The 72,089-nt window shown below is 43.7% G+C and overlaps 1 protein-coding gene across 1 annotated transcript; it reads right to left on the bottom strand.

Moving 5' to 3' along the window:
- Nucleotides 1-28,193: 28,193 nt before the first annotated feature.
- LOC123398204 (protein SAR DEFICIENT 1-like) lies at nt 28,194-34,481 on the bottom strand. The gene is made up of 12 exons (XM_045092701.1): nt 33,867-34,481; nt 33,698-33,746; nt 33,520-33,569; nt 31,137-31,251; nt 30,924-30,973; nt 29,994-30,493; nt 29,729-29,892; nt 29,418-29,624; nt 29,183-29,336; nt 28,972-29,079; nt 28,771-28,863; nt 28,194-28,691 (listed from the first exon to the last, which is right to left on the bottom strand). Exons 1-12 carry the CDS (start codon nt 34,049-34,051, stop codon nt 28,456-28,458), a joined length of 1,911 nt encoding a protein of 636 aa, XP_044948636.1. The 5' UTR covers nt 34,052-34,481; the 3' UTR covers nt 28,194-28,455.
- Nucleotides 34,482-72,089: the final 37,608 nt, after the last annotated feature.

Genomic DNA, 72,089 nt, shown 5'->3' on the forward strand with positions numbered 1-72,089 from the left:
GTGGGGCCCTCGGAGCTCCGCCGCCTCCAACTCCGCCTCTATTTAGTCCATTTCGTCCGAAAAAAATCAAGTAGAAGGAGTTCATTGCATTTTACGATACGGAGGCGCCACCACCACCTGTTCTTCCTTTGGAGGGCAGATCTGGAGTCCGTTCTGGGCTCCGGAGAGGGGAGATCGTCGCCATCGTCATCACCAACCTTCCTTCATCACCAATTCCATGATGCTCTTCACTGTTCGTGAGTAATCTCATCGTAGGCTTGCTAGACGGTGATGGGTTGGATGAGATCTATCATGTAATCGAGTTAGTTTTGATGGGGATTGATCCCTAGTATCCACTATGTTCTGAGATTGATGTTGCTACTACTTTGCCATGCTTAATGCTTGTCACTTGGGCCCGAGTGCCATGATTTCAGATCTGAACCTATTATGTTCTCATCAATATATGTGTGTTCTTGATCCTATCTTGCAAGTTGTAGTCACCTACTATGTGTTATGACCTGGCAACCCCAGAGTGACAATAGTCGGAACCACTCCCGGAGATGACCATAGTATGAGGAGTTCATGTATTCACTAAGTTTTAATGCTTTGTTCCGGTTCTCTATTAAAAGGAGAACCTTAAAATCCAGTACTTTCCATTAGGACCCCGCTGCCACAGGAGGGATGGACAATAGATGTCATGCAAGTTCTTTTCCCTAAGCACGTATGACTATATACGGAATACATGCCTACATTACATTGACGAACTGGAGCTAGTTACATATCTCCCCATGTTATAACTGTTGCATGATGAATGTCTCATCCGCCATAATTATCCATCACCGATCCAATGCCTACGAGTTTTTCCTACTGGTCCTTGCTACGTTACTTTGCCGCTACTGTTGTCACTGCTGCTACTGTTACTCTGTCGCTACTGCTGTCACTGCTGCTACTATTACCGTTGCTACTGCTGCTATCACACTACTTTGCTACTGATATTTTGCTGCAGATACTAAGTCTTTCAGCTGTGGTTGAATTGACAACTCAACTGCTAATACTCGAGAATATTCTTTGGCTTCCCCTTTTGTCGAATCAACAAATTTGGGTTGAATACTCTACCCTCGAAAACTGTTGTGATCCCCTATACTTGTGGGTTATCAGGGCCCGAGTGCCATGATTTCAGATCTGAATACCTTATGTTTTCATGAATATATTTGTGTTCTAGATCCTATCCATGAGTAGTATGCACCCATTATATTCCGGAACCGGCGATCCCAATGGTGACAGCTTGGGACACCAAAGGGGATAGACTATAGTTTGAGGATTCCATGTATCCATTGATTGTTAATGCTTTGTTCCGGTGCTCTTTGACAGGAGCACCTTAATCTCCATAAGTTCCTTTTGTCCCCGTTGATAGCGGGACGGTAGGACAAAAGATGTTGTGCAAGTTCTTATTGCAAGCACGCACGACTACCTCGGGATACATGCCTAATGTTTGATATATGCCTAGATGATCATTACTTTTGTATGTGCCTTGCCCCAAGTTAAATACATGATATCTCTCATCCATGACCGACCATCCATCTCCTTAGCCTAAAGTGTTTTAATCCTGCTAGTCACAAGTTACTTTACTTTCGTCGTTTTACTTTTGTTGCTTTGCCACTATTATTTCCGTTGCCACCATCACTTTCATATCACTGTTGCTACTAATATTTTGTTGCCAAGCAAGTATCTTTCAGGTGCGGTTGAATTGACAACTCACTGTTAAAGCTTATAAATATTCTTTGGCTCCCCTTGTGTCAAATCAATAAATTGGGTTTACTTACCCGCGAAGACTGTTGTGATCGCCTACACTTGTCGGTTATCAGCGGGCAAGGCGTCGAGCTCGTCGGCGGGCGTGTCCTCCTCGGCGTAGTCGGCCGCCTCCAAGTAGAAAAGGCACGGGCAGATGTGGCCCTGATACATCTCAAACGTATCTATAATTTTTGACGTTTTCACGCTGTTATCTTGCCTTATTTGTATGTTTTATGTACCTTTTTATATCTTTTTGGGACTAACTTATTAATTCAGTGCCAAGTGCCAGTTCTTGTTTTTTCCGTGTTTTTGACTCTTTTCATATCTGATTTTGGAATGGAGTCCAAACGGAAGAAAAACCCCCGAAATGATTTTTTCCCGAACGGAAGAAGTCCAGGGGGCTTTTGGGCCAAGCCACGTGGGCTCCAGGGAGCTCACAAGCCCCCACTCCGCCACCAGGGGGAAGGCGGCGGTGGGCAGGCTTATGGCCTCCCTGGCCGCCCCTGACCTAGATCTTTGGCCTATAAATTCCCAAATATTCCGCAAAAAATCAGGGAAGCCTCGAAAATACTTTTCCGCCGCCGCAAGCTTCCGTTTCCGCGATATCTCATCTGGAGACCCTTCCCGGCGCCCTGTCAGAGGGGACTTTGGAGTTGGAGGGCTTCTTCATCATCATCATCGCCCCTCCAATGACTCGTGAGTAGTTCATTTCAGACCTACGGGTCCGTAGTTAGTAGCTAGATGGCTTCTTCTCTCTCTTGGATCTTCAATACAAAGTTCTCCATGATCTTCATGGATATCTATTCGATGTAATCTTCTTTGGCGGTGTGTTTGTCGAGATCCGATGAATTGTGGACTTGTGATCAGATTATCTATGATATATATTTGAGTCTTTGCTGATTTCTTATATGCATGATTTGATATCCTTGTAAGTCTCTCCGAGTCTTGGGTTTTGTTTGGCCAACTAGATCTATGATTCTTGCAATGGGAGAAGTGCTTGGTTTTGGGTTCTACCATGTGGTGACCTTTTCCCAGTGACAGTAGGGGCAGCAAGGCACACATCAAGCAGTTGCCATCAAGGGTAAAAAGATGGGGGTTTTATCATTGGTTTGAGATTATCCCTCTATATCATGTCATCTTTCTTAAGGCGTTACTCCGTTCTTATGGACTTAATACACTAGATGCATGCTGGATAGCGGTCGACGTGTGGAGTAATAGTAGTAGACGCAGAAAGTATCGGTCTACTTGTTTCGAACGTGATGCCTATAGAAATAATCATTGCATAGATATCGTCACGACTCTGCACAGTTCTATCAATTGCTCGACAGTAATTTGTTCACCCACCACCTACTTGCTTTCATGAGAGAAGCCACTAGTAAACACTACGGCCCTTGGGTCTATTCACATCCATCGTTTACAACTCCGCTTTTACTTTGCTTTGTTACTTTGTTGCTTTCAGTTCTCACTTGGCAAACAATCTATAAGGGATTGACAACGCCTTCATAGCGTTGGGTGCAAGTTTTTGTGTTTGTGCAGGATCTTGAGATACTCCACCGGATTGATACCTTGGTTCTCAAACAGAGGGAAATACTTACCTCCAGTGTGCTACATCATCCTCTCCGCTTCGAGGGAACACCAACGCAGAAGGATTCTGATGCCGTCAACATGCCCATTTCTGGCGCCATCGGAAGGTCTTTTGTGCAGTAGCATAACGGACATCAGAAGCATTTCTTGGCGCCGTTGCCGGGGAGGAGAAATCAAGATATATCCAAGTAGGTCTCACAAACTCTTCTCTTGCATTTACTTTTGTTGCCAGTTGCCTCTCGTTTTCCTCTCCCCCACTTCACATTTGCCGTTTTCATTCGCCTTTCTCCTTCGCCGTTTTCTCTTGCCCTTGTCGTTTTCCTTTGCCGGTTTCTTGCTTGCTTGTGTGCTTGTTTGTTTGTTGAAGACATCATGTCTGAAAACACCAAACTTTGCGACTTCTATAGCACTAATAATAATGATTTTATTAGTACTCCGATTGCACCCTCCACTAGTGCGGAATCGTATGAAATCAACGCAGCTTTGCTGAATCTTGTTATGAAAGAGCAATTCTCTGGCCTTCCTAGTGAAGATGTCGCATCCCATCTCAATACCTTCACTGAGCTTTGCGATATGCAAAATAAAAGAGATGTGGATAATGACGTGATTAAGTTGAAACTTTTTCCTTTCTCGTTGCGAGATCGCGCAAAAACTTGGTTTTCTTCTTTGCCTAAAAATAGTATCGATTCTTGGGATAGGTGCAAAGATGCTTACATATCCAAGTATTTTCTGCCGGCTAAGATCATCTCCTTACGTAACGATATCATGAATGTCAAGCAACTTGATCATGAACACGTTGCACAATCTTTGGAGAGGATGAAGCTTATGATTAGAAATTGTCCTGCTCATGGCTTGAGTTTGTGGATGATTATACAAATCTTTTACGCTGGCTTGAATTTCGCTTCTCGCAATATCTTGGACTCCGCCTCAGATGGAACATTCATGGAAATCACGTTAGGAGACGCTACAAAACTCCTAGACAATATCATGACCAACTACTCTAAGTGGCACACTGAAAGGTCGCCTGCTAGCAAAAAGGTGCATGCTATAGAAGAGATTAACTCGCTTAGTGCTAAGATGGACGAGTTGATGAATTTGGTTGCTAGTAGAAACGCTACCGTAGATCCTAATGACATGCCACTATCTTCTTTGATTGAGAATAGCAACGCTAGTTTGGACGTGAATTTTGTTGGTAGGAACAATTTTGGCAACAACAATGCTTTTAGAGGAAACTATGTTCCTAGGCCTTTTCCTAGTAACTCCTCTAACAATTATGGCAATTCCTACGGCAACACTTATGGAAATCACAACAAATTACCCTGTGATCTAGAGAGTAATATCAAAGAGTTCATCAACTCTCAAAAGATTTTGAATGCGTCCATAGAGGAAAAACTACTCAAAATAGATGATTTGGCTAAGAGCGTTGATAGGATGTTTTGTGATATTGATGCTTTGAAAGTTAGATGCGCTCGTCCCAAGATCAACTTGGATGAAACTTTGAAAGCTATGCGTATCTCCATGAATGAGAGCAAAGAAAGAACCGCCCAAATTCGCGCTACACATGAATGGTTTAAAAGGGTGCGTTCTAGTGATGCAAATCACGAAGATCTTAAAGTGCTTGGTGTGTCTCCTCTTGAATCTTTGTTTTCGCGTGTCAAACCTACTTATGGAGGGGCTGGATATGAATCCATTTTGGTTGAAAAACACCCCGATGATTCGGAGTTCACCTATCTTGATGATAAAGGTGTGAAGAGTGGACTAGAAGAAGTCAAACTTTTGGGTAGTAATGAAACTCCCACTTTGGATTTCAAGGAATTCAATTATGATAATTGCTCCTTGTTTGAATGCATTTCTTTGATGCAATCCATTGCAAACTCTCCACATGCTTATAGCCAAAGCAAAGTCTTTACCGCGCATATCGTAGATGCTATGATGAAATCTCTTGAAGAGAAGCTCGAACTAGAAGTCTCTATACCTAGAAAACTTCATGATGAGTGGGAACCTACTATCAAAATCAAGATCAAAAACTATGAGTGCAATGCTTTGTGTGATTTGGGTGCTAGTGTTTCCGCGATTCCAAAGTCTTTATGTGATATTCTTGGTTTTCATGAGATTGAAGAGTGTTCTCTTAATTTGCATCTTGCGGATTCTACTTTCAAAAAGCCCATGGGGAGGATCGATGATGTTCTTATTGTTGCAAATAAGAACTATGTACCCGTGGATTTCATTGTACTTGACATAGATTGCAATCCTTCATGTCCCATTATTCTTGGTAGACCTTTCCTAAGGACTATTGGTGCTCTCATCGATATGAAGGAAGGGAATATTAGATTTCAATTTCCTCTAAAGAAGGGCATGGAGCACTTTCCTAGAAAGAAAATAAGATTGCCTTATGAATCTATGATGAGTGCTACCTATGGTTTGAGTACCAAAGATGACTATACGTGATTCCATCACTTTCGCCTAGCTAAGGGCGTTAAACAAAAGCGCTTGTTGGGAGGCAACCCAACGAATCTATCTTTTTTATTTTTGTTTTGTGTTTTCCACACTTTCATAATTCTGTTATGATTGTGTTTTTTGTGTTTCTTCTTGCGTTTGCGCCAAGCAAAACCGTTATGATTAGTCTTGAGGATGATCGTTTGGTCATGCTGGAAAAGACAGAAACTTTCTGCTCACGAAAAGAATTTTCATTTTTTTCTGTAAGAGCTTTTGAGTTGATTCTATTTATGCTGATTGCTACGCAAATTCTTCAAACTGTCGTAGTTGTTCAGAATTTTTTCAGTACCATAGGTATACGAACATACAGATTGCTACAGACTGGTCTGCTTTTACCAGATTCTGTTTTTGTTGTGTTGGTTGCTTATTTTGATGAAACTATGGATAGTATCGGGGGGTATTAGCCATGAAATATTGAAATTACAGTAACACAACATCAACACAAGTAGAATTTAAGTTTGCTACAGTACCTAAGGAAGTGGTGGTTTGCTTTCTTGTACTAATGTTATCACGAGTTTCTGTTTAAGTTTTGTGTTGTGAAGTTTTCAAGTTTTGGGTGAAGTTCTTATGGACAAAGAGATAAATAGTGGCAAGAACTCAAGCTTGGGGATGCCCAAGGCACCCCAAGAGATTCAAGGATGCCGTAAAAGCCTAAGCTTGGGGATGCCCCGGGAAGGCATCCCCTCTCTCGTCTTCAATCCATCGGTAACGTTACTTGGGGCTATATTTTTATTCACCGCATGTTATGTGTTTTTGCTTGGAGCGTCTTGTATCGTAGGAGTCTTTTATTTTTGTTGTGTCCCAATCATCCTTTCTGCACACCTAGAGAGAGAGACATGCACACACCATGATTTTGTCGAGCTTCACTTATATCTTTTGGTAGACAATTCAGCTCACATGTGCTTCACTTATATCTTTTGAGCTAGATACTTTTTCTCTATGTGCTTCACTTATATCTTTTAGAGCGCAGCGGTGCGTGGCTTGGTAGTTGATCTATGCTTTGAAAGTAGTCTCAAAAGGGGTAGTTATCCAAAGGGATACGAAAACTTCCACCTTCATGTGCATTGAATAGTTAGAGAAGTTTGATTCATCTCAATTAGTTTTGAGTTGTGGTAATATTGAAGTCATGCTAGTAAGGTGTTGTGGATCTAGAAATACTTGTGTTGAAGTTAGTAATTCATGTAGCATGCACGTATGGTGAACCGCTATGTGATGAAATCTGAGCATGATTAGTATATTGATTGTCATCCTTTGCGTGGCGGTCGGGATCGCGCGATGGTTTATACCTACCAACCCTTCCCCTAGGAGTATGCGTTGAATGCTTTGTTTCGATTACTAATAAAACTTTTGCAACAAGTATATGAGTTCTTCATGACTAATGTTTAGTCCATGGTTTAGATGCACTTTCACCTTTCACCATCACTATCTTCTTAGTGTCGTGCAACTTTCGCCGGTGCACAAAACCCACCATTAGCCTCCCTCAAAACAGCCACCATACCTACCTACTATGGCTTTTTCAAAGTCATTCCGAGATATATTGCCATACAACTACCACCATGACATGTTCCACCATGTCTACTTTGCCTTTGCACGATCGTAAGATAGCTAGCATGATGTTTCCATTGATGTCTATGCCATGCTAGATCATTGCCACGGTACACTACCGAAGGCATTCCATATAGAGTCATAGTTGCTCTAAGTTTTGAGTTGAAAGTGTGATGATCATCATTATTGGAGCATTGTCCCATGTGAGGAAATAAAAGAGGCCAAAGAAGCCCATAAAAAAAGAGGCCAAAGAGCCCACCAAAATAAAATAAAATAAAATTCGAGAAAAAGAGAGAAGGGACAATGCTACCACTTTTTTCCACACTTGTGCATATTAAGCACCATGATCTTCATGATTGAGAGTCTCTCGTTTTGTCACCACCATATAGCTAGTGGGAAATTTTCATTATATAACTTTTCTTGTATATTCTAATGATAGGCTTCCTCAAAATTTCCTTAGGTCTTCGTGAGCAAGCAAGTTGGATGCACACCCACTAGTTTTATTTAAGAGCTTTCACATACTTGTAGCTCTAGTGCATCATTTGTATGGCAATCCCTACTCATTCACATTGATATCTATTGATGAGCATCTCCACAGCTCATTGATATGCCTAGTTAATGTGACTATCTTCTCCTTTTTGTCTTGCAACCTCCACCACATTCCATACCATCTATAGTGCTATAACCATGGCTCACGCTCATGTATTGCGCGAGAGTTGAAAATGTTTGAGAAAGTAAAGGTGTGAAACAATTACTTGGCCAATACCGGGGTTGTGCATGATTTAAATTCGTTGTGCAATGATGATAGAGCATAGCCAGACTATATGCTTTTGTAGGGATAACTTTCTTTTGGCCTTGTTATTTTAAAAGTTCATGATTACTTTGCTAGTTTGCTTGAATTATTATTGTTTCCACGTCAATAGCAAACTATTGTTTTGAATCTAATGGATCTGAACATTCACGTCACATAAGAGGAATTACAAAGGACACCTATGCTAGGTAGCATGAAAGCATCAAAAATTCATTCTTATCACTTCCCTACTCGAGGACGAGCAGGAGTTAAGCTTGGGGATGATTGATACGTCTCAAACGTATCTATAATTTTTTATGTTTTCACGCTGTTATCTTGCCTTCTTTGTATGTTTTATGTACCTTTTTATATCTTTTTGGGACTAACTTATTAATTCAGTGCCAAGTGCCACTTCCTGTTTTTCCGTGTTTTTGACTCTTTTCAGATCTGATTTTGGAACGGAGTCCAAACGGAAGAAAAACCCCGAAATGATTTTTTTTTCGAACGGAAGAAGTCCAGGGGGCTTTTGGGCCAAGCCAGGTGGGGTCCTGGGAGCCCACAAGCCCCCACTCCGCCACCAGGGGGAGGCGGTGGTGGGCAGGCTTGTGGCCTCCCTGGCCGCCCCCTGACCTAGATCATTGGCCTATAAATTCCCAAATATTCCACAAAAAATCAGGGGAGCCTCGAAAATACTTTTCCGCCGCCGCAAGCTTCCGTTTCCGCGAGATCTCATCTGGAGACCCTTCCCGGCGCCCTGCCGGAGGGGACTTTGGAGTTGGAGGGCTTCTTCATCATCATCATCGCCCCTCCAATGACTCGTGAGTAGTTCACTTCAGACCTATGGGTCCATAGTTAGTACCTAGATGGCTTATTCTCTCTCTTGGATCTTCAATACAAAGATCTCCATGATCTTCATGGAGATCTATCCGATGTAATCTTCTTTGGTGGTGTGTTTGTCGAGATCCGATGAATTGTGGACTTGTGATCGGATTATCTATGATATATATTTGAGTCTTTGCTGATTTCTTATATGCATGATTTGATATCCTTGTAAGTCTCTCCGAGTCTTGGGTTTTGTTTGGCCAACTAGATCTATGATTCTTGCAATGGGAGAAGTGCTTGGTTTTGGGTTCTGCCATGTGGTGACCTTTTCCCAGTGACAGTAGGGGCAGCAAGGCACACATCAAGCAGTTGCCATCAAGGGTAAAAAGATGGGGTTTTTACCATTGGTTTGAGATTATCCCTCTACATCATGTCATCTTGCTTAAGGCGTTACTCTGTTCTTATGGACTTAATACACTAGATGCATGCTGGATAGCGGTCGACGTGTGGAGTAATAGTAGTAGACGCAGAAAGTCGGCCCCCGGGTCTATTCACATACATCGTTTACAACTCCGCTTTTACTTTGCTTTGTTACTTTGTTGCTTTTAGTTCTCACTTGGCAAACAATCTATAAGGGATTGACAACCCCTTCATAGCGTTGGGTGTAAGTTTTTGTGTTTGTGCAGGATCTTGAGATACTCCTCCGCCGGATTGATACCTTGGTTCTCAAACTGAGGGAAATACTTACCTCCGATGTGCTACATCATCCTATACGCTTCGAGGGAACACCAACGCAGAAGGATTCATGGTGCCATCAACGTGCCCATTTCTGGCGCCACCGGAAGGTCTTTTGTGCAGTAGCATAATGGACATCAGGCCCAGCACGTAGGGCTCGTCGCAGTTAAAGCACAACCCCTGGCGATGACGCTCGAGCTGCTCGGCCGGGGAGAGCCAGCGAAAGGGTCGCGTCGAGGCCGACGTGCTAGTCGTAGGAGGGACCGGGGGCGGACGGCCCGGCACAGCCATAGCCTGGGGAACCCTGGTCGGCTGTCGGCCACTCCGAGCTGGCACCGCCTGCTGCAAGGCCTGCGCGTGATGCTCGAAGGCGCGGGCGTAGTACATGGCCGTCTGGAGGTCCTGCCCCCCCCCGAAGCTCCACGTCCATGCAGATGTGATCCGCAGACCACCGACGAAGAGCTCGGCCGGCTGCTGAGCCATCACGTCGGGCGTGTGGCACGCCAGGGCCTGGAACCGGTCGGCGAAGTCCTGTACCGTGGAGGTGAATGGCAGTCGGCCGAGCTCCGCCAGCCGGCTCCCTTGTATCGAAGGTCCGGAGCGGAGGAGGCAGAGCTCGCAGAAGCGTTCCCATGAGGGCATGTCGCCCTCGTCCTGCTCGAGGGCGTAATACCACGTATGTGCGGCGCCTCAGAGGTGATATGAGGTGGGCCAAGTGCGGTCCGACGTGAACGTGCGTTGCCCCTGGAAGAACTGCTCACACTGATTAAGCCAGTTGAGGGGGTCCTCTGTACCATCATAGGTGGCGAAGTCAATCTTGGCGAAGCACGGCGGTGTCTGAGTAGGACCGCCGTGTCCGTACGGCTCGACGGTGCGGGGCAAGGGTGACGGCGCCGGGTCGGTGGCAACCGGGGGTCCCCCGTGGAAAGGCGGCCCGTCACGGCTGGCGTAGGGGGCCGTGGAGCTTGAGGCCCTCCCGTACTGCACAACGGCCGCCGGCTGCTCCGACACCATCGTGTAGACCGGCGGCGGAACTGACCCGGCCAACCGGGCCGGAAGTGGGGACGGTGAGGACGGGAACCAGACCTGCTGGATCGGGACGCCTCTTGGTGTTGTGGAAGGCGACACGGAGCTGAACTGCAACGGCCACGATAGCTGCAGCGGCTGCTGGAAGTGGGCGGCCGACGCCGCAAGCGTCTGGGTTGGCCAGGGCGACCACGACAAAGTGGTGGCGGGTTGGAGCGGCAGTTGAAGTGGCCCGGCGATCGCGGGGCCGGCGGTGGTGGCGGTTGCCATGGGAGCAGCTACAGCCCGGTGGCGGGGGCCGGCAGTGCCGCCGGTTGCAGACCGTAGGGACCGGCTAGATACTGGCGGATCTCCTGGACCGTGGTGGCGAGGTCGCGCAGGGCCCCCGTGACCTCCTCCAGGGTGTAGGCGACCGGGGCTAGGGCGGCAGTGGTAGCCGGTGCGGTGGTGGCGGTCGCCAGACCCAACGACGCGGTGGAGAGGGCAGGCAGTGGGGCGGTGGTGACGAGCGGGAAGGTGGTGGTGGGCGGGATGGTAGTGGCGGGCGACGAGGACGACATGATCGGCCTGGAGTCTCTAGATACCAAATTGGTAGGAACGGCTAGGGTTCTACCAGGTTTAGTGCAGAGGTTGTAGGGGATGAAGCGGGGTTGGCGAGGGCTGGAGCGCGGCTGCCAGCGGCGGGGCGTCGTTGCACGCGAGAGGGAGGCGGCGACGGTAGAAGGCGGCGGCGCAGCTAGGATTCCGGCTCCTGTGGAAGCCGGGCAATAGAGTTATGACTATATTGCTCAATTCCAAAAGAGTTATTTACATCGGTTTATATAATCTCACGGCTCACTAGGATAACTCCGAAACTAAGACAACGAGGATAACTTAACTTGAAAACTAAGATAGCTAAGATAACTTGGGCTAAGTCCATAACTAATCCTGCCCAATGGGCCTCCTCCTTTGGTACGTAGTACTGGTCATAACACATGCCCATGCAGTCGTTAACGTAGAAATTTTTCGACATATATACGGTCGATTAGCATATAATATAGAATCACACCACAAAAAGCCCATCAAATTACCGAATTGTAAATAAAAATTAAACACACTATGTCATCTGCCCCGCATACACATCAAACGGAATATTTCATTAATTTCAAAATATAAGGAGTATTAGTTTTTGGAAAAGTCAAATTCTTCAACTTTGACCAAGTTGAGACAAAAATATTGGCATCCACAATATTATATAAAAAAATTGAAAATTCATTTAACGGTGAATCTAATCACAACAATTTGACATTATGGATTTTGATATATTTATCTATAAATTTAATTAAATTTGAAAGATTTGATATTTAAAAAAAATACCCTCTGTAAATAAATATAAGAGCATTTAGATCATTATTTTAGTGATCTAAACATGCTTATATTTCTTTACGGGGAAGTAATACACATTGTATTTAAAAAAAAGATTACTTTTTTTAATCTAACGACGCAGCTAAGCATGCCCATTCCTTCTACTCCCTTCGTTCCTAAATATAAGTCTTTTAAGCGATTTCACTAAGGGACTACATACGGAGCAAAATGAGTGAATCTACACTCTAAAGTATGTCTATATACATCCGTATGTAGTCCTCTAGCGGAATCTCTAAAAAGACTTATATTATGGAACGGAGGGAGTAGTTTTTATGAATGTACACTTGCAAAAGTCTAAAATAGTGAGAGCATCTATATAAAGTCAAGATTTAAATCCAGGTCGATGGGTGTGTCATCGGGAAAAATCTAACGAACTACGCTATGTTTAGTTGGCAACGTCAAGATAAAATATAGTATAACCCACGTTTTTTGTGAAGTCAAATCCTTTTTAAGTTCGCCAAATTTGTAACAAATGGCTTTGTAAATTTTAGTAGACTTGGGTAGTTTTTGAAATCTCGATCCATTACAAAAGTAAAACTTTAGTTGAGTTAAAAGTATTTGCATACATTTTCTGTTAAGCCGAAATTGAACTTTTCTGAACTTAATGAAGACCTAACTAAATCTCAGCCGATTTAGACATAAACAAATCCTTATATTAATAAATCGACATGTATAATGTGATCCATTTTTTACATTGTGTAGAGAGATGATAGGATGCAACACACATGTATTCACGGGCATCCAGTGCCAATATATAAGATGTACAAAAGGTCATCATGTTGAGGACTAAGCCGAGATTAACGTACATATGTATACACGACTACATAGACTAGGGACCCAACACATTGTTCTTTGTAAGGCTGATCATAGTGAGAGTATCATATAGTAGCATCATATGATATTATTGTATGATACTATCTTTATAATGCATAGTATCATAACCTAGTATCATAGATGATCTTATTTATTAACATGCATGACACATAGTAGCATATCATTTAACATGTTACGGTTTCTACCTATGTTACTCTAACCTCCTTTTTTTTAAATGTCTGTCACATCAGCATGTTTGCTAGTTAGAAGTACATGATACTACTTCCTCCATCACAGTTTATAAGGCATGCACGTGTACCTAGGTCGTCAATTTGACTTATATAAAATATATTATTTAACATAAAAAAATTATATCATTAAAGATGGAACATCTAAAGTTTTTAATGATATATTTTTTGTAATATATGTTTTTCATTAAGTTGGTCAAATTAACGTCCTAGATACACGTGTCGGACTTATAAACTGAAACGGAGGGAATACCTAAGTTACTTTCACTATGACCAGCCTAATGTTCTTTTTCCCTTTCGATTAGCAAACTGAGAGGAGAAGAGCGCGTTCAAATTTCCACACCGAAAGGGCGCTGTTTTCGTGGAAGATCACATGAGCTTAACACAAACTACAGTACAAAAGTGTCACCGTTGTATTTGTCTCCTGGACATGGCATGGTTAGTCATTCTGCATTTTTCTGCCGCCTCCATCGCACCACTCGAGTGCAAGGCAGGACGACTGCCTGGGAAAGAACAAACCGCGTGGTTTCCTGACAACTGTCTGAGGGCTTGCCTTCCAATCAGCTGAGAAGGTCCGTTTAGTTTAGTTGATTGATGCACAGTAGCGACGGCTTGTACAGTCGAGGCCACGTGGCACATGACGCGTCTCGTCCGTTCCTATGCACGCCAAGCTGCCTCCTATAGTAGGAGGTGATGAAACGCATTGACAAAATTCTACGCGGCTCTCCCCGGAGATGAAGGTCATCCGACTGCAAAAGTAGGCCCGTGGAAGCTTAATAAAGAATGCTGATTGGGGCAAACGAGGAGATACTTTATGCTTAAATCTTAGAGTATTAAGGACCATGTAATGTTTGATGCATAAGATTGACAATTAAGGAGATTATTTTCTTAGAAAAGAAGGTTAAACCCACGGCCTCTGCATCAATCGACGCATGCAGCCATCTTTATTAATTATTTCACAGAGGTCTGACAAAAACATACATCAATCTATTCGAAGTCATCACTCACATCTATAAAGTCGATAATATGGAGTGCTCTCACTCCCCTATATCTAAAATCGGTGTCATCGTCAATCCACCCACATAACGCATCGGGACAAACAGCCGGTGCAGCACACCTAAAACGCACCGTTTTAGAAGCCGTCGTCATCATCGGTCCACTGACCCATCTTCAGGAGAGAGATCCGCATCATGCTTGCCAGTCCGAACATTCGTCGACGCCACCACGACGCCCAACGACGCTACCGCCATGCGGTCATCCGTTCAAACGCGAAGATTCTGAAATAACTGTCGTGCGTAGCACCCGCCAATCAGGCATCACTCAACATAGCACGTGTCGGACATGCTTGACTTGACAACTCCACCAAAACGCTATGCAAGACGAAACCGCTCCACCTTCTGCCTCTGTCATCCAGCGCTGCTCCACAAACGATGCTTCCAAGAGAGAAACAGCACCGCGGTGCCGCCATCGTTCGATCTGGAAGACTAGATCCTACGTTTTCCCCCGAAGCAGTGCCCACCACCACAAACTGTCAAGGACCCATATAGTGCCCACCACCACTCAACCCTCAAGGCGACGCCTTTAGGAAGGTCAGGACGTCACCGCTGCCCACCGGAGTTAGGGTTTTCACCCGCGAGGCACGGAGGTGGGAAGTGGAGGAGTAGGCGTAGACCGACGTATCCAAGAAGAACAGTGGCGCCCTTGAGTGTTGTCATCGGCGGGGCCAGCCGGGGCCAACCAAGGGGTTTCCCCCAATCTGGATCTTCCTCCACCAGCTTCATCCGCGACCACACCGGCACCGCTAGGACCCCGCGTGTAGGATCGAAAGTATGTCTAGAGGGGGGGTGGGGTGATTAGACTACTTGACAAGATAATTTTTTTGCCTTTCCCCAATTTTACTTGAGAGGCAGCTACGACAATTATAACAGGTCAAGTACACCCTACACATGCAGTTCTAATAGTATTGCAGCGGAAAGTAAACATGCAAGTGTAAAATAGAGGAGTAAGGTAGGGAGATTAAACGAATGAGGTTGACACGACGATTTTTGGCATGATTCCGATAGGTGGCGCTATCGTACGTCCATATTAGTGGAGACTTCAACCCACGAAGGGTAAAGGCTGCGGGAGTCCACGGAGGGCTCCACCCACGGAGGGTGCACAAAGAAGCGGCCTTGTTTATCCCACCATGGCTTCCGTCCACGGAGGACTAGTCTTACTCACGGTAGATCTTCACAAAGTAGGCGATCTCATTGCCCTTACAAACATCTTGGTTCAACTCCACAACACGAAGTAGGAGGCTCCCAAGCGACACCTAACCAATCTAGGAGGCACCACCCTCCAAAAGGTAATGGATGTGCTAGATCAATGAACTCCTTGCTCTTGTGCTTCTAAAGATAGTCTCCTCAACACAAATCTCTCCCTCATAGAATATGCATGGGTAGGAGAGGTTGATTTGGTGGAAAGCGGTTTGGGGAGGCTAGAGATCAAGATTCAAATGATTGGATTGGAATATCTTGGTCTCAACACATGAGTAGGTGGTTCTCTTTCAGAAAATGGATCTGGAAATGAAGTGTGTGTTCCGACTGCTTCTCCCACGAATGAGAGGTGGGTGAAGGGGTATATATAGGTAGCAGCCAAAATCCAACCGTTACACACAAAAGAGTAAACTTGGTGACACCGAAGTGGACAACTCGGTGGTACCGATTAGCACAAAGGTGTGAACTTTTGAATCTCGGTGAGACCGATATATAGAACTCGATGGCAACGAAAAGGTGACTAATGGTCACATGGCCAAACTCGGTGGCACCGATACTCAAACTCGGAAATTCTGATTTTGTGTATCTTGGTAACAGAAAGTTGGTCACACTAAACTCGGTAGCACAGATGCAGTTTCGATTGCACTGATTTGGTGGGAATGGCTAGGGTTCTGTCTTAGGTTTAAACTCGGTGGGTACGATGTGGCAATGTTGGTGACACCGAATTTGTGAATGTGGAACTTGACAGAGTGGATATGTGGGGAAAATGACTGAGTGTTTTGGTGGCTAACTTTGAGCATTTGAGCAATCAGTTTATTTTACTACCTCATCCCCTTTTAATAGTATTGAATTTCCTATGGACTGAAAAGTGATTTCTCACAAATATAAAATGAAGAGTCTTCTAGCTGGAAGCTTGAGCCAATATTATTTCTTTCTTGCATCGAGTGGCATCTCCACATAAACCTTAAGCCATAACATCTTTTGAACTTTTGTGAAATATACTTGGAAAACACATTAGTCCAATGATGCATATGTTGTGATCAATTATCAATACCACCCTAGGGAGCAATTGTGCTTTTAATCTCTCCCTTTTTGGTAATTGATGACAACATATAGATCAAAGCTTCGACAAAAGATATAATCAATGATTAGCATCGGCGCTTTGAGAAGTATGTGAAAAGCAAGAGCTCCCCCTAAATTTGTGCATTATTTAAAATTTTCATTTGAATGCAAATGCACAATCGATTAGGATCATGGGTTACTCTTCCATCTCACATACATCTTGGTGGTGCGTAAAAAGAATAACAATGCACATGACACCAGCAATAAGCGAGTGATCATCACAAGGATAGCTAAAAGGTAATATAGTAGCATCACATAGGATAAAGCGTATGATCACACACATATAGGATAAAGTCATCCAACAAACAAAGTTTTTAAAACCAAATGAGAGCAAATAAAGTCAAAAGCTCTCTCTCTCTCACGAAGTCTATGATCGATACATTTCTCCCCCTTTGGCAACAAGTTACCAAAAAGTTCAAAAGTATAGAACTACTCGTCTCTCTGGGCAGCTGATGATGGAGTCGAGAAAACAGCGTCGGTGAAGGCTTCTGCTGATATCCTTGGAGCTGGAGGAGTTGATACTGAAGGAGCTTGAGCTGGAGCTGGTTTTGAAGGTGCTGAAGATGTCTCTCTTGTCTCCGGAGCAGGAACAACAGCTGACCGGGGCCTGGTGCTGTACTGTGTAGTAGTGGGAGGAGGGGACTCATCCTCGTCATCATCATCTTCATCTTCCTCTTCATCCTCTGAGTGTGGAATCTCCACAGAGTCAACTTCATGTTGAAGCTGTCAGACGATGGTGGTCAACTCAGTTACCTTCATATCAATGTTGTGGAATTTAGTCTCCACAACTCCCTCAAGGCTCGTCTGATTTTGCATGATCTCCTGGATGTTCTTCTCCATGCCTTGGACAGTGCTCATTAGAAATGCCATTTGCTCAACTTGAGTTCTGAGCTGTGGAACTAGATGTGGCATGTTTCTAGCAGCTTCAGCCTCTGCTGCCTCTACCGCCGTTCTTGCTGCAGCTGAGTTGGGATCATTAACATCCATCACAACCTCATTATCTTCAAATTATGGCTGAAGAGGTAGATGGGGACGATCAAGTTGATATGCATGCTTGCGTAGCTTGGCATTGATAAGCATCTTAATGGAAGGTGCATATCCACAGGATCTCTTTTGATCCGCAGCAGTCCTTCAGATAATATCAACTATCAAGTCCATCACTCTAAATCTGGTATGGGTATCAAGTAGGTGCAGCACGTTGATTGAATATCCTCTGATCATCTTCTCATCTCCTGACTTAGGCATGAGAGTGTATCGCAGTATAGTGTTTGTCGTGGGAATACCAGCTTGCAGAAAATACACTGAGCCAAACTTGTGACTGGCCAAGTACTGATGTGGAATGGTCTTGTACATGTTGGTCATGGAGTTGTGATTCTGCTTAGCATCTTCATACACATGTACATCTGCTTCTTCCTTCTTGGGAACACCAATGATAGTATCCCATTCAGCAATTGTAGCATCGTACCTGTGACCATCGGTCATCCAGACTAGAGAGTCTTCATAGAAATGAACGGTTGCATAGAATTGCATGATCATCTTGTCATTCCATGGGGTCATCTCCTTCCCAAAAAAATCTTCTATATCAACTAGCGTGAAGTTCTCTTGAACATGTGGAAAGATATTATCATTCTCCTTGATGTATGCCCAGCCGACATACCTCATATCACTGACAGCAGGACTCTTGTCATACAAGACAGTCTCATAAAAATCTTGTTGTTCCTTGGTGTGAAACCTTGGATCAACAACAGTCCTTCTTCTGACATCGTATGGATCAACTGATCTCCACTTTCTTAATCCGGCATCCTTCCTATTCTTCATGTCTTCTGCTACAGGATTAGCATCATTGTGGAGTGGTATGTATGGTCTGAGCATCCTGAGAACTGGAACATTCTCATCTTCTTCCTCTTCTGCAGCATGCGCACTGGATGCATGGCCTTTGCTCTTAGCAGCTGAAGGTACATCTCTGGTGGTCTTCCTGGAAGCTACAACCTTCTTTGCTTTAGAAGCATGCTTTGGAGTAGACTTCATTGCATCACCCATCAGCTTCTTCTTCTTGGGAGGAACTGGGATCTCCTGGGGAGCTTCTTCCTCAGCTTCTTCTGGGTCTTCAAACATAGAAGTCTTTCTGCCAACAAGATGGATAGTTCTCTTCCTGGGCCTCTTTACACCAGCCTTCTTTGCAGGTGCATCCTTGGTAGTAGCTTTGCCCTTCCTAACATACTCAGGTGCTCTTTGTTCAACAACATTGGTAGATATTTTCCTGACAACTTTCCTTGGAGGAGCCTTAGGAGTGGCTGAAGTTTCTTCTGGCAAAAAGTCAAAGTCTTCCTCATCAGAAACTATCTTCCTCCTTTGCCTGGTGGCTACCTTGGGCAAGCCATGGGAACTGGGAGAACTAGGGTCTGAAGGAGGCCTCTCTGGACTAGTGCCAGCTTCCAAGTCAACACTCTGCTCTCTGAAATCATTCTGACTGTCATCTGAACCTGACATACTGACTGACAAGCACAACAGCAAACAACAGAACCTGTGAAGTGGATTAGGAGAGACAGAATGGATGAGCATCACGAAATTCAGATATTTTTTGAAAAATTGAGGTCTGAAACTAAGAATATGATCTTCTGCAGGATGTAAATCGGTGGCACCGAGGTGGCATTTTCGGAGTCACCGAGTAAACAGACTCTCTTAACAGAAACTTGGCAATCATTTTCGGTGGCATCAAAAATAGCTGCTCGGTCTAACTGAGTTGCTTCTCAAGAACCCTAAAACAGGAATCAGTGGAACCAATTTTACAAACTCGGTCTCACCGAGTTGCATTCTGCAGCACATCAGATCCAGAATTCCTACTTCTTCCACTCTACGAGATTTATCTGGTGGATATAAGTATTTGCACATGGTGGCTCGAAGAAAAATGTGTCCCAATGCGTAAGAATCAGATGGGGAACGCAAGGGAGATCGAACCGTACCCTAACTTGGTGGCGGTTCGGCTACGGCGACGACGTCGGGGCAGATTGCGTCGACGGTGGTGAATCCCAGTGGCGGCGACGCTCGGGGAATCAAGGCGATGACCTGGGGTCTCGAGGGGCAGCGGGGGTTTGAGGAACAAATTGTTTTGAAGATGTGAAATCAAAAGGTCCGGTCTGTAGGTATATATACCCATGCGCTATCGGTGTCACCGAGATGGCAAAATCGGTGTCACCGAGTTCCTCAACTGTGAGTAGAGAGGGAAACTCGGTGGAACCGAGTTGGCGATTCCGATGGTACCGAGATGATAAAACCTAATCAACTTTGGAAAATCAGTGGCTCCGAGTTTGTGGAGTTGGACACACCGAGTTTTTCAAAGAGATTTTGGAAGGCAGCCTTTGACGATACTGAACTCCGAGTGCACCTTCACACAGAGGGATCGACAAGTGCTTGTTCAAGTTTTGTGATGAAGCATGAATAAAACTTGAGATGAGATAGCATAGATATCTAGAGAAGGGTCCTAGGCATTCTTGTCCATCCAATTGGCAAAAAATAAAACAAAATCCATATAACAACAATTGGATGTCCTCGAATGATTAAATTCATGCAAACCAACATGCTTACACGATAAGAATGATGATACAAACATGGTGAACATGCACAAACATCCTAATAGCTATCAAGCACTTGGGCGATGACAAGGTCATATATATATATGAGTATATTGACATAGGAGCCAAGCAATAATACTTGATCATAGGTCATACTCATCGTTAAGCACAACTGGGGTTACCGCTTTTACATAAGCATTAATGTGTTCATACCATTAGGAAATGCTTATACTCAAGTATAGAGTAAAGCTCCCCCTTGATATGATATCCCCACAAATAGGGATCAACTAACCTCGGGTTTTGTCGTGGACGACTTCAAGTAGGTGAAGTAGTGGTGGATGCTCAAAGTTGATGAAGATCATCTTGAGTTGGGAGAAATCCTTGTTGTATTCATACTCTTCTCACCTACATGGGTTAGTCCCAAAGAAAAAAGGAACATATGCAAGTATATCTATGGACATGGAGTGAAGCACAAATGCGATGATGTCCAAAGATGCATTGATTACCTAGTTCCTTGCTTACCTTTGAGGAAATGTGTGACTCCTTGAACTAATGCATAAGGTTGAGGTTGATTGCATATAGTTCTTGCCAAAATGAATAAGAGTGAATTTCATTGGCAGAGTCACCTCTCAAGAACTTCTAGTTCTTCCTCTCGGGAATCCACACCAATTGATGGGAATCCTTGGAGTTGTTGTAACACTTGTTGAGCTAGAGCTAGTATTATCCTTGGGAACCCGCTTGACCTTGGCTTGGGGTTGTTCTTCAAAATAGGTCAATGTCATCCTGAAGCTTTCCCTTGCCTTTGTGGTCTTGTGGTGGAAGTCCATGTTGTGAGCTTGTTCCTTTGGGAAGAGTGGAATCACACTTTTCTCCTTGGGGAACAAACTTGGAGTGGGATATGGACCTTCTTCCCAAACATCTCCGTTGATGTTGAAATAGCCAACACCTTATTTCTTCCGATGTCCTCGTTGCTTGTGCACAATTTCCTCAAATTGATTACTTCCGAAAAGACTCTTGAAGACACCTCTCTCTATAATCCCTTTCAATAAATCATTTTCTTGCTCAAGTGTAACTTGGCTAAGAGAATCGTTAGTGGAATCAATAGAGTTACTAGCAACAACATTATTGGATTTAGCTTTAGCATTGTTGTTACTAGATGAAGAAACCTTCTTGCCTTTGTTACTAGCGTTCTTAGGCTTAACTTGTAGAACAAAATTAGACAAGAGTAATCGTTTGGCTAGATAAGAAGAACTCTTCTTTCGAAGGTCATCATTGGTTGCTTTTAAGAACTCATGCTCTTGCTCCAAGTTGAGCTTCTCGAAGCGTAGCTTCTCATGGGTTCTTGCAATCTCTCTATGGTCTTGCAGAGTAGTCTCATGAGCTAAATTAAGAGTTTTTAATTCTTGAGTTAGTCGTTCAATCTCTTTCTTATCGTCATCATTCGATTTCTCTTGACTAGCATGATAAATAGCAAGTTCATTTTCAGTGCATTCACTAGTTTTATCTAGAAGCAAGCCATCTTCTCCTAACAAGGCATCCTCATCACTATTGAAATCAAGATACTCGGGGTGTGATACCTTGGGGCCTTTAGCCATGAAGCAGTTTCCGACTCCCTCATTTGGTGAATCAAATAAGTCGTAGGAGTTGGAGGAAACAAGTGCAATGCCGGCAACACCTTCATCTTGACTATAGTCGGAGTGGGATTGATAGCTTCTGTTGGAGTGGTGATCAGATTCGGAGCCAGAAACCCATTCACCAACATGAGCTTGATGTATTCTTCTTGAACTGCTCTTGGTGTATTTGTCCTTCTTCTCCGATTACTTGCATCTCTGTGAGTGTCTTCGTTCATAGTAATCTTCTCTACTCCTTCTCTCTCTGTGAGGTGACTCATCTCTTGAGCTTCGCCTTCGAGGTGACTCTTCTATTCTTTTGTAGGGAGCCGAGCACTCATTTGATTAGTGTCTCGGTTTCCCACAATTTTAGCAGTTTCGGTCACGACTGGATGAATGCTTCTCATCATGTCTTGAACTTGAGCTTCTATCTTTGCCTCTACTCTTGTAGAACTTGTTGAATTTTCTAACCATGAGGCTTATCTCTTCATCAGTGACAAGATTGTATTTTGAAGTAGCAGGAGCATCGCATGAAGCTTTATAACCACCGCTTGACTTGTTGTGCAGCTCATCTTTGTCTTTGAGTGACATCCCATGAGCAACAATCCTACCAATGACTTTAGTTGGCTTGAGATCTTTGTAATTTGGCATCATTTGGATCAATGTGCACGATGTGTCATACTTGCCATCAAGAGCTCTAAGTATCTTCTTGATGATGAATTTGCCGGTCATCTCTTCGCTTCCTAAGCCGGCAATCTCATTGGTGATGAGAGCTAGCCTAGAGTACATTTCAGCGAATCCTTCACCATCCTTCATCTTGAACTTGTCAAGTTGACTTTGAAGCACACCCAACTTAGATTCTCTAACAGAATGAGTACCTTCGTGCATCTCAACCAAAGTATCCCAAATCTCTTTTGCATTCTCAAGGCGACTGATTTTGTTGAATTCTTCGGGGCAAAGGCAGTTGAAGATGATATCGCAGGCTTGAGCATTAAGTTGCAACATCTTCAGTTCATCAACTATCGCATCGCGATCTGGTTCATGCCCTTCTCCAAAGAAGTTAGCTTGCACACCAACACGAATAACAGCCCAAACATGAGGATTAGAGCCAAGTATATGCATTTTCATTTTATGCTTCCAACTAGCAAAATTAGTGCCATCTAAGTAAGGACCTCTACGATGATAATTTCCCTTACTAGATGCCATACTCTCCTAGGTTGCTAAACCAATGAAATGGAGACCAAAACTCTGATGCCACTTGTAGGATCAAAAGTATGTCTAGAGGGGGGGGGTGATTAGACTACTTGACAAGGTAATTTTTTTGCATTTTCCCAATGTTACTTGAGAGGCAGCTACAACAGTTATAACAGGTCAAGTACACCCTACACATGCGGTTCTAATAGTATTGGAGCGGAAAGTAAACATGCAAGTTTAAAGTAGAGGAGTAAGGTAGGGAAATCAAATGCATGAGGTTGACATGGTGATTTTTGGCATGGTTCCGATAGGTGGCGCTATCGTACGTCCATGTTAGTGGAGACTTCAACCCACGGACGATAACAGCTGCAGGAGTCCACGGAGGGTCCACAAAGAAGCGACATTGTCTATCCCACCACGGCTTTCGCCCACGGAGGACTAGCCTTACTCACGGTAGATCTTCACGAAGTAGGTGATCTCCTTGCCCTTACAAACATCTTGGTTCAACTCGACAACACGAAGTAGGAGGCTCCCAAGCGACACCTAACCAATCTAGGAAGCACCACCCCCCAAAAGGTAATAGATGTGGTAAATCAATGAACTCCTTGCTCTTGTGCTTCTAAAGATAGTCTCCTCAACACAAATCTCTCTCTCACAAAATATGCATGGGTAGGAGAGGTTGATTTGGTGGAAAGCAGTTTGGGGGGGGCTAGAGATCAAGATTCAAATGATTGGATTGGAATATCTTGGTATCAACACATGAGTACGTTGTTCTCTTTCAGAAAATGGATCTGGAAATGAAGTGTGTATTCTGAGTGCTTCTCCCACGAATGAGAGGTGGGTGAAGGGGTATATATAGGCAACAGCCAAAATCCAACCGTTACACACAAAAGAGCAAACTCGGTGACACCGAAGTGGAAAACTCAGTGGTACCGATTAGCACAAAGGTATGAACTTTTGAATCTCGGTGAGACCGATATATAGAACTCGGTGGCACCGAAAAGGTGACTAACGGTCAGATGGTCAAACTCGGTGGCATCGATACTCAAACTCGGAAATTCCGATTTTGTGTATCTTGGCAATAGAAAGTTGGTCACACTGAACTCGGTAGCATCAATGCAGTTTCGGTCGCATCGATTTGATGGGAATGTCTTGGGTTCTTTCTTAGGTTCAAACTCAGTGGGTTCGATGTGACAATGTTGGTGACACCGAATTTGTGAATGTGGAACTTGACAGAGTGGATATGTGAGAAAAATGATTGAGTGTTTTGGTGGATAACTTTGAGCATTTGAGCAATCAGTTCATTTTATTACCTCACCCCCTTTTAATAGTATTGGCTTTCTTATGGACTCAAAAGTGATTTCTCACAAATATAAAATGAAGAGTCTTCTAGCTGGAAGCTTGAGCCAATATTATTTCTTTCTTGCATCGAGGGGCATCTTCACATAAACCTTAAACCATAACATCTTTTGAACTTTTCTAAAATATACTTGGAAAACACATTAGTCCAATGATGCATATGTTGTGATCAATTATTAAAACCATCCTAGGAAGCAATTGTGCTTTCATCACGGTAGAGAAGCACACCAATAAAGACCAAAGAACGCCGACCGGTTCATGGGCCACCAGCCGCATAAGAAGCGGCCCATGCCCACCCGTAGCCACCCAAGCACATCAAACCAAGCCGCCACGAGCCAGTACGCCGAAGCCACCACCACGTCCGAGCCTCCACCACGCCGGAACGAAGCAGAAGCAACCAACCCATGCCGTCCACGGCCCTCACCGTGAGTGGCGCCCGCAGGACAGATCTGGCAGCGCCCCCTGCCACCACCGGCACCCCCGCACGTGCCTCCATCCAGCCCGCCGCCCGAAGCCCGGCCAGCACAACGACGCTCACCAGCACCAGCTCGCTGCCGTGCAGCGACGCCGGCGTCCGCGCCGCGCCCATGCGAGAGAGGGCGACGCTGCGCCGGGCCTCAGTACGTGGGGGAACAAAGAAATTTCGGCCGGCGCCGGCTCGAGTCGGGCTTTTCCCGACCGAGCCCCATGGTGCCGGCGAGGGAGGGGATAGATGGATATAAAATACAAGATGCAACCCTCCTAGATATGCACAAACGGTGTCCGAGAGCGTGCATGATGAGCAGGAGAGGAGGGTGCTCAACCTCAAGAGAAAACAATCAGGTTACAAGTACTTCCTCCGTACCAAAATAATTATAGTTGAAGAAGCTAGTTTAATTCTTCACAACTATTATTATTTAGATAAAAAAAAATATAAGTCTAGCTAGCCCTTAATCGCCTGATTTGGCCAAGATACACGCGTTGTTCTTGATCGAGCGAACAAGGTCATCGGTAGATGGGCAAACGCAACGACTATTTTTCGCCATAAGCGAGTCCACAACTTGCTCTAGTTGAAGCCTCCACAGTAACGGATTGACCCATGAGATTGAACCGGGTCACTGCGTTGGTGCCTTGTGATTCTAGCCACTGCGCTAGGGATGAGTTCGCGTTAGGATAGCACATGCAAACTACTCGAGGGAAAGCAACAGATTTTTCTCTTCTCAGCTTCTTTTTGGTTTTTAATTTCTTCTCCGGTTTTCCTTCTTTCTTCTCCATTTTTTGTTTGGTTTTCCTTTTTTTTCTTTTCTTATATCTGTTTTCATTTTCACTCTACATTTCCGTATATGTGATTTTTATAAGTGATCAGTATTTTATATATACACGTCAACATTGTCTGAACGCTTACTCAATATTTTCATACTTATTCAACTTTTTTAAAATAATTTTACAATTTTTTTAAAATACTAGTTCAACATTTTTTAATACTTAATTCACAAATCATTTCATTATTTTTAATAATTATTCAAAAATTTCAAATATTTGTTCAACTTTTTTCGTATACTCGTTGATACTTATTCAACATTTATTAAATATGTATAGTATTTTTAATACTTATTTAACATTTTCAAATACTTGTTCAACATTTTTTTAAAAAAAAATTCAATATTTTTTAATACTTATTCAACATTTTTTTAAATTTTTTTTCAATATTTTTTAATACTTATTCAACATTTCCAAATACTTGTTTAACAATTTTTAAATACTTATTTGAAATTTTTTAAATACATGTTCAACTATTTTTTGAATGTATTTTGAAAAGTGTTTTTCTTAATAAATATATTTAGAATATTCAAAAGTATAAATAATATTAAAAAAGCAAAAAAAAAGTGAAAGAAACGAAACAGAAAACAGGCAGTTGCTTCCGGCTCGCGTGGGCCGGCCCGTGTGCTCGCTCGCTTGAGTGAATCGGAAAGCTCGACTCGCCAACGCGAGACATAGCGATGCCTAGGGGACGAATGCCATTGAAGATGACCGTGTTCCAGTGCTTCCAAACGCTCCACCCATGGTTTTAGAAGATGGATTCGTAGAATAAGTATTAAAAAAATGTTGAACTAGTATTTATAAAATGTTGAATAAGTACTTGAACAAAGTAGAATAAGTATTTTAAAAATAGATATCCAGTCAGGTATTCTGAGATGACTGGAAAGTGTTCAGTCAGAGCCAGAAGATGCCGGCAACAACAAACCGAGGATCAAATTGTCATCCCGAAATAAAGCAACAAGGAGGGTAGAACCAGGGAGGCATAATCGTGTTGCGCCGAACTAGAAGACCAAAGCATTAATTGTGAAGAAAACTATAAAGGGCCAAAAAATTGTAAAAAAAGTATAAAGAAAGGTTAAAAAGCAAAAAAAAAATGTGAGAAAACGAAACAGAAAACATGCAGCTGCTTCCGACTCGCGTGGGCCGGCCCATGTGCCCGCTCGCTTCAGTGAGTCGGAAGGCTCGACTTGCCGAACGCGAGGCATAGCGATGCCTAGGGGACGAATGCCATTGAAGATGACCGCCTTCCGGTGCTTCCAAAAGCTCCACCCATGGTTTTAGAAGATGGAGTCGTAGAATAAGTATTAAAAAAATGTTGAACAAGTATTTGAAAAAAGTTGAACAAGTATTTTAAAAATAAATATTCAGTCAGGTATTCTGAGATGATCGGAAAGTGTTTTGTCGGAGCCAGAAGATGTTCGCAACAACAAACCGAGGATCAGATTGTCATCCCGAAATAAAGCAACAAGGCTTGACCTCACTAGATTCCTCGGGTTGTCGGTTCTGTACAGGAGGCGTTGCTGGTGGCGGGGATCTAGTTCGGACGAAATCCCTGACCGGCCATGGCCGGCCGCGTCGATGGCGACGCCTGAGGGCGACGTTCCCCTCCTTGAAGGCGTCGGTATGGACTGATCCCCTCACTTCCCCTTCCCCTAGGTCTCCCGGGCGAAAGCCCTAACTTTGTTGGGCGGCGGCGCCGCTCACGGTGTCTTTCCCTTCTTGAAGGCACCGCTTCGGGAACCTTGGGGTTGGGTGATGCTTGTGGGTGGTCGGCGACGACGGTGGTGCGGCCCTATCCTAGCATTGATCCGCGTCCGCTGCTTGGAGATGGACTCGCGTAGGTGGAGATCGTCGTTTGACGTCATGATGGCGTCGATGACGGAGGCGCCTGCCAAGGCTGGCACCTCAATTTGCTCTGAAGATGAACCGGTGGAAGATGGTGGCGGCGACACATGTGAGTGCATCAGATCGGTTTGTGCCCCGGACCCGGTATGTGGCTTGGTCGGGACCTCCGACTTTAGATGTTAGGCTTAGATGAGAGATCTGGGTATTTGGCCTAGCTTGCACCCCTTCATCATTTGGATAGGAGTAGCGACAGATGTTGCTAAGATGATGGATTCATGCATATTGTTATACTACTTTGTAAGGTCCTCATGAATAATCAATAAAATGGTCACATGCATCTTGGGTCATCCTCCTTTTGTAATCGTGTTGCGCCGAACTGGAAGACCAAAGCACTAATTGTCGCCGTCCACTCCTCTGAACAACGGCATTGAAGACCACCTAGACAAAAGAAGAGGACAAAAATGGGGTCCCAAATCTGACCCTGGCCAGAGCTCCACACGCCATCTGAGTTTTCGCGAGAGGGGGTGTGTGCACAGGTTAAACTTTACACTCTTTAAATTGAGACAAAGTTTATATGATTCCTTTTGGGAGGTGGGAGTATGATGCAATGCAAAACGGTGATGAAATAGATTTTACGTTCTGAGTTTTCTCTTACTACTCAACAATATCAGTCAGCCATTCTTGGCAGTTTACAGTCGTAAACATTCTGAAACATATAAACATCAATTAAACATCAGTGGAAGCACAAACAACAAAATGTTTGCCTAAGTTACAATACACCCTTAGATCATCCGACAGGACATCATTGTACAATGCTGAAAACATCTAATAGAAAAGAATGGGGGCAAGCAATTTTGTGTCCAAACATATATACAGTCTACAATGCCGGTTGCTGAAAATCATAACACCAAGTTATAGTGACACACAACCATGATGGTACATTGCATTGCGAAATGTGCTCGCTTGCTAAAAGTTTCCATAATCCAGTTCAGGGATGATAATATCATCCTGCCATGTCGATGATCCAGCAGCATGGTTAGCTGGATTCTCAGAGTAATGGATCCGGGGTATGCTTTCTTGGACATGAGTAGGAACAAATCGTTGTGGCAGAACGTTGTGTTGAACGGATGTTGATGCCTCCATGGCATTGCCGCCATCCATGGATATGGGAACTTGCACCTGGCTATGGATGTTCGTTTGAACTAATCCAGGAAGCAGGAGAGTAAAATGTGAGTCATCTATCAGGTTTGCCCATGGTTCATGCAGAAACAGATTGCTCACCTTCGAAGGGCCAGTCTAGCGATTCATCATCCCACTGTAAATGTGTCATGGAAGTTGTAGGTTGCTGCTCACCAAGTGGTGGAATACTTTCATCTGAAAAAGGGCCAAAATGAACATAGCAAAGTCACTGAAATTGCAAAGAGTTAACGAGGAAACGGAGGATAAAGAATAAGAGGGGAACAAGCAGCAACAGCTACGCACCTTGGTCATGATGTGTGTTAACTGTGTTGTGATCACCATGAATATACTCATTCTGGTGAGATGGTTCAGTGACATTGTTGATCCTATCATGCAACTGGTTTTCATTCGCTGCAGTTCCTCAAAAGGACCAATTCAAGCTCCATAGTTCAGGTCATCGCATAGTCAGAAATTTTAAACATGGTAAGGGTAAGAAAACGTGTGTCTAACTAACGTTGATGTGCGGCATCCGGCCCAAGAATGACTGCATCCAGAGAAGAATATGTGCTAGAGGGAACTTTTTCAGGAAGATTGCCATTCATCACATAGTCAAACGGAAGGTTGTCCAATTGATCGCGCACACGCTCTTTCAACTCATACGCTTGAGCCTGTGATGACAAAATCATATCTTCAAATTGTTTAACTTCCACAAGTGGTCCAAATATTAGATATTTGTGTTGAGGATGTACCTTCTTAGCCGGATCAAAATTGTCCCGTGAAATGTAAACACCGGTAAAAATTGCTCCAACAAGATCATGCACGCAATTGAGGAAGATCACCACATTCCCTTCTACACTACAACATGCTTTGAGCTCGGGCCTGTCTGCGAGGTAGCATTCCCTGGCATGCTTAACCATTCTTTCCCAAGCGTTGCCGCGCTTCTTGATCTGGAGGACCTATATTTAAAGAAATCGAAACGACAACATTATTCACCGTGAGAAAATAGCACAACAACTGATGACAAGAATGAGAAAAAACACTTTTTGGGGATATTTTATACCATTTCACGGAGCTCGTCTGCGCCTTTATTCAAAGCCTTCAAGAAGTCCTCAACTTTGAAGATTTGAGCATTCATAAGCCTCCCGTGGTAAGTTCCATTTTTGGAGATTTCTTCAAGGCGATACACTTCATCATCCAATCTTGGAGGGTGCCTCTTCTCATTTACTGAAGCAAACAAAGATTAAACAGAAAATTGTGATGGGAGTCCAATAGAAACAAGAACATGGTGACTAGTAACAAAAGAAACCAGCCAGATATATTATTACCTTCATTCCTACGATCCAACACAGCGACCGGCTCCATGACAGCTTCCTGGACTCGAACACCACCGACCTTCTTGTTCATGCATACTCTACCTCCTACGATGAACTTCCTATTGGGAGTCCTGGATGATCCTTCTCGGAAGAGGATTTTTCCCAATGATGCCTTCCCATTGTTCAACCACGCACTGCAATCGCCCCCTAGCACGGACCCTTGCCCATTTCGGCCTTGCGCTATGTGGCTGTTGAACTCCTCTTCAGTCCAGCTCTCCCGACCGTTGCTGCAGAAGTCGCCACGGAGAACCAGGATCTCAACTTTTGCCTTCGAAAGCTGGCCTTCACTAATCATTTTGTCACCATCAAAGACGCCAATCCTGATAGCCGCATTGCTCTCAGATGTTATAATCTTGTCTGTGTAAATTGGAGTCTTCAGGCCATCCAGGAAACGCAGGCGAATGTTGGTGTTTGGTTCACTCGCAGTTGTACTCTCCAGAAATGGCTCTAGTCTGAAACAGGAACATGAATGACATTGTGATGTAGTTGTTGTTCAGTTAGCATTTTTTGGATTTAACGCCCACATACTACTCTGTTCCTGTAGAGCAACATGCGGTAGGTACTGCTATGGGACAATGTGAGAACTGAAACTAAAAAATATATAATTATTGTATTTTGATTACTGTACAGTTGTAGGAATACTATTTGTTAAATATGGATAGCATGCATGGTGCAGGATAAGATGAGTCTTTTCCCATGCATGATGGCACGGTGAGTTTGACATAGTAGTTGCATGTTGATAGAAGAGTTAGTAGGATCAAGCATTTGGGTATATAGAATGACAACACAACAAAAGTCTAGATAATGGATATTCAACATTTCAGCATGAGAGCAAGTTCGACGGAAGAAACTATCAACCAGGTGCAACTGGAAATCTGTTACCTTGGGTGTTCATCAGCGTGCCTATTGGAATGCAAACGTGCCAATTTCTTCTGCAATTTTTACATGACAAATACACCGTGAGCAATATATATACTATATACTACTCCCTCCGATCCCAAATAAGTGTCGTGATTTTAGTTCAAGTTGAATCGGGGGGAGTATCAAATAAGGATGCACATGTAAAGAAGTTAATTTAAAGAATATGAATCTAACCACTTCATCACTCATGCTCTCCATCTTCTCTTCTATTTTCCCCAATTTGCCCTCCAGCTTCTCCTCTAAATTTTCCAATTTGGCCTCCATCTTCTCCTCAAAATTTTCCAGTTTGCTAAGCCCAAAGATAGCAAAATAAAAAAAGAAGCACGGGTAAGCCTTTTATTTATCTCAAAAGTAAATAAAAACAAACCATGCAAAGCTTGCATATTTTCACTGAGAGAAGAAGTATGGAAAGTTCAAGAAATCATGGAAATTGTACCAGCCTAACAAGAGGGAGTAGTGCGCTGGCTCCCCATAACCACCTCTATTTTTTTGTGGGCGGTATTTTATGGGTTTCATTCCCGTATGAGTTTTGTGGGTTTTGCTTTTTTTGGCCATTTTCCAGTTTTTCCTATAATCACAATCTGAAAAATACATTTTCATTTTATTTTCTTGTTTCCATTTTTTGTATTTCTATGTCATTTCCTTTATTGTTGATTTTCAATATCACATTTTTATCTTCTATTTTATTTTCAAACATGATTATTTGTTTAATATTTATTTTTATTTTTGTTTCCATGTTTTCATAGTTATATATCATATTTTTGCTTGATTTTATTTCCTCTTGTACTTTCGTGCGTTGCACCTCATAATTTGAGTTAATATTTTTTTCAAGTCCTGGAACACAGCCTCTTACAGAAATATAGAAAAATGCTGCATACAATAGACCCAAAATGGTCGGACCCGGACCCTGCACAAGTGGGAGCTACATGCATAGGGCTGCCCCCTTTTTATTTTTTTCACTATATGGACTTTTACCATCTGTAGTGAATACATCACATTTCAAAAAGTCACATGATTTTCTTTTGTTAATACATGAACGTATTAAAACGAACATATTTATTCGTCAGAGCAATATTACATGTGGCATCAACTTTTTGTAAGACATACATGACCTTTCATTAATAAGTATATTTAGATTAGAACAATTGCAAGAGTATTATCTTTGAACACAAGATCCTTTTTCTATAGATGGTTGAACACATTTCAAAAAAGTACTGTATGTACGAAACATGTCCAAAAATTCACTTTTATCAGTGATATTTTTATTGCTGAAGCCTAAGTGCTAAGAGCTTCTCTAGCAGACTCCTGATAAGGCTAGCCCTTATACGGGTACGGTTCGTGTTTGCCCTATTATAAGGTACGGATTTGCCTGCGACCGAGCAGAAACCTTATATGAGATTATATATTTTTTTAATGTTTCGTCCGAAAAATGAACAAGAAACAGTAGAGATGATCGTTCATAGATACATATAATAGAAATGATCATTCATACATACATATAGTTCATCGATTACATATTGCACGTCGGCCTAACCTAACCCTAAACTGGCCAAAATGGGGCTCGCCGGAGCCTGCGGGTGCAGCGGCGATCACTCGTTGTCGTTGTCGGAGGTGAGGTTGATGTACATGGAGTCCTGCGCTTCGGCTTCGCAGCGCCACGCCTCCTCCTTCTCCTCGATCTCCCGCATCCTAGCGAGGCACTGCTAGAGCAGGACGTCGTTGACCTCCTCATCCCGACGGTGCTGGTGCGCCACCTCCTCCTCCTCCCACGCACTGCATGCGAGAATCGCCACCTCGATAGTGTTCGCCCCGGAGAGAGGGAGGGGGAGGTAGTCCACCGGCCCTACGCCGCCAACGCGCGACCGCTCCGCCTTGTGCTCCCTCTTCACCGCGCGGAGTGACGGGAGCTCCTTCACCCCCCTCTTGATCAGCAGGCGACAGCGGCGTGCGCGAGCTGCGCACGTCGTAGGCGAGCCGAGCTTGTTGTCGGTAGTACTCCTCTGTCTCACGACGGAAGAGGGACGTCGGCGGCTCAAGGCCTTGGTTGTTGTACCGCCAGGTGGACAACTTCCTCGCAGCGTCGGCGGCGACGTAGCGCTTCCTCTCAGGGTCGTTGCCGCCGCGCCGGCCAAAGCTCCACATCCCGTCCCACATCATGGTGGATCGATGGGCAGGGCGGCGGATTTATGTCACCGGCGGCGAAAAATCACAGGGGAATGGGGAATCACAACGGCGTGCCCAAAGGTACCCATATAATTGCAGAAATGGATAAAAATCCATATCATGGCCATGGACCCGGATATATATTGCGCGAAGGAGAGGGGGTTTCCGGACCCGGTGCCCAAAAATCGGTCAAACCCGTATAATCGTCGGAATTATACGGGCCACGCGGTTTTATTGGGTGTGCTAAAGATGCTTTAAGAAACGTAAATATAAAATCTTAAAGGAAAGTCGAGTTCATAATTAAACAGTTTCTAGAAGATAGTATGAGAAACGGCTGATGTTTCTTTTGAAACAAAATTTGAACACAATAGCATAACAGAGAAATGATCCTTACCGGATCATAAGAGCCTGAAACTTTTGAAACCCTTCCATCTTCCTCTGAACCTATACAAGCACAAAAGAGACAACCAAAATGAGTAGACAGAACAAATCCACAGGCGATGAAGCATAAATCTTGAAATTCCAGCAAAAACGAATACTCGTGCTGCACACACGCAGGCGCGCGCGCTCACCATGCGACCAATCTGGGAGATGCTTTCCGTCACCGTGATGGCGTCGCTCCTGCACGCACGGATTCGCGGGGACAGAAGAGTTAGAGATCAAGAAGCGGAGCTCGACCGACGTGCACCCGATGGACTGAGAAGAAATATGAGGCGGGCAGATGGGGATGGGGGCACGCACATTCGCAGTAGAAAGAGCACGACGAGCACGGTCCGCCGCATGAGCCGCGTCCCCGGCGACGCCGGCGAAGTCGGCGCCTGCCAGCCGGCGGCGCTGGCGTTGGCGACCCCGACGCGCAGGCGCTTCGCCTCCTCCCGGCCTGCGCCGGCGCCCGTCAGGGCCAGCTGCCTCTTCGGCGGCGCCATGTCACCGACGAATCGCTCCCCCCCTCTCTCTGCGGCACCAGTTCTTGCACGATAGCAGCGTCGACGGAGGCGGAACAGGAAGGGGTCGAAGGAGAAGAAGAAAATGGGTTGGCGGCGTTCAGCTCACGCTACCGTTGGGCTTTATGGGGCGACCATTGAGATGTAGAGCACGGCGTGGAGGATTAAGGACAATTGTTTCGGTCTTCACCGAGCGTGTTTCGACGGATTTGGTAGGTGAGAGTGAGAGCTCGATGGGGGACGACTTGGGAGGAAGTCAAGCACTCAACCCCACTTCACTTCGCTTCGCTTCACTCGCCTTCTTGTTGCTGCGGGCGGCGCGGAAAGGGAAAGCGCGGGGAGCCTCGCTCTTGTCTCGTCCGTGGACGGCTGAACGCGGCGAAGCCCCGAAGACACGTACGTACGAGGAAACCGATCGATCGATGCGGCGAGGGCGATGCCGCCCTTATTTTCTCTCTCTTGAGTCTTGCAAGATTCCTCTCTCTCGCCGTTAAGTTTCTTCTTCCCCCCCCCCCCCCCCCCCCCCCGCGCTGAAAAATTCGTGTTCCTTGGCCGTAAGCACGTAACATTTCCTTTGCGGGTTTTTTTTACATACATGAAATTTAAGAACGTAGCTCACTTGGCAATGTGGGAGAGTTCGCAGCCAGTCCAGTGTTCGAGTCTTGGCTTAAGCGTCTCGTATCCATGAAGTTTTTCTTTATAAAAAAAATGTCAACAAGCTAGTCTAGCACGGGTTTGATCTCTTTTTTTTGTACATGAAATTTTTGTTGCGTTGGTCACTTTTTGCTTCTTTCTTAATTCTTTCGGAGCGCACAGATGAGGAGGACGGGCCTTGGAGAAGAACCAACTCCACTATCTACCTTAGGGCGAAGTCATAGGAAGAATATTTTTTAAAACCTGAGTGTATATACGTCCTATATGCAAAAAAAATAACAATTCAATAAAAATTTAAAAATTCTTAGAAATATTTTTAAAATAAACTCGACCTTCCATTATACTTGTAAACAATTCCACAAAAAATAAATTACATTTTGACTTCTTTTCAAAAAAGACAATTTTTTTGTCAAAATGACCTATAATAACAAATAAATTTTGTCTTTTTTGTCCATAAGTCAATGTTGACTTTTTTCATGAAAATTTATACAATAATACAAAACAAAGTCAAGTTTAACCTAAAATAGGTCGGAACTATTTTGACTTTTTAATTAATTATTAAAAAAATCTTTATATATGGTGCATATACAACCAGAAACATGTATTTTCCAAAGTAATAGCCTCATCATCTATCTAATTACTAGGGGGAAGCTACAATCCTGTTATCTATCTTAGTGGTGGAGGTGTAGGGGGTCGTTGAAATTTTTCATAGGTGGTGTGGGGCTTAGAGGCATGGCCGGGGCGGTGACCAGCAACATCGAGGATAGGGCAAGGCAGCAAGGCAGTGTACAGTAGCTCCCTCGACCAAGGGGGAGAGAGGCAGGCAGATGGGTGGGGTAGGCTGCGAAGAGGAGGAATTGTCACGTGGGAGGAAGATGGAGATAAAAAAGATGAACATACCATAAAATGATTGAGGTTGGATATTGATCGGATGGGCATGAAAGAAAGTGACTGATGGCGTGTGGTTTTCGTGAAGGAGAAGGCGCTCGCCCCAATGATCGTCAATGCACGCGACCACCTCCTCTTCTACCTCGGACGAAACATCGGCACCTCCTCCTGGAGCACTAGGACGGTGGCCGACAAAGCGACACCCGAGAAGGAGCACTAGGAGCATGTGGAGTGACGTTTGGCCTTCATGACGTAGAACGTTGCGTCGAACTGGGTGTACGCCAACCCAAACCTCTCGCTGGCCTGACCAAGGATAGGTTCAAGACCACCTCGTAGAAGTTCGCTTGTCGGAGACGCCAGAACGATCATCGTCGCTGGCCAGATGCTGTCGATCGAACGTGTGAGGCGGAGCGGCTCCACCGCAAACACACATCGGCGACCAATAAGGGATGTTGTGATCCGTGGGAGGCCGTTCACCGCTGGAAGGACGACGACAACAACAATGTCGGCAACGCCGATGGAGGTGCGGTGGTCTCGGAGGTCATGCCTACGAGGTCACTCCCGGTACCTCGTGTAGTTTAATTAATTTATTTATTTTAGTTGAACTTGTTAAATAATGTCCGATTTCCATATAATATATGAAATTAACTTACATTTTGTCCGCTTGTGAAATATTCATTTGAAATGTAGGTGAGCATTTACTACATTGGGTTGGATGGACGCTTCCTTAGAGCATTTCTAGCGGACCTCGTAAAAACGCAAACTGTAAAACTGGGATACAGGTCGAAAAAGGCATTTTAAGGATCCATTTTAGCTATGTCCGAATAGAAACTGTAAAATAAAATTTTAAACTGCGGTAAACAACTTCTTCCTCCGGTCCGCCGGCAGCCGCCCCTTCCTCTAGCTGGTCGCGCCCAACCCCGTCGGACGCGCCCCGTCGCTTGTTGGCCGCGGCCCATCCCCGTCGGTCGCGTCCCATCATCACGCTGGCCACGCCTTGTCGCCTGTCGGCCATGCCCCGTCGCTTCCGTCGTCAGCGACTTGCTCTGTTGCCAGCCGTGCCCCTTTGCCTGACGCGCCGGGAGGATTCCGACGGCCAGGCTGAGGTCTTGGGAGGCCATGGCGAGGTCGAGCTCGCCCAATTCAAACCGGCGGTGATCGACTACGGCGTCGAGCGGCCTTTTCCGGCATGCGGTGATGAATTCTGTCAAGTTTAGGGCAGATTCCGGCAAACTCCACGGCGACATGTTTGCTCCTACGAGGTTTGACCGGCATATGGGCCCCCCTAGGATCGGTCTTCTAACCTTCAAAAATAAGGGTTTCAGGTGTGGCTTTACCGTGTCCCTTTAAAATTTTACGAGTTGGACCACTTTTACGGTTTCTGTTCTGCACACTTTTTATGACCAAAACTATAAAACGTAATTTTTTTACGAGTTTGACCACTTATACAGGGTCTACTAGAGATGCTCTTATCCGCTGTTTCTAGACATGTCTAGACATGTCGGTGAGCATTTAGGATGTATGTTTTGATGCAGAAGATGTCTTTATTCTTATTCTACTAGAACAAAGCGTGTATATTTTTTAGAGCAAAGTTTCAGCGGACGGGGCCACCGGCTGACTTTATCGAGAGCGTCCAAAGTGGGCCTCGGGATCCCACCCCCGCCTGGAGAGCGAAGTTTCAGTGGACGGCTGCATCAGGGGACTACAGTTGGCCTATGAAAGACATATGCTACGACCTGAGATGATATGATGTAGGTGTACTATTGAAAACTTTTCATTTCTTAAACAAGTCCATGATGAAAAAACTGTTAGGCATGAAGCATAGTCTGTGATTACGGACTGAATATTTACATGGAAAAGAATTTAATTGATAAGTCTGAACAAGTGTTCAAAATTAGGTTAATTTTCTTAATATATCTTGTAATCACTGAAAAAAGTTAACCAAACAAGGTAGGTACATAAAATAATTTTACCATGTAAATTATACATTTGATCCTAATTGACAAATTACTTATTACTTATTTTCACAATTTTTAGCGATCATATGAAGACTTTTTTTGTGGGTGATATCAAGACTTTTTTTACATGAACTCCTTCCCCTCTTGATTGTTTTTTTAACTTATTACTTATGTTCTTTTGCGAAATTATTACTTTCCCTCTTGTCAATACTAGTAAACAACAAATTACATGATTTGATCACCTAAAAAGCAATGTAACGTTTCAAGTTTTAAATGATGAGCTAATATGTGGTGACCCTAATTGGCTAATCTATAATCTATAATAATCCTAACTTGCTCACTTGTAGTTACCTAATTAATTACATCATCCTAGTATATTGCTATGGATGTGACCATCACTTGCTAACTCTGTTTAATGGAACGGTGGGATCAAGCGCATCAATAATACTATCTATAGACATAGACCATAGTGTGCATAGTTTTTTTTTCCGAACCGGGCTTCCCCTTTTGATTATAAAACATAACGGAAATGCAAAGTTTTCCTTCGAACCAGAGCAAGAACAAGGGAAAGAGGGAGAAGCGGGTTCGGGGCAATACCAGAAAACCCACCGTATGCGCCTGTCATCAGGAACACAAGCCTATGGAGCGAAAACCTAGGTATCACCCAAACCCGCCAGAAACTAAAAAAGAGAAATCACCATCAAGTACCGCAATAAGTCCTACCAGACATCAAACAAAACCACCGGTACTAAGACAGACCACGCAGGGTCAACATAACATAGACAACAAAAACCAGAATGGACACCAACATCAGCACTTCTATCACCACCAGCCTGATCCATAACCCAGCAGCTCACCATTCATCCCATTTGTCACCTTCATATCCCTGATCGTTGGATTTTGGCATTGGTGGCCCGCAAAGCAGCAACATTTGTGATGCATTTTCCTTCAACATCTATGCACCTTTCTTAATCACCTCAGCCGTTTCTGGCTTCTGCAGACCTGTCCAATATTACATGAAAGCACATGTTGTGAAAACAATTTTGAAAGGGTTATTAATTCACTTTTTTTTTCAAAAGTGGCACGGTTACGGGCCAACCAAATTGCCCAGCATATTATAGCAAGACCAACAGTATAAACATCATTGTAGGAAGGTAAGAATTCCAATGTTTATCCCTATGTACAAACGATGGTTGGGATAAAGTCCTATCAGAAGCTCGTCCTCCATTAACACTTTTCGGTATATTTTCTATGTCATTGTAGTATTTGGAAAACATAGTGTCTTCAGTACTATATTTTTCTTTTCTCCATGAAATATAGTAAACCGTATTATCTTTTTTTTCTGCAATATTTGAGACGAGGCTTTAATGTTTTCTAAACTGATTGAGATTTTTTTTGGTTTTTTGAAACTGAAGCATTCATTTCTTCAAACTTTAGAGAATGCCGATATTTCAGATTCCTAGTATTTTAAAGAAACCATGCTGCTAAACTCGATCTTATCCTCTTTGTATTGCGCGTTTGCGTGTCCATATTTCCACACAGAAAGGGGAGCTGTTTTCACAGAAGATGGCATGGGCTAACACGCCCAAGCATAAACTACAAAAGTGTCACTGTTATATTTGTCTCTTGACACGGCATGATTAATCATTCTGCTAGCTGCGTGTCCATGGCACAAATGCAAGTTGCGCCACTGTATGATGATTGCATGGAAAGGGCAACCGCGTGGTTTTTGTCAACTCGGGCGCTCGCCTTCCAATCACTTTTCGTTAGATAAATTCAGTTTATGCATTGTCAAGATGACTTGTACTGTCAAGGCCACGTGACACATGACGCGTGTCGCCCGTTCCTATGCACAGCGATCTGGACTCAGGGCCTGGTTGGTACGCAGGAATTTTGCAGGAAAAAGTACATAAAGTGACGAACATAGGAAAGTGTCCCAAACATGCGTTCGGTATGTGACAAAAAATGACATATCTGATACGTGAACAGAATTAATTCGTAAAATGAACCGTGAAGGAAAAAAAATCATACAACTGATTCTTTTGTGTAGCGTCCGATAGCTAGGCGTCACACTATACAATGCAGCGTGTGGTTCTTAGAGCAACTCTAGCAGACCCCGCATCCCGCCGGCCCGCAAAACGCGTTTGCAGTTCGCGAAAAATCACTTTTGCGGGCCGGCGCGAGCTGACACAGATGCAGACCCCCTAAACGGATCCGTAAAAAAGTATATTCGCGGAATATGCTTTTTTACGGGTCGGCTTCTGCGGGTTCTGCTCGGGCTCCACCGCGACGACCCGCAAACAGAAAAACTGTAAATCTCGCATTTGACATAGGGTTTGGCAAACAAGTTCAAATTCAAACGACATAAACAGTTTACGCGCAAATAAAAGCGAAGTTCATTACGCAGAAGAGGGCATGCAAAGGTTTGCGCTCATGTTCGGCATCATCTTGGGGGTCGATCTTCACTCCGCGTCATGGAGTCCATATCGAAGTTCATCGGCGCACCAAATCCACCTCCGTCGCTTGTTCCAACTCCCGCATCGGCGCCACCGAATCCACCTCCACTCGGTTGTTGCATTGTTCGAACCACCGCTATAGCGAACAATAACAAGTCACGAGCTATCGAGACTAATGACGAAAAATGAAAGGGAATCGACAAGACCGAAGAGGCATACCTTCCGGCCATTTCGTCGAACACCTCGCTCGTGGGGGGAGTGGCATTGTTGAACGTCATCGCCAGAGCACCTCCTTGCGGGGGGATGGAGTGAGAGGTTGAAGAAGGTGGCTTCCTTGAAGCCGGAACCTTCCTCCGCTTTACGCCCGCGGCCTTGCCGGCCTTCTCCGCCGCCGGCCGGGATCGCACTGCGGCGTTGGCGCCCGGAGCGCGGGCCGTCGCGGCGGGGGCAGCCGGATTCCCGCCCTGCACGACCACGTTGCCCTGCGCTTGCGGGAAGGCGCGGCGTGTGCTTGGGCGACGGCGGCGGGGGCAACATGGCCGCCGACGAGATCCGCCTGAGGGGAAGGAGCATGCGCGACCTCGACGGTGACGGGGGACAACATGGGGTCCTCCATGGCGGCAAGGAACGGTCAGGGAGGAGGAACCAGAGCTTGCGGAGGGGGGCAATGGTGGCGGAGGGTGCGGGGATTGGGAAAGGGCGCGCGGAAATGTCCCTTCCGCCAAATCTCGCGCGAGATAGGGGTTCAACTCGGGTCGGCCTCCCAGCCCGTGAAGATAGAGGTTGGGGGAGAAGATTTGCCGCGCCCTGCAAAAAATTTTGCGGGCCGAGGCGGGATGCGGAGTCTGATTGTGCGGATTTTCCGGCCCCGACCCGCAATTTGGCGGTTATTTTGCGGGCCGGGGCGGGATACGGGGTCTGCTAGAGTTGCTCTTAGGCGTTACACATATGGGCCAGCGTTGCACACCTGTGCCAGGCCAGACCCCACACTCAGCCGTGCAGCGCCTTACACCTAGACACCACACATGTAATGTGCAGCGCCTCGACCTTAGACATTGCACATTGTATTACCAATGCCTAGGTTGGCCCTCCCCCGCCCCTAAAATTTTATAAATGCGGGTGCAATGCCTGACCTTTAGGCATGCAACACCTTGGTCTCACACGCAGTGATGGAGTCAGGATTTGGATATGACCGCTGATGAGGGGGGGGCAAATACATATATACTTGCTTATATCAGTCAAATATATAGTACATGCTTCAGATTTTGTCCATCATTGGGGGGGGGGGAGGGGGGTAGGCCCCTGCTCGTCCCCCTGTCTCCGCCCCTGCTCACGCGATGCACAATAACGTGCAATGCCTCTCTGTTAGGCGACATGCCTATGTGAACTGCACTACACATTACTAACAATTAACGTCACTTCAAGTTTAACAAAGATAAGAAGTTCAAGATTGTTACAAGTTCATCAACATAAGAAAATGACGACTAGTTCAATTTCATATGAAAATGACGGCTACTTCCTTCCCCTTTTGCTGACTATCTTCTTTCTCCTGGAAGGAGTAACCGGCTCCGGTTCCTCCTCCTCATCGTTGACATCATCATCCAAGTTCACCATCCGCGAGCTCCCACCGATCGTCCTCTTGCCTCTAGTGTTGTAGTCCTCAGGCGTGAACCGTTTGAATTACTTCCCAGGCTTCAACAAGTATGCTAACCGAACTTGATAGTCGTGCAATGTCATGTCATCATCAATCTATCATAAAAGTAAACGATATGGTAAAAACATGTGTCATAGTGAAGTGAGCAATGCATCAGAGAGATGAATATGTGTTATTGTCATACCTCTTTGGTTACAACACCTTCATCCTCCAGATGAGTTGTCGATGTAGTCTCATCCTCCAAATGAGTCCCATGGTCAGATGGGGGGTCAGATGGTGTAGCGGACCTAGACAGCTCTGGTTCTAAATATTCAGGGTCACGACAACATATAAGATTGGATAACCGCCTTAACTTGTGGCCCTGACACTGTAACTCGGGTCCCTTCCCTGACATATTTGTTGTATTCGTGTTGGGTTAGCTCATGAAAGACGGTGGGATCTTCGAAAATCTCCTCTGCATACGCCGGCTTGCATGTCTCCACACGAGTACTTGCAAGATACCATTTAAGGTAATTGTTGAACGTGAGTGGGCAGTACTCACGAAGTTGGGATCCTGCTGTAGCCTGAGCTTGCTCCACACTAAGCTCGGACATGGTGAAATGCATCTTATGATATTTGTCCCAGTCCTTGATCTTTTGCTACTTTTTCCTATCCAACCTGCATGTTAAAAAACCAAATATTAGCACCATCAAAAAGGACGCGACGATGGTAAGTGCACACAATTCATTCTCTCTTACACGTGAAGCGCTTTTTTCCATGCCCTGCCATACCGGCATGTGACTCTGGAACAAACCAAACTGGCGGTACACACGATGTGGATGTCAAGCTCAATTGCCCAGTTGCATATGAGTGGGCACCCCATAATCCAAAGATGCATATCCCGCAAGCACATTAGATTCAGGACGAAATATCCAGCATGTCCTAATCTATCCTTGGCGCCATATGGCTCCCATTCCAACTGGAACATAGCACAACAACTCAACATTGATGTCGAGTTCTCATAAAAGCATGAGAATAAGTGATGTAATGTCAGTGTTTACCTGCTCAGCCGTAGTCGTGTCCAACTCGTTAGTGTACTGCCTATACATGAGAGTGAAATCACTCGTCATCTCGGATACCACATCCCACTTGAAAGCCCAAGTGAGGAACCACAGTTGTCGCCTTTACCGTTCCAAGCCTTGTACATTACGTCCTTCGGGCGTCCAACCTGCATGCGCTCCTAGCTCCATAATGAAAGTACGAGCATACAACCACCAATAGATCTGTCCTTTGAGATCCTACAACAAGCATCGTCCAAATGTACATAAAGGAAAACATAGTTCACTTAAGAGCAAGATTGCATTGGTAATGTAGACATGAAGTGAAAACAAACAGCTAACTACTTGTCGGTACAAGTAGGCCAGTGCCGCCAAACCCCAACTTCATTGGTTGTCGAAGACGGTCAATGCCTTAAGCCACATCCATGGAGCATTCTTGCAAGTGGCGTCAGCAAACAATGTCCTGGAGATAACACACCACATGTAGACACGAGCATATGTCTAGATCACATCATGAGTAGCATCCTCACGGCAATGCACGAAGTTTGCTGCAATCAATGTGAATTGAGCTCCGGTTGCGACTCTTTCCTTCTTCTCTTTATCTGCTATGGGAGCCTATGGAGGAGACATACCAATAAGGGCCTCCACTTGTGGCACCACCCATCAGAATCGGTGCTCATATAGAGAGGCTTCCCCTCCATAGGAAGACCGGTGATCAAGGAGACATCCTAGAGCGTCACGATCATCTCCTTGGTTTGAATATGGAAAATGTGCATCTTTGTCCTCCATCGATCAATAAGCGAGGTGATTGTTGTAGCATTGAGGTTTGCTGTCGACCGACTGACTAGTTGAATGAACGGGAGGAGTCATGTCTGCCTAATGTATGGTGCGTACCGCTCATTGTAGGGCATGGAACCACGTGAGACAGAATCTTTAGAGGTTTAAGAAATGCAAACAAGCAAGTTAGAGTATTACATATGGGGCATGTCTATTTGAACTAAACACAAATTTCAAAATACCAACTAATGTGATTATTACCCGCTTCTTCTCCGACATAATGTAGGCTCGGTGTTGAATGTCATAGAAATCATCGAGAAGCCAAACCATCGTACAAATTTCAAACAATAAATATACATGAGCTAACTACCATACTTCCTATGCATTATTTCATATGCTAGCATTATTTTATATGTATTTATCTCAACTATAGGTAGACACTAAAAGTGAATTTGAATACTAATATAAGATATACAATGAAAGCATGTTAACAATCATCACAAAAATCTTATGTATTCACAACAATATAAGTTTCCACAATGGAATCATTATTGGCAATACTCACTCAATAATCTAGGGTTCCGCAACGAAAGCATTAACAATACTCTTCTCAAAAATCATCAACACAAACATTTCAACATGTATATGGTTTCATCTCAACAATCTAGGGTTTCACTATGGAAGCATATATTGTCAATACAAATCAACAATACTAGGGTTTCCACAATGATTGCAAATCATCTGCAAATCCTCATCCCACAAAGCTATTTCAAAATTTACATGTAAGTTTCTAATCAGAGCAAACAAGGTTTCCACAAATGTGAAAAATGGGTAAGATTTTCCGGATAGAAAGAAGGGGATCGGAGGAGATTGCCTTCTAGGTGGGATTGGCAAAGAAATCCATGAAAGAAATCATCATATCTTAAGTTTTTGGAGAGAGGATTGAGCGTGGGAGAGGAGAGAGATGCTGCCTCATCCTCTCTTTGTTCTGGAAACGAATGGGGTGGAGTGGGGGAGACCAGCGCGCGGTGGTTAGTAAGTCATAGTGCAACGCCTATGTGCTGGGCACTCCACATGGTCATGTGGCACCTTCCGGCTAGGCGCTGCACGACCAGGTGTGGGGCCCGGCCTAGATCAAAGGTGCCACACTGGGCAAGCTTGAAACGCCCATTAGTAAGGCGCTACTCAGTAGGGTGCATCACCTATGTGTCGGCACTGCACAAAAGGATCAGGTGAGTGAAAAAAAATTCAAACATGGTCCAGTTTGTGAAATACTTTCGTCCACAGGTCAATTTTGCCTCGCTATGCATGATTTGGCTCCAAAAATTCTAATGGAAAGAGGATGTTCTCTACATTACGGGAAAGAAAACATCCCGTGAAATCTCATTTTTGGGCGAAAGCACGAGGTAGTTTGATGTAAAGTAGAGCTAGGACACCATGTATCTTTGTTGCAGTGCTATCTATGACCCCAGAACTGCCAGGTGGAGGCATCACATGTTGGGAAACGTCGCATGTGAAACAATTTTTTTTCCTACGCACACTGAGATCAATCTATGGAGACTAACATCTACGAGAGGGGGAGTTCATCTACATACCCTTGTAGATCACTAAGCGGAAGTGTATATAACGTGGTTGATGTAGTTGAACGTCTTTGCTACCTCTTGAGCTTGCGTTGGTTTTTCCCTTGAAGAGGAAAGGGTTATGCAGCACAGTAGCGATAAGTATTTCCCTTAGTTTGAGAACCAAGGTATCAATCCAGTAGGAGTATCAAGATGAGGCACCAATGTACCTGCGCAAAAACAAACAAACTTGAACCCAACGCTATAAAGGGGTTGTCAATCCCTTCACGATTATTTGCAAGGTGAGACCTGAAGGTGAAAAGTTCAACAAAGTAATTTTCTAGATCTGAAAATATGATGTGAAGTAGACCCGGGGGCCATAGTGTTCACTAGAGGCTTCTCTCATGATAGCAAGTATTACGGTGGGTGAACGAATTATTGTCGAGCAACTGATAGAATCGCGCAAAGTCATGATGATATCTAAGGCAATGATCATACATACAGGCATCACGTCCAAGACAAGTAGACCGGTACTTTCTGCATCTACTACTATTACTCCACACATTGACCGCATTGAGTCATAACAAACAGAGTAACGCCTTAAGCAAGATGACATGATGTAGAGGGATAGATTCATGCAATATGATATAAACCCCAGCTTTTTACCCTTGATGGAACAACATGATGCGTGCCTCGCTACCCCTTCTGTCACTAGGTGAGTACACCGCATAGTATGAACCCAAAACCAAGCACTTCTCCTATTGCAATAATTATAGATCAAGTTGGTCAAACGAAACCCACAACTCGAAGAGAATTACAAGGATACGAATTCATGCATATAAGAGATCAGAGGAGACTCAAATAATATTCATAGATAATCTGATCATAAATCCACAATTCATCGGATCTCGACAAACACACCGCAAAATAAGATTACATCGGATAGATCTCCATGAAGATCATGGAGAACTTTGTATTGAAGATCCAAGAGAGAAGAAGCCATCTAGCTACTAGCTATGGACCCGAAAGTCTGTGGTGAACTACTCACGCATCATCGGAGATGCAATGGTGTTGATGAAGAAGCCCTCCGTGTCCGAATCCCCCTCCGGCAGGGCACCAGAATGGTCCCTAGATGGGATCTTGCGGAGACAGAAGCTTGCGGCGGCGGAAAAGTATTTTCGTGGCTCTCTCTAGTGGTTTTGGATTTTTATAGAATTTATAGGCGAAAGAGGTAGGGCAAAGGAGCCACGTGGGGCCCACAAGTCTGCTAGGCGCGACCCCCCAGGCCGTGGCTAGGGGGCTTGTGACCTCCCCCGAGGCCTCCTGCCTTGGTTCTCAAGTCCCGTGCGTATCTTCTGTTATGGAAAAAAAATCACCCCGCAGGTTTTATTCCGTTTGGACTCCGTTAAATATTCTTCTCTGAAAAATGTCAAAGACACGGAAAAAATAGAAACTCGTACTTGGCACTGAGTTAATAGGTTAGTCCCAAAAAAGATATAAAATAGCATATTCATGCATACAAAACATCCAAAGTTGACAAGACAATAGCATGGAACCATAAAAAATTATAGATACGTTGGAGACGTATCAAGCATCCCCAAGCTTAACTCCTGCTCGTCCTCGAGTAGGGAAGTGATAAAGACTAATTTTTGATGTGGAATGCTACCTAACATATTTGTCCTTTGTAACTTCTTTCTTGTGGCATGGATGTTCAGATCCGCAAGATTCAAAACAATAGTTTACTATTGACATGAAAACAATAGTACTTCAAGCATACTAGCAAAGTGATCATGAACTTTTGAAATAACAAGGCCAAAGAAAGTTATCCCTACAAAATCATATAGTCTGGCTATGCTCCATCATCCCCACACAACGAATTTAAATCATGCACAACCCCGATATTGGCCAAGTAATTGTTTTCGCACTCTTACTTTCTCAAACTTTTTGAACTCTCACGCAATACATGAGCGTGAGCCATGGATATAGCACTATAGGTGGAATAGAGTGTGGTGGAGGTTGTGAGGCAAAAAGGAGGAGATGGTCACATTGACTTGGCATATCAATGGGCTATGGAGATGCCCATCAATAGATATCAATGTGAATGAGTAGGGATTGCCATGCAACTCATGCACTAGAGCCATAAGTGTGTGAAATCTCAAAAAGAAAACTAGTGGGTGTGCACCCAACTTGCTTGCTCACGAAGACCTAGGGCAACTTTGAGGAAGCCCATCATTGGAATATACAAGCCAAGTTATATAATGAAAATTCCCACTAGTATATGGATTGACAAAACAAGAGACTCTCTATCATGAAGAACATTGTGCTATTTTGAAGCACAAGTGTGGAAAAAGATAGTAGCATTGTCCCTTCTCTCTTTCTCTCTCATTTTTTTTGTTTGGGCTCTTTGGGCTCCTTTTTTTCATTTTTTTGGTGGGCATCTTTTGCCTTTTTTTCCTCACATGGGACAATGCTCTAATAATGATGATCATCACACTTTTATTTACTTACAACTCAATACTTAGAACAATGATGACTCTATATGAAATGCCTCTGGCAGTGTACCGGAATGTGCAACGATCTAGCTTAGCGTATGACGTTGAAACATCTCACTGGCTATCTTACGATCATGCAATGGCAATATGAAAGTGACGACACATGTCATGAGACGGAACGGTGGGAGTTGCATGGCAATATATCTCGGAATGGCTATGAAAGTGCCATAATAGGTAGGTATGGTGGCTGTTTTGAGAAAGGTATATGGTGGGTTTGTGCACCAACGCAAGTTGCGCGACACTAGAAAGGCTAGCAATGGTGGAAGGTGAAAGTGCATCTATACCATGGACTCACATTAGTCATGAAGAACTCATATACTTATTGTGAAAGTTTTATTAGTAATCGAAACAAAGTGCTAAACACATAGTCCTAGGGGAAGGGTTGGTTGGTGTTTAACCATCGCGCGATCCCGACCGCCACACAAAGGATGACAATCAATAAATCAATTATGCTCCGACTTCCTAACATAGCGGTTCACCATACGTACATGCTACGGGAATCACTAACTTCAACACAAGTATTTCTAGATTCACAACACCCTACTAACATAACTCTAATATTACCATAACCATATCTCAAAACTAATTGTGAGGAATCACACTTCTCTTACTAATCAATGCACTTGAATATGGAAGTTTTTATTATATCCTCTTTGGATGCCTATCATATTTAGGACTACTTTCGTAGCACACGCCAATTACCAAGTTACTTAGAGAGAGCACTCTGAAAAATATATAAGTGAAGATCGAGAGTTCTTATTTCTTCAAAATATGACACCGCCGTGCTCTAAAAAGATCTAAGTGATGCACTAGAGCAAAGTTATCTAGCTCAAAAGATATAAGTGAAGCTCAATGAGTATTCTAGCAAATTCACCATGAGTGCATATCCCTCTCAAAAAGGTGTGCAGCAAGGAAGACCGTGACAAAACAAAAATAAAAGACTCCTATAATACACGACGCTCCAAGCAAAACACATATCATGTGGTGAATAAAAATATAGCTCCAAGTAACGTTACCGATGAATTGAAGACGAAAGAGGGGATGCCTTCCCGGGGCATCCCTAAGCTTAGGCTTTTTGGTGTCCTTGAATTTGGCTTGGGATGCCTTGGGCATCCCCAAGCTTAAGCTCTTTCCACTCTTTATCCCATTGTCCATGAGAACATCACCCAAAACTTGAAAACTTCACAACACAAAACTTAAACAGAAACACGTGATATCATTAGCATAAGAAAACAAACCACCAACTCTTTAGGCACTGTAGTAAACTTGATTTCTATTTAGATTGATGTTATATTACTGTATTCTCACTTTTCCATGGCTAGTACCTCCGATACTATTCATAGTTTCATCAAAATAAGCAATCAACACAACAAAAACAGAATCTGTCAAAAACAGACGAGTGTATAGCAATCTGTATACTTCGTATACCTATGGTATCCCAAAAATTCTTAAAAATTATGACAATTAGGGAACTTTTCATATTAACCAGCAGCAAAAAGAATCCAAAATCTCTTTCTGGATAGGAATTAAAAATAATTTCGTGAGCACAAAGTTTCTGTCTTTTTCAGCATGATCAAACAACTATCACCAAAACTAATCATAAAGGTTTTACTTGGCACAAACACAAAAAGAAACATAAAAAACACAGTCATAACAGAATTATGATGGAATGTACACAACAAAACAGAAAGCAAAAAGCAAATATAAATTCATTGGGTTGCCTCCCAACAAGCGCTATTGTTTAACGCCCTTAGCTAGGCATAAGACGATAGAATCAAGTATCGTCGTCTTTTGTGCTCAGACCATTCGTAGGGTGAACACTCAACATTTTAAGATCTTCATCTATCTTACTAGATGGTTCACCACTGTTTTTAGGAACAAAAACAAACTTTGTGGCCTTATTGTGGGCAAAATTTGGAGTCTTCTGAACAGCGGCAAAAGCGGAACCCAAGTTGGTTATAACATCCTCTAGTTTGCCAATTCTAGCGGAATCATGACCTATTTTTTCATTAACTGTGGGTTCCTTATCCTTTAAATTTTTCAAAGTCATTCCCACCTTGGATCCATACTGAGTGATTTGATTGTGGATCTTTTTATCCAAATTTTCAATGAGTTCTATCGTAGCAACTTTATTTTCAATGATATCCAGCCTACGCATCACATGTTCCAAAGTTAAGGTAGTTCCATTAACCATGAGTGGGGGTGAGCCAACCAAATTTATTAAAGCACCGTAATAATCAATGGTATGTCTACCCAAGAAATTTCTGCCTACGATGGTGTCAAGAACATACCTATTCCAAGGGGAAATACCCACATAAAAGTTGTGAAGTAGAACGGTAGTAGATTGCTTACGAGTAGATCTATTCTAAGCATTGCAAATTCTATACCAAGCATCCTTTAAGTTTTCTCCCTCATTTTGTTTGAAATTAAGAACTTCGCTCTCGGGAGTAACGTTCAAAGCGACAGGACTAGCCATAAGGATAGGTAGACTATCCCACACAAGCAAATAGAAAGCAATCGAAAAAAAGGGCGAACGAAAAAGGCAAATATTTTTGTATTTTTTTCAGAAGTGGGGGAGAGGAAAACGAGACGCAAAGGGCGAATAATGTAAATGCAAGAGATGAGTTTGCGATAGTTACTTGGATATGCTTCACTTTGAATACTCCCTGGCAACGGCGCCAGAAATTCTTCTTGCTACCTCTTGAGCTTGCGTTGGTTTTTCCCTTGAAGAGGAAAGGGTGATGCAGCACAGTAGCGATAAGTATTTCCCTCAGTTTGAGAACCAAGGTATCAATCCAGTAGGAGTATCAAGATGAGGCACCAATGTACGTGCGCAAAAACAAACAAACTTGCACCCAACGCTATAAAGGGGTTGTCAATCCCTTCACGATTATTTGCAAGGTGAGATCTGAAGGTGAAAAGGGCAACAAAGTAATTTTGTAGATCTGAAAATATGATGTGAAGTAGACGCGGGGGCCATAGTGTTCACTAGAGGCTTCTCTCATGATAGCAAGTATTACGGTGGGTGAACGAATTACTGTCGAGCAATTGATAGAATCGCGCAAAGTCATGATGATATCTAAGGCAATGATCATACATATAGGCATCACGTCCGAGATAAGTAGACCGATACTTTCTGCATCTACTACTTTTACTCCACACATCGACCGCTATCCAGCATGCATCTAGTGTATTGAGTTTGCAACAAACAGAGTAACACCTTAAGCAAGATGACATGGTGTAGAGGGATAGATTCATGCAATATGATATAAACCCCATCTTTTTACCTTTGATGGCAACAACACGATGCGTGCCTCGCTACCCCTTCTGTCACTAGGTGAGGACACCGCAAGGTATGAACCCAAAACCAAGCACTTCTCCCTTGGAAGAATTATAGATCAAGTTGGCCAAACGAAACCCACAACTCGAAGAGAATTACAAGGATACGAAATCATGCATATAAGAGATTAGAGGAGACTCAAATAATATTCATAGATAATCTGATCATAAATCCACAATTCATCCGATCTCGACAGACACACCGCAAAAGAAGATTACATCGGATAGATCTCCATGAAGATCATGGAGAACTTTGTATTGAAGATCCAAGAGAGAGAAGAAGCCATCTAGCTACTAGCTGTGGACCCGAAGGTCTGTGGTGAACTACTCACGCATCATCGGAGAAGCAATGGTGTTGATGAAGAAGCCCTCCGTGTCCGAATCCCCCTGCTGCAGGGCACCAGAAGGGTCCCCAGATGGGATCTTGCGGAGACAGATGCTTGTGGCGACGGAAAAGTACTTTCATGGCTCTCTCTGGTGGTTTTCGATTTCTAGAGAATTTATAGGCGAAAGAGGTAGGGAAAAGGAGCCACGTGGGGCCCACAAGCCTGCTAGGCACACCCCCAGGCCGCGGCTAGGGGGCTTGTGACCTCCCCCGAGGCCTCCTACCTTGGTTCTCAAGTCCCGTGCGTATCTTCTGTTATGGAAAAAATCATCCCGCAGGTTTTATTCCGTTTGGACTCCGTTAAATATTCTTCTCTGAAAAAGGTCAAAAACACGGAAAAAACAGAAATTGACACTTGGCACTGAGTTAATAGGTTAGTCCCAAAAAAGATATAAAATAGCATATTCATGCATACAAAACATCCAAAGTTGATAAGATAATAGCATGGAACCATAAAAAATTATAGATACGTTGGAGACGTATCAGTCTTCGCGATCCATATCGCAATCCGTCCCGTGATCCCATCATGATCCGTCCCGATCTAGTGCAGAACGGACGTCACCTCCACGTTCTACACACGTACAACTCGATGATGTTATCCGCCTCCTTGATCCAGCAAGCAAGGACGGAGAGGTTGATGAGTTCTCCGGTAGCGCGACGACTTGACGGTGGTGGTGGTGTTGTTGTCCGAGCAGGGCTACGCCTAGCGCTACCAAAACCGAGAACGGAGGAGAAAACAATCTAGGGAGAAAGAGGGGCGCTAAGGGCTTCATGTGTCCTCTTTGGGCACCCCCTCCGCACTATATATAGGTGTAGGGGCGTGGGTAACAGCCCCTCCAAGCCCTAGGGCGCAGCCAAGGGGGGAAGAGGTGCAATCCTAGCCCCCTTCCTTCCCTTCCATACAAAGGTGGACTTTCCACCTTTCCCAACTGCATGGGCCTTCAGGGACTTGTGTGCTTGGCCCAATAAGGCCACAATGTCTCCCCTCATCCCATGCAAAACCTTGGGATGTGGTAGAACCCTTGGTGGACTTCCAAACTCCTCCGGAACCTTCTAGAAGCTTCTTGGTACAATACCGGAAAAACCCGCAACTTTCCCGGTAGCCAGAATATGACTTCCCATATATAAATATTTACCTTCGGACCATTTCGGAGCTCCTCATGACGTCCAGGATCTCATCAAGGACTCTGAACACCTTTGATCACCAATATACATAACTCAACTATACCGAAATGTCACCGAACCTTAAGTGTGCAGACCCTGCGGGTTCGAGGACTATGCAGACATGACCTGAGACACTCTCCGACCAATAACCAATAGCAGGACCTGGATACCCATATTAGATCCTACATATTCTACGAAGATCTTTATCGGTCGAACCACGATGTCAAGGATTCAATCAATCTCGTGTACTGTTCCCTTTGTCCATTAGTATGTTACTTGCCCGAGATTCGATCGTCGGTATCTCCATACCTAGTTCAATCTCGTTACCGGATAGTCTCTTTACTTGTTCCGTAATACAAGATCCCGTGACTAACTCCTTAGTCACATCACTTGCAAGCTCATTGTGATGTTGTATTACCGAGTGGTCCCTAGAGATACCTCTCCTTCATACGGAGTGAAAAATCCCAGTATTGATTCATGCCAACCCAACAGACACCTTCGGAGATACCTGTAGATCACCTTTATAGTCACCCAGTTTCGTTGTGAAGTTTGATACACACAAGGCACTCCTCGGTGCTCAGAAGTTGCATGATCTCATGGTCATAGAAACAAATACTTGACATGTAGAAAACAATAGCAATAAACTGACACGATCACATGCTACGTTTATAGTTTGGGTCTTGTCCATCACATCATTATCCTAATGATGCGATCCCGTTAACAAATGACAACTCATGTCTATGGTCAGGAAACCTTGACCATCTTTGATCAACGAGCTAGTCCTTTAGAGGCTCACTAGGGACAGTGTGTTTCCTATATACCCACACATCTATTTGAGTTTCTAATCAATACAATTATAGCATGGATAATAAATTATTATCACGATCAAGGAAATATAATAATAACTAATTTATTATTGCCTCTAGGGAATATTTCCAACAGTCTCCCACTTGCACTAGAGTCAGTAATATAGTTCACACCACTATGTGATTCACACCCAATAAGTTCCGGGGTTTATCGTGTTTTGCTTGTGAGAGAGGTTTTACTCAATGGGTCTAAACCTTTCAGATCCGTGTGTGCTTTACAAATCTCTATGTCATACTGTAGATGCTGCTACCACGCTCCACTTGGAACTATTCCAAATGACTGCTCCACTATAAGAATCCGGTTTGCTACTCAGAGACATCCGGATTGGTGTCAAAGCTTGCATCAACGTAACCCTTTACGATGAACTCTTTTATCACCTCCATAATCGAGAAATATTTCCTTAGTCCTCAAGTTAATAAGGATAATTTGGACCGCTGTCCAGTAATCCATTCATGGATCACTCTTGTACCCCTTGATAGATTCATGGCAAGGCAGACATTAGGTGCGGTACACAATATATCATACTATAGAGCCTAGGGCTAAGGCATAGGGTATGACCATCGTCCTTTATCTTTCTTCTGTCATGGTTAATCTTTGAGTCTTTACTCAAATTGACACCTTACAATACAGTCAAGAACTCCCTTGACCGATCTATTTTGAACTCCTTCAAAATCTTGTCATGGTATGTATTCATTGAAATTTTTATCATGGGTTTTGATCTATCTCTATAGATCTTGATGCTTAGTGTTCAAGTAGCTTAATCCAGGTTTTCCTTTGGAAATCTCCTTTCAAACAACCCTATATGCTTTACAGAAATCTACATTATTTCCGATCAACCATATGTCAACCACATATACATATCAGAAATTCTATAGTGCTCCCACTCACTTTCTTGGAAATACAAGTTTCTCATAAATTTTGTATAATCCAAAAAGCTTTGATAATCTCATCAAAGCGTATATTCCAACTTCGAGATGCTTGATCCAGTCCATAGAAGGATCGCTGGAGCTTGCATTCTTGTTAGCAACCATAGGATCGACAAAACCTTTTGGTTGTATCCCATACAACCTTTCCTCAAGGAAACCGTCGAGAAACAATGTTTTGACATCCATCTGCAAGATTTCACAATTGAAAAATGCAGCAATTGCTAATATAATTCCAACAAACTTTAGCATTGCTACGGGTGAGAAAGTCTCATCATAGTCGACTCCTTGAACTTGTCATAAACTTCTTTGCGACAAGCCGAGCTTTTCTAAATGGTGACATTTACCATCATCGTCTGTCTTCCTTTTAAAGATCCACTTCTACTTGATAGCCTTACAACCATCAAGTAGTTCTTCCAAAGTATACACTTTGTTTTCATACATGGATCCTATCTCGGATTTCATGGCATCCAGCCATTCGTCGGAATCCAGGCCCACCATCGCTTCTCCCTAACTCGTAGGTTCATTGCTGTCCAACAACGTGACCTCCAAGATAGGATTACCGTAACACTCTGGAGTAGTGCATGTCCTTGTCGACCCACGAGGTTTGGAAGTAACTTGATCTGAAGCTTCATGATCATCATCATTGGCTTCTTCTTCAATTTGGTGTTGGCGCCACAGGAACAATTTCCTGCGCCCTGCTACACTCTGTTTGAAGTGACAATTCAACAACCTCATCAAGTTCCACCATACTCCCACTCAATTCTTTCGAGAGAAACTCTTTCTCGAGAAAGGACCCGTTTTCAGCAACAAACACTTTTCTTTCGGATCTGAGATAGGAGGTGTACCCAACTGTTTTGGGTATCCTATAAATGCATTTATCCGCTTTGGGTTCGAGCTTATGAGGCTAAAGCCTTTTGACATAAGCATCGTAGCCCCAAACTTTAAGAAACAACAACTTAGGTTTATCCAAACCATAGTTTATACAGTGTCATCTCAACGGAACAACGTGGTGCCCTGTTAAAGTGAATGTGGTTGTCTCTAATGCCTAACCCCAAAACAATAGTGGTAATTCGATAAGAGCATCATAGTATGCACCATATTCAATAGGGCGCGACTACGATGTACGGACACACCATCACACTATGGTGTTCCAGGTGGCATGAGTAGTGAAATTTTTTCCACATTATCTTAAATGTATACCAAACTCACAACTCAGATATTCATCTTTACGATCACATCATATATAGTTCATCCTCTTGTCATGACGATTTTAGACTTCACTCTGAAATGACTTGAACTTTTCAATAATTTAGACTCATGATTCATCAAGTAAATACACATGTATCTACTCAAATTATCTATGAAGTAAGATCATAATGATATCTACTGCGTGCCTCATCACTCATTGGATTGCATACATCAAAATGTATTATTTCCCATAAGTTACTTGCTCGTTCCATCACTGGAAAATGAGGTCTTCAGTCATCTTGCCCATGTGCCATGATTTGCATGTCTCAAGTGATTCAAAATCAAGTGAGTTTAAACGATCCATCTGCATGGAGTTTCTTTATGCGTTTACACCAATAGGCATGGTTCACATGTCTCAAACGATTCAAAAACGAGTGAGTCCAAAGATCCATCAGCATGGAGCTGCTTCATGCGTTTTATACCATTATGACTCAAACGGCAGTGCCACAAGAAAGTGGTACTATCACTACTACTTTGTATCTTTTGGCATTAGTATTATGAACATGTGTATCACTACAATCGAGATTCAATAAACCATTCATATTAGGTGTATGACGATTGAAGGTATTATTCAAGTAAACAGAGTAACCATTATTCTCTTTAAATGAATAATCATATTGCAATAAACATGATCCAATCATGTTCATGCTCAACGCAAACACCAATAAATATTTAGGTTTAACAATAATCCTGAAGGTAGAGAGAGTGTGTGATGGTGATCACATCAACCTTGGAAACACTTCCAACACACATCGTCACCTCACCTTTAGCTAGTCTCCGTTTATTCCGTAGCTTTTATTTTGAGTTACTAACATTTAACAACTGAACTGGTATCTAATACTCATGTGCTAATGTGAGTACTAGTAAAGTACACATCAATAACACGCATATCCAATATACTTTTGTTGACGTTGCCAGCCTTCTTATCTACCAAGTGTCTAGGGTAGTTCCGCCTTAGTGATCATTCCCCTCATCATAGAAGCACTTAGAGTGGGGTTTGGGTTCAACCTTGGGTTTCTTAATTGAGTGACAACTGACTTGTCATTCTCGAAGTTTCCCTTCATTCCCTTTAACCTTCTTGAAACTAGTGGTTTTACTAACCATCAACAGTTGATGCTCCTGCTTGATTTATACCTTTGTGGTGTCAAACATCGTGAATAGTTCAGGGATCGTCATCTCTCTCCCTGATATGTCATAGTTCATCACAAAGCTCAATAGCTTGGTGGCAGTGACTTTGGAGAACTATGTCAATCACTATCTTATCTGGAAGATCAACTCCCACTCGATTCAAGCGATTGTAGCACCCACACAATCTGAGCACATGCTCAACGATTGAGCTTTTCTACCTTACTTTGTAGACAAAGAATCTTGTTGGAGGTCTTACACCTCTCAACACGGGCACGAGCCTGAAATCCTAATTTCAGCTCTTGGAACATCTCGTACATTCCGTGACGTTCAAAATGTTTTGGAGCCTCAATTCTAAGAGGTAGAGCAAGACGCACTGAACTATCATGTAGTCATCAAAAGGTGTATGTTAGATGTTCGCAACATCTACAGACGACGCTTGAGGTAGTTCACCAAGTGGTGCATTAAGGACATAAGCCTTCTGTGTAGCAACAAGGACAATCCTGAGTTTACGGACCTAGTCCGCATAATTTCTACTATCATCTTTCAACTTAGTTTTCTCTAGGAATATAAAAAAACAGGGGAGCTACAACGCAACCTAATCATCTACAACATAATTTGCAAATACATTTTGACTATGTTCATGATAATGAGTTCAATTAATCATATTACTTAAGAACTCCCACTCAAATTGACACCCCTCTAGTCATTCGAGTGACACATGATCCAAGTTCACCAACTCAAGACTGATCATCACGTGAGTTAAGTTGGCTTCAATGGTGAACATCTCTATGTTGATCATATCTACTATATGAGTCATGTTCGACCTTTCGATCTCTTGTGTTCGAAGGCCATGTCTGTACATGCTAGGCTCGTCAAGTTTAACCCGAGTGTTCCGCATGTGCAAATGTTTTGCACCTGTTGTATGTGAATGTAGAGTCTATCACACCGGATCATCACGTGGTGTCTCGAAACGATAAACTGTTGCAACGGTGCATACTCGGGGAGAACACAATTTTATCTTGAAATTTTAGTAAGGGACCACCTTATAGTGCTACCATCGTCCTAAAAAAATAAGGTGCATAAAAGGATTAACATCATGTGCAAATCATAAGTGACATGATATGGCCATGAACTTGTGCTTCTTGATCTCTGTCACCAAAGCACCGGGATGATCTTCATCCTCGCCGGCGCCACACCATGATCTCCATCATTATGCTGCCATCGTGGTTGTCGCACTAACTATACTGTTACTTCTAAAGCTACTGACTACTGGTAAAGCAAAGCATCGGCAAGAGCAAAATAATTAAACACAACCCTATGGCTCCTGGTGGTTGCCGTAGCATTGACGTGCAATTCGATATTTAACAATTACAACATGATCATCTCATACATCAAATATATCATATCATGTCTTTGGCCATATCACATCGCAACACACCCTGCAAAAACAAGTTAGACGTCCTCTAATTTGTTGTTGCAAGTTTTACTTGGCTGCTATGGGTATCTAGTATGATCGCATCTTACTTACACAAAACCACAACAGTAATATGCAAGTTGCTATTTAACCTTCTCTAAGGACCAACTCAGTCAAATCTGATTCAACTGAAGTTGGAGAAACAAACACCCGCCAGTCATCGTTATGCAACAAGTTGCATGTTTGTCGATGAAACCGGTCTCTCGTAAGCGTACGAGTAATGTTGGACCCGGCCGCTTTATCCAACAATACCGTCGAATCAACAAAAGACTAAGGAGGTAAGCAATCTGAATATCAACACCCACAAACTCCTTTGTGTTCTACTCGAGATGTCATCTACGCATACACCTAGCTCATGATGCCACTGTTGGGGAACGTCGCATGGGAAACAAAAAATTTCCTACGCACACCAAGATTAATCTATGGAGACTAACATCTACGAGAGGGGGAGTGCATCTACATACCCTTGTAAATCGCTAAGTGGAAGCGTATATAACGCGACTGATGTAGTTGAACGTATTTGCGATCCAAATCGCAATCCGTCCCGCGATCCCATCACGATCCGTCCCGATCTAGTGCCGAGTGGATGACACCTACGCGTTCAGCACACTACAACTCGATGACATTATCCGCCTCCTTGATACAGCAAGCGAGGACGAAGAGGTTGATGAATTATCCGGCAACGCGACGACATGACGGTGGTGGTGGTGTTGCTGTCCTGGAAGGGCTACGCCTAGCGCTACCGAAACCGCAAACATAAGAGAAAACAATCTAGGGAGAGAGAGGGGCGCCAAGGGCTTCACGTGTCCTCTTTGGGTTCCCCCTCCCCTCTATATATAGGTGGAGTGGCGTGGGGAACAGACCCTCCAAGCCCTAGGGTGCAGCCAAGTGGAGAGGAGGTGGAATACTAGCCCCCTTCCCTCCCTTCCATACAAAGGTGGACTTTCCACATTTCCCAACTGCATGGGCCTTGAGGGACTTGTGCGCTTGGCCCAATAAGGTCACAATGTCTCCCCTCAGCCAATGCAAACCCTTGGGACGCGGTAGAACCCTTGGTGGACTTCTGGACTCCTTCGGAAGTTTTCGGAACCGTCTAGAAGCTTCCCGGTACAATACCGGAAAAACCCGAAACTTTTTCGGTAGCCAAAATATGACCTCCCACATATATAAATCTTTATCTACGAACCATTTCGGAGCTCCTCGTGACGTCCAGGATCTCATCCGGGACTCCAAACACCTTTGGTCACCAACATACATAACTCAACTATACCGAAATGTCACCGAACCTTAAGTGTGCAGTCCCTACGGGTTCGAGAACTATGCAGACATGACCTGAGACACTCTTCGGCCAATAACCAATAGAGGGACCCGAATGCCCATATTGGCTCCTACATATTCTACGAAGATCTTTATTAGTCGAACCACAATGCCAAGGATTAAATCAATCCCGTATATTGATACCTTTGTCCATCGGTATGTTACTTGCTCGAGACTCGATCGTCGGTATCTCCATACCTAGTTCAATCTCGTTATCGAAAAGTCTCTTTACTCGTTTCGCAATACAAGATCCCATGACCAACTCCTTATTCACATTGCTTGCAAGCTCATTGTGATGTTGTATTACCGAGTGGGCCCTAGAGACACCTCTCCTTTATACGGAGTGACAAATCCTAGTATAGATTCATGCCAGCCCAACAGACACCTTCGGAGATACGTGTAGAGCACCTTTATAGTCACCCATTTACGTTGTGACGTTTGATACACAAGGCACTCCTCCGGTGCCCGGAAGTTGCATGATCTCATGGTCATAGAAACAGATACTTGACATGTTAAAAATAGTAGCAATAAACTGACACGATCATATGCTACGTTCATAGTTTGGGTCTTGTCCATCACATCATTCTCCTAATGATGTGATCCCGTTATCAAATGACAACTCATGTCTATGGTCAGGAAACCTTGACCGTCTTTGATCAACGAGCTATTCCTTTAGAGGCTCACTCGGGATAGTGTGTTGCCTATGTACCCACACATGTATTTGAGTTTCCAATCAATACAATTAAAGCATGGATAATAAACGATTATCATGAACAAGGAAATATAGTAATAACTAATTTATTATTGCCTCTAGGGCATATTTCCAACATGACATGCATTAAAACACACGGGCGAGGTCAAAATCTGACCATGAATAGTACTACTCGGTCCATATGTCATAGTATAACCTTCATGTGCTTTACCGATCACTCTTCCTTTGAGTTTTTCCTCTAAGTTTAATCCACAGTTTTTATTGGGCCATTCCTATGACATTCCTCAATTTTCTAGTTCCTATATGGTTTTCAAAACCTTTGCTCCGAATAGGCACTCAAACACAGTGGCAAAAACCACGTGGATTCCCCATGGAGAGGCGCATATTAGTGTCACTCGTCGAAGGTTTGTCGACCAAAACTCCTCGGCGGCATTTGAATTCACATGCTGAACTAAAGAATAACTTTGCTTCCTCACCTCACAATCAAAAAAATATTCCGGCAACATCCATATATGTCTATACTAAAATCAAACTACACACACGGGCAAACAACAACATGTTGAAACCTACATTAATGGCAAAACAAAAAGTGAATGAGGACATAATATGACGGTTCACATGTGCTTGACCCCCCTCCAACCCACGTCTCACCTGTGGGCGATCACGAGGGCAACCCTGGCGCTGCCGGTCTTATCCCCTCCTCTCCCAATTCCTCTGCTCGTCATGGGCAAAGCTTGGTCAACATCGGTGGCAGTGGGGTCGTAGCGTGCTTGTGATGACCCACAAATATAGGGGGGGGGGGTCGTAACACTCTTTGAGGGAAGTATTTCAACCTAAATTTATTGATTCGACGCAAGGAAAGCCAAATTTTTTTTATAAACCTTAAGATTTAAGTTGACAATTAAACCACACCTAAAAACATAACTTGCTTGCAATAATAGTAATATGGTAACAATAACTATAGCAAGAACAATACTGAAGAGTTGTTACAGAGTGCAACATTAGTAACTTTATGGCATCTCCAACGCGAGTCCCTAAATGGACACCACAAATGTCCCTTTTTTCGTCCGAGTGTGGTCCACAAACATGATGCGGGAGGGAGCCATCCAATCCTTAATCACAAAAAATCCTATTTATTCAGTTAGGAGGAGATAGAGGAGGGGTTACAAAGCATGTGGCGTGTGGTGTGTGGTTGGGAGGAGAGATATGCGAGAGGGAAAACAGAGAAGGACCACGTGGGGGTTGTTTAAACACTCCTAAAGCTTCCCAAGTAGGATTCACATTGCGGGAAAAAGGATGTTCAAACTTCCTCGCGGACCGATAAAGATCCCATTGGATTACCAAAGTTGACAAAAGTGGCATGAACACTGCAATACAAACATATACTAAAGCTTTGAGGGTCTCCTTTCAAGATGACATTAGAAAGAAAAAGTGATGAAAACGTAGTCATGGAAGTAGATAGTGGGTTTTGTTCAGATGAGATTCATCATGGAACAATCATAACATAGAGTGATATTAAACTAGCTACAATTTATCAATCATATGTATGCATACATTTTATAAATACTTGTATGTGCTTGCGATAAGAACTTGCACAACATATTTTGTTTCTCCTCTGACAGCGGGAACCTAATTGAATCAAGGGTAATTAAGGTGTGTTACTATTTTGGTTCATATTTGCATAATTTGAAGGAAACTAACTGGACTAACGATGTTTTTAGGAGAACTACTGTGGTACTGTTTTTGTGTAGAAATAAAAGTGCATGAAATAGGACGAAGATTTTTGAATATTTTTCATTGAAGTATTTGAGGATTTTTGGAGCAAAGATGAAGCAAAGAGGGGCCACCGGCCGCCACACAGCCTGGTGGCACGACCACCATTCAGGGTGCGCCACCTGGTCGTGTAGGGATCATGGCCACTCCTTTACGATGATTCACCATCATAAATTCCTATGATGCCCAAACAATCATAGAAAATTATACTCATGCTTTACGATACAGAGTCGGCGTCATCTCCTATTCTTCATCGGGATACCTGATCTAGAGTGCATCTTTGACTCCAGAGAGAGATTTGCCACTTTCCTATATGTATGTTTGTTAGTGTGTATTTGCTTGGCAAACTACACTTCTATAGGGAGGTGCTATATATAGCTCCTATACTAGATCTAGAATACCTACTCCTGAGCTCAGATGCTCTCTAATGGATAGTAAAATCAAAAAGGAAAGTATTAAAAATATAATAAAAAATGGTGCAAACTTTGACAAATATTTTCCACACTTGCAAAAAATTTGTCGTAAAATAACATTTTTGAAAGTCGTGGTAAAAACAAAAAAAATCGATGCTTCAGAAATGCTATATTCAAAAGCATTGTTGGAGTGCCGATTCTTTTTATGAATTTCGTGGATGTTGTTAGAAAATATGCTCGAGAACAATTTTCAAAGTTTGCATCTTTTTTCATATGACATTTACTATTCATCTTGAGCTCAAATGAGCACGTCGATAGAAAGGGACTTTCGTCGTGTAATGAGCATTAGCGTCGAGATGCATGTAGTGCACCACCATGAACCGACCCAATAGGATGATTAGTGTCTTTTCTTTGGCAACATGTTTTCATTTTTTTCTTTACTTCTTTTACTGCACTCCCCTATGTTTTTCAAAACATTCTAAAAATATGATTTGAAAAATGTCCAGGTTTAAGAAAACTAGCTCATGTAATTTTACAAATGTTCATCGTATACTTTTAAAATGTTCAACATTATTTGAAATAAAATCCATAATGTATTTTAAAAGGTTGACATGTATTTAGTAAATGTTTAAAATGCATTAAATATGTTCTACATTATTTAAAAGTGTTCGACGTATATTCGAAAAATATTCATTGTGTATTTGAAAATGTCTATTGTGCAATTGAAATAAGTCAATGTGTATTTAATTTTTCGTGCATGTAGAAAAATATTTAGAAATATACTCGTTATTTTAGAAAACCCTTACATTTCTTACTAAAAATAACCATCATGTTCTTGAAAAATTAGTAAGGTTACATGTGCAATGCACCTCTTAATCCTATCGTATATAACTAAGTAGTTAATTCCCACTAAGATATTTATCTCAACATGCAACTACGATATTAACATGCAACCATACATGAGAAAATATCAAAAGACTCATATAAATATGCAAACATGCATGCAACAAAACTAATTTTTTTAATTGCACTCCTTCTTATATTCAATAAAAATGTTTTATAATCAATAATCATATGTATTTTCAGTTTTAGTTCTTATGTTATTAAACTAAATATTTGTGTTATTAATGTAAGTCTAATTGAAATATATTGCACCCAAAAGTTACGTCTTAGAAGCATAAGAAACTCATAATTATAAATACAAAACCGCAAAACAATATTTCAAAATATAAATACCTAGCAGAAATGACCCATTCGTGGCATTCAAAAATGTGTGGATAATTATAATTACATTCGAAAATGGGTTAGATACCTTTACAAAAATAGTTTTTTAAGTATGCGAACCCACCTCAAAGAACATAATAACTAGCTTCGCTTGGATCTTTAAACAAACATTAAGGAGTATACATACTTCTTACCATCATCATCACACCACTCAATATTGGATTGCATTGGAAAACACCACCAGATTTATCGGCTATAAATTGTTTCCATCGTGCGATAATGTAGCCTCCCACAAGCATGATATATGTCACTTCAAAAGCTTGAATGGAAAGAGAAAAAATATTCCAAATCAGAATATAATTGCATAAATATACAACGAAGCCGCAACATCAAACCATTATCAGTCAAGAACCTAGTATAAAGCACCCGGTAGCAATTCTGCCACGCACGCGCATGGCACACACATAGTAAGCAAGGTGGGAGAACCTGAGGATAGCGAAATTTGAAAGAAGTTAACTTGCCTGTGATGGGATTCTTGACGGGTGCGACGGAGATGACTCGGGACGGCAATGGAGGTGACACAAGGTGGCGACGAGGACAACTCAACAAAAAATGAAAATAAAATTGAAAATTAAATAAATATTGCCAGCCAACAAGGCATACAAAGGGTGTTGATTTGTGCAAATAAAAATGAAAATAACGAGCACAAGAGTATAGCTGAAGATTGCAACCAAAAAGAGTCAAACTACTAAAGAATGTATGGCTTAATTGCACAAACAACAAGGCATACAAAGGGTGTTGATTTGTGCAAATAAAAATGCACATACCTTTGCATGCAAGCAATCGCTAGTAGAAAACAGGGCTTTGGTCCACGTGAGAAAAGAGTTTTAATCCTGGTTCTATTACAAACTGGGACCATGGGTGCATCAGTCCCAGTTCGTAAGCCCAGGGCCCCGGCCGGGCCAGGGTCCTGGTTCGTCTGACCCCTTTGGTCCCAGTTCCACACATGAACCGAGACCAATGGTCCCCGGTACTCACGCAACACATTTAGTCCCGATTCGTGTCTGGAACCGCGGCAAAAGGTGAGTCTTCAGTCCCGGTTCATTTGTAGTGCTTTTCAATTTTAGGGTCATTTAATTAGCTCAAAAAAGGAAATGCATGAAAAATACGAAATGAAGTCAGAAAGGGTTGAAAATTGACGATGTGGCTTTGAATGGTGCATGTTGAACGCACAAAAAGTCTAGAGTTGAAAGTTCAAAAAAATGAAATCCCTTTATAACAGATGAGTTTTCGTTCGAAACCCTGATACTTCGAAAGAGATTGTCCATTTTGTACACGAAGTGCATCCAGTTTTTGCCGTAACCCTCTCAACTTTTTAGCATATTCTATATGGGTGAAATGATGTTACCACGCCAACTTTCAACCTTTTCAGTGTTCATTTGTACTGCTTTTCCAATTTCAGGGTCATTTAGCTCAAAAAATATATCAGTAAATGCATGAAAAATACCACATGAAGTCAGAAAGGGTTGAAAATTGATGATGTGGCTTTGAATTGTGCATGTTGAAAGCACAAAAAGTCTGGAGTTGAAATAAGTTCAAAAAATGAAATCCCTTTGTAACACTTGAGTTTTCGTCCGAAACCGTGATACTTCAAAAGAGATTGTCCATTTTGTACACCAAGTGCATCCAGTTTTTGCCGTAACCCTTTCAACTTTTTAGCACATGCTATGTGGATGAAATGATGATACCATGCCCACTTTCAACCTTTTCAGAGTTCATTTGTAGTGCTTTTTTAATTTCAAGGTCATTTAGCTCAAAAATAAACTAATAGCAAAAAGAATGAATTAAAAAGAATCAAAATAATACTCCCTCCGTGCCAAAATAAGTGTCTTAAGCTTAATACAATTTTATACTAGAGCTAGTACAAAGTTGAGACAGTTATTTTGGGACGGAGGGAGTATTAACTAAAATGTTCAAAGCATTAATTTGTTAAAAATAATGAACTAAAAAGAATCAAAAGTATATTAACTAAAATTATCAAAGTATTTATTTGTTAAGAAAATGAACTAAAAAGAATCAACTAAAATATTAACTAAAAATAATGAACTAAAAAGAATCAACTAAAACATTAACTAAAAAGAATGAACTAAAAATAATCAACTAAAATATTAACTAAAATTATCAAAGTATTTATTAGTTAAAAAGAATGGACTAAAAAGAATGAAGTAAAATATTAACTAAAAATAATGAACTAAAAAGAATCAAAAAATATCAACTAAAAGAATTTGCAGAAAGTTTTTTTTGTTAAAATCTTTAATAAGAAACTAAAATAACAAAAAAAATGTCGCCTACTGGGCCACCACGGCCTGCATACAACTAGATCCGTACATGCTAGCTGGGCCAGGATGCACGCCCGTAGCAAGCCGAGTAGGCCCACAGGCAGAGAGAGAGAGAGAGAGAGAGTGCATTTAGGCCCATAGGCCTGCATAAGAGAGGAGCTCGAGAGGGTTAGCGCAACCGCGCTTATAAACCACCCTCGACTCCTCTGAGCTAGCGAGGTGGGACTAAACATCCACCCGCACGACGCCGTGCTAGCTGCACGACTTTAATCCGGGTTGGTGGCCTCAACCGGGGCTAAAGACGTCTGCTTCATGCCCTTTGCGCTGCTGAAAGTGACCTTTAGTCCCGGTTGATGGCTGGAACCAGGACTAAAGGGGTGCCTTTAGTCCCGGTTACATCCATCAATTGGGACTAAATGTGGGGCTATATAAGTGGGACTTTGCAGTTTTTCCAAACCCACTGCTTTCTTCGATCTCCTCCTCTCCCCTGACGGCGCCGAGACCACCTCGACGCCGCTAGGCTGACAAACCTCATCGTCGCCTCCTCGAGCCTTGCCCCGATGCCGTCCCCCTCTCCCTCACTGGACCCTTCCTACCCCGACACCATCGCCGCTGCATGCCCCTACGTCGCCATCTCCGCGCCCTGCTCCAACGTCGCCGTCCCCGCGCGCTCCCCTCATCGTCGGTCGGCCCCTCCATCTCCATATCTAGCCCTCGTGAGCTCCTCCATCTCCATCGCTCCCCACGCGCTTCCCTCTCTCTAGAATGATAGTATATTCATAAGTGGAAAATATTCCAAAATGAATTTTGCCTGTCTATTTCATTTAAAATTCAGTCCATAATGGTGATTCCCGAATATTAACCAATGTTTATAGCGTGCAAGAAAATAATCCGTTGATTAGTTTTAAAGCATTAGAATACCATATGACAATAACTGAATCATAGTAGGAGAAGTTAACTTCATTAGATATGCTAACAATACGAACAAAGAAGGGCGGCGCACACAAGATACATATGATGCACTTTATGATCCACCAGTCACTTGGATTTGGTAGAGATTCCTTTAAAAGGAAGAAACTATACGTGGAGTAATATGGAAGATATTTATCTTCTTTAGTGTTTGGCTATCTCCCTAGCCAAGACCATTTTTGATCATAGTCCATGTGTTATACAAGTTGGCACTTATACACCCAAGTGAAACTTATTCATATTGCAGAACTATTGGCTTGATCACCAAGATTTTCAACACCTTGTCAAGAACATTTGGCATAAACCTGTCAATGAAGTGGATAGTGCAAAGGTTATTACAGTTAAATTCATAAGGCTAAAATAATATCAAATTTTCAGACAAATATGTATCAAATCTATTATAATCATAATACAAATATAATTTTTTTTAAAAATCATGAACATGTTTCACGAAAGAATAATACAAATACAATTATGTACAAAAGAATTTTTTTGGTGAAAAGACTAAGCACACTAAGCACGTAATATAAATGCAGAGTAACATCAACTATAAAATTTATAGCTATTTCGCACTCTTGATATGTTTTCTACATAGAACCATTTATCAAATAAAATCTAGTGAAAGAGGAGAAGTGTAAAAGGAAGAGCTAGGTTGGGTTCAGTTACATTCATCTACTTGACATGTTTGGATGGCACGCTGCACTCATCGTTCTCGATCACGGCATATAGGTATCATCTCTTGACAAAAGATATGTTCTACCTATAAAAATTTCCACCTCTAAACTTATCCAAATAGAAAATAAACATTTCCATCTCTAAACTTATCCAAATGGATATCATCTTGTTGAGTAGTAGCACGTTGATGGTTAATGGCTTCTTGCCACCATCAACTATCTTGCTTGCTAGGAATACCAATACTTGGTAATTTTACATCACTGAGTGTCATTTTGTATATGTAGTTTCTAGTTCAGTGGCAAAATATTATGTCCTAATCCGCTGCATATGCAAATAATCCGATGACAAAGGAATTAATGCATCATCTCTTCAACAGATGCATCATCTCTTTAATTTTCTTTTGAAAAATGAATGCATATTTGTTTCTCTATTTCTGCCCATTGCTACCTAACATGGAATTTGCAAAAAAATCATCAGCGACATATATTAATTTTAAATTTTCTCTTTACGACTTTAAATAGTTTTAAAAATTGTTCTCGACGTTGACGATGCCCGTATGCCACGAGGCGGCACCTACAAGAAGGAAAAAGCGGCGAGGCCCGCAGAAGGGCCGAGGTTGGTCCCTCTTGGACGAGCACTACATAGAGGAGAACACAACCGGAAGGGATGGCGATGCCATGGACCGCGAGCCTCCTAGAAGACAAGGCAGCGTCGGATCCACCGGCGAGTCCGCCCCAACCGGAGAGGGGGAGAGGCGCGAGCTGACTGTGATGGTGCAGCCGGCGATCAGTACGACGTCATGTCCTCGTACTTCGGCTTGACCTCCCGAGGCCCGGACCCATCGCCGCTGCCGCAGCGATCATTGTCCTCCTCATCGTTAACGCGCGAGGAAGGACTTTTAGTCCCGCTCGAGCGCTCTTCGCAGCAGCTGAGGCGTATACCTGAGCTCCCATATACCTTGACGGAGAGCAGGTTAGCCCCCACCATCTTGAAGTGGGGAACATGCCCGTTCCAGAGATTGTGGGCGCGGAAGAAGCTCTTCCACCCACGACCAAGGAGGAGGACGCGGGGCTCTGGGTACTCCATGTACACCTGCACGACGCCATTGCAGTAGCAGTGCGCCTGCAGCCACAGTACCGGCGGCTTCTCCTCCTCCATAACTCGGGTGAAGGTGCTGGGGAGGCGGAGACGGGTCCGGATGGGGCGGCGTAGCTTGACGAGAAACTCCAGCGCCGTCCCCTCTGCATGAGTCCCCATAGGAGGAGGGTCTGGCGACGAGGGAGGTGCTGGAGCAGCACTCCTCCTTCCCCGCCCACGGCCTTGCGGCTACCGCGACCCCTCATCCCTCTTCTACCACGGGCGCTCGGGCCATCCTCCGCATCGGCGGCTGAAGCGGTGGCATGATCCGAGAGAGAACCCCTGTCAGTTGAGGCAGAAAGCGGGGGTCGCCCTCTCCCTCTGGCCATGACCGGAGGCAAACATTTCTCAAGACGAAGACGAAGGGTGGGCACTGGACGGAGGTGTTCTTGGAGGAAGGATGAGCGTCACCCTGGCAAACACCCAGTTTTATGGGGAGGAATGCGGAGGCTGGGTCTTCCCCGCCTCCAAGAGCCACCGCCCACTTCCACCAATCCACCCGCCCAAGTTCACGGGCGAGCAAACGGCCGCCACGCTCTTCCAATCCGGGGTGCGGCGTTCGTCAAGACTTTAAGTCCCGGGCGCCACGTGTTGGGCCACAGCTGTGCATGCAGCACGCGTGGCGGAAACGACCAATCATGATAGGTCCGCCTACCGCGCGGGTAACATGGCCACGCCGCACACAACTCCCACATCATGCATTCAAGGGCGCGTAACGGCAGCACAACGGCCGAAGCAAGCCCAACAACGCCTCTAATCTCGGCCGCGCGTGCCCGTGCACTATTTGGGCCTAGCCCAACAACACCTCGCACGCGTGTATGGCCTAGGCCCGAGGGCTCTTATCGCTGCGCTAAAGAATGGGCCTTTAGCGCCCATGACTTGTGCACGAACAATAGTAGCCGTGCCCGCGGCAGGCCCTGCCAGGGACGACCGGAAGCAGAGGCGAAGCCCTCAGAAATCACCTAGATTGACTAGAACACGTCACCCCGGCAAGCCCCTTTGCCGGGGGTGGCCAGGAAAGACCCAACAAAGATTGGAGCGGAGGCTTACAGAGCCCCCGGAAAGGCAACAACCCGGCAAGAGCACTTTCTGAAGTGCTATGCCGCGGCAATGAAGTGTCCGCAGAGCTCCATCCGCAGTCAGGTCTTGCCGGAGCCCACGGAGATTACCACGAAGACACCTGAAGCCACGAGTCAGAAGACCGAAGACGTCACCCCCTGCAAGCCCCTTTGTCGGGGGAAGCCAGCAAAGCCCCGACAAGGGCTACCAACAGTCCAGTGCGTTTTACCCCCAGCATGGCCCCGGCGCACCCTTGTGCCAGTGCAATGACCAGCTGCCCCTAGCCACTCGATACGTCTCAGTTCGCACGACGCGTGTCGAACGGTACGTTAGAAAACAGTGCCGATGGGATGCAGCCCTGTCCCGTGTCTCGGACTTCTGACGAAGCATTAAATGCGTCTGCTAAGACGCCAGAAACACTGTAATACACTATGCGACTTGTGGGTGCACTCTTCCAGTTTGCACTGATACGTCTGCAACGTATCTATAATTTTTTATGGTTTTATGCTATTATCTTGTCAAACTTTGGATGTTTTGTGTGCCTTTTATATATTTTTTGGGACTAACTTATTAACTCAGTGCCAAGTGCTAGTTCCTGTTTTTTCCATGTTTTTGACCCCTTTCAGAGGAGGATTTTGAACAGAGTCCAAACGGAATGAAACTGCCAAAAAGATTTTTTCTAGAACAGAAAAAGATCGGAGAGCCGGAGAATCAGGGCAAGGGGCCACCAGGGACCCCACAAGCCCTCACGGCACGGCCAGGGGGGGGGGGCGCGGCCACCAGGATTGTGGGCTCCCTGAGGCCCCTTTGCCCTAGGTTTTGCGCCTATATATCCCCAAAAATTCCACAAAAAATCAGGAGATCATCGAAAGTACTTTTCCGCCGCCGCAAGCTTCTGTCTCCGCAAGATCCCATCTGGGCACATTCTGGTGCCCTGCCGGAGGGGGGATTCGGATACGGAGGGCTTCTTCATCAACACCATGACCTCTCCGATGATGCGTGAGTAGTTCACCATAGACCTACAGGTCCATAGCTAGTAGCTAGATGGCTTTTTCTCTCTCTTGGATCTTCAATACAAAGTTCTCCATGATCTTCATGGAGATATATCCGATGTAATCTTCTTTTGCGGTGTGTTTGCCGAGATCCGATGAATTGTGGATTTATGATCAGATTATCTATGAATCTTATTTGAGTTTCTTCTGATCTCTCTTATGCATGATTTCATATCCTTGTAATTCTCTTCGAGTTGTGGGTTTTGTTTGGCCAACTAGATCTATGATTCTTGCAATGGGAGAAGTGCTTGGTTTTGGGTTCATACCGTGCGGTGACCTCACCCAGTGACAGAAGGGGTAGCGAGGCATGCATCGTGTTGTTGCCATCAAGGGTAAAAAGATGGGGTTTTCATCATTGGTTTGAGTTTATCCCTCTACATCATGTCATCTTGCTTAAGGCATTACTCTGTTCATCATGAACTCAATACACTAGATGCATGCTGGATAGCGTTCGATGTGTGGAGTAATAGTAGTAGATGCAGAAAGTATCGGTCTACTTGTCTCGGACGTGATGCCTATATGTATGATCATTGCCTTAGATATCGTCATGACTTTGCGCGATTCTATCAATTGCTCAACAGTAATTTGTTCACCCACCGTGATATTTGCTAATTTGAGAGAAGACTCTAGTGAACACTATGGCCCCCGGGTCTACTCCACACCATATTTTCAGCCTTACACTTTTTACTTCATTGCACTTTCCGCCTTCAGATCTCACTTTGCAAACAATCTTGAAGGGATTGACAACCCCTTTATAGCGTTGGGTGCACGCTCGTTTGTGTTTGCATAGGTACTCTGGACTTGACGAGACTCTCCTACTGGATCGATACCTTGGTTCTCAAACTAAGGGAAATATTTACTGCTCCTGTGCTGCATCACCCTTTCCTCTTCAAGGGAAAAACCAACGCAAGCAAGTCTCCATCAACGTGTCAATTTCTGGCGCTGTTGTTTGAGAAGTAGCAAGAAGAATTTCTGGCGCCATTGCCGGGGAAGGACTTTTGTTGCCGTAGCAGAAGAATTCTGGCGCCGTTGCCGGGGAGGAAGATCAAGTCAAGAACTCATCCAAGTAAGTGTCGCAAACTCATCTCTTGCATTTACTTTGTTTGCCAGTTGCCTCTCGTTTTCCTCTGCCCCACTTCACAATTTGTCCTTTTCTTCGTTTGCGTTTTTTTCGTTTGCCTTTCTCGTTTGCCCTTTTCTCTCGCTTGCTTTCTGTTCGCTTGTGTGCCATGTGCCTTAAATATGCTTGCATCTTCGCTTGCTGAAAATCTAGTGATATGGATC

This window comes from Hordeum vulgare, chromosome 5H (genome assembly GCF_904849725.1).
Source record: "Hordeum vulgare subsp. vulgare chromosome 5H, MorexV3_pseudomolecules_assembly, whole genome shotgun sequence".
Classification (NCBI taxonomy): domain Eukaryota; kingdom Viridiplantae; phylum Streptophyta; class Magnoliopsida; order Poales; family Poaceae; genus Hordeum; species Hordeum vulgare.

Excerpts from the sequence above, each read along its gene's own strand:
- LOC123398204 (XM_045092701.1), bottom strand. The coding sequence starts at position 34,051 with ATGGCGCCGCCGAAGAGGCAGCTGGCCCTGACGGGCGCCGGCGCAGGC. Across the intron at positions 31,252-33,519 it reads TTTCAGGCTCTTATGATCCG|CAAACTGGAAAATTTTGAGG; the intron begins GTAAGGATCATT and ends CTTTGGGCTTAG. Across the intron at positions 29,080-29,182 it reads GCCGGATGCCGCACATCAAC|CGAATGAAAACCAGTTGCAT; the intron begins GTTAGTTAGACA and ends GAGGAACTGCAG.